We start from the raw sequence: 72089 nt of genomic DNA on the forward strand, positions 1-72089 counted from the left end.
CTCCATGAGGATCATTCTCCCCTTTGTTTTTCTTTGCTGTTCGTGACCACAATGTCAATGTTTCCCTATAAGAATCATGTACACTTATTGTCTCAGAGAAGAGACATTTTTCACAAGTTTATTTTAAAAAGTCACCAAAGTGCTATGTTGCTACTGTTTCCATTCTTGGCAGGTACTTGCACCAAATTGCTACTAGGTATATTTGTCAAAACAAAGGGATTTTGACAATTCAATTTTTGATAATATGTGTTATCAACAGATGTTTTAGTGAAGCCAGGATATATGTCTTTGATGGTTTGCTCAGCAATACCTGTATTGTCCTGTAGGTCCTTTGGTAGACTCTTTTATCCAAACCAACATGCAGGGATTATACATCAAGGTCATTATTAAGGAGCAGGTAAGGCTAAGGTTTCTTGCTCAAGGATACTTACACGTAAGCTGCAGACATTTGGGGATCGGACCCAGATCATTTCTGCGCAGAGTCAGTTGACACCCTAACTACTACACTATACCCTGCCCAGCATCACCACCTGATTTCCTTCTTCATTGAGCTGAAGAGCAATACAAACCATATGGTGCAAGCTGGCCTTTCAAAGGAAACTACAGTGGGAACCCATGTTTGCCCATACCTAACCCCTGAACAATGTGTCACTGAGATGTAGGCCTTCTAACTCATGTCTTCCAGAGAGAGAGAGAGAGAGAGAGAGAGAGAGAGAGAGAGAGAGAGAGAGAGAGAGAGAGAGAGGGAGAGAGAGAGAGAGAGAGAGAGAGGGGAAATACAAGGAATGTTTCTTGCCAAACAATACATTTACAACATTTTGTTCTTTCTGTCAAACTATAAAGCAATGGATATAGTGTTGAGGCTATATTCTTTTGTCGGTTACATTTGCAATGAAATCTCTGCTTTTGATCCTCAAAGAAATTCAATGAAAACACAATCCTGGCAACAATTAATGATACAATAGGTTTTCCCTGCTTCCAATTAAAGATGCATCTTGCATTTTGCACTGCTCTGCATATTCCAATGAAAATGCATTACGTTGTGTAAAATGATCCTCTTCCTAAACTGCTGCATCTGTATCTTACACTTTAACATGGCTGAGAATTGTCATTCACGTAGTCAGCATGTCGGAATCAGTTGTTTTTAAATGTGATGTAGCAGATGAAACAAAGTGTGTTGAGCTCACAGGCGCCAGGGCTTGGCCAGGCTGGGGTCTATAAAGCTGGCAGCGTTCAGCACCATTTGGATTTAATTAAAGCCGTATACTATTCCCAATACCAGATAGGTACAGAGTATAGCTTCATGAGGCTTTAACAGAGGCAGCCAATCAGTCGCTCTTGGTTATGTTTCCTCAACTTAATTAAGTATAAAGCTTTAGAAACTTCCGTAACTTTACACGTTTACCTTTGAAAAACAATGGTGTTTCAAGAGAAATAGGGTGAAGACATTTGGGAGGCCTTCAAACACAGAAGAGAATGTTGTGGGTTTAATAGAATGTTGTTGAAATGTCAAATGTTGAAAGCAGGATCATTGGAACTAACGATTCCACTGTGTGGACACACTGGACCAACCCGGTATCACGCGATTTCGTGCTCATGTGCACAAATGTTAACCTATTGAATCGTGTCCCAAAGCACGATTGTCTGACTTTTTTCGTGCTAAACAGAACGAAATGTAAACCCATGCATTTTGAATGGGAGCGTTTCTCAGACTATTTTCGTGCTGGACTAAACGAAACGAACAGAGAGAGAGAGAGAGAGAGAGAGAGAGAGAGAGAGAGAGAGAGAGAGAGAGAGACCCCACGCGCGAGAGAGAGAGAGCTCATGGAAATTAATCTATTGAATCGTGTCCCAGAACACGATTGTCTGACTTATTTCGTTCTTCACAGAACGAAATTCAAACCATAGCCTTTAAATTGGGATATTTTCTTCGACTACAGAAGGGGTTTGCAGCAGGCCTACAGTGCACCCTCTAGTTATGTATGCGTCAAAACAACAAATGCATCAAAGGGTAAATGTAGTGTATTAAGGATACTCTGATTTCCCTGTTTTTTACAGCATACCTCTTCAAAAACATTTCGTGCTCATGTTAACGAAGATTAATCGTGTCCCAGAGCACGATTGTGCATTTTGGATGGGAGCGTTTCTCAGAATATATATATATATATATATATATAATAGAAGAAGCAGCCCTGACATAAACAGGCAAGCACAACATACTTGGCCATCTCCACATTTTGACTTTCCCCTTTGCTCTGCTCGCCTGGCAGATGTAATCCTCCTCAAACGAGAATTGGTCGTGTAACCCACCGTGTTCAGGACAACCAACAAGAGCAGCCGCATGTCCTAATGTCTGCTCATCAATCCTCAACATCAGCAGCGACAGCGTCTCATCGTGTGTCTCACATTCATTTTTTAACCGCTAATGTGTGGTTTTTTAAGTGTCTCCAGGACCGTGCACAAGCTCAGAGTGTCTTTTAGATGTGGCCAAACATAAGTCTACTTTTCTTGCTCAAGCCTTTGGCCTGTGTCTTCTCTACTGATGAAATGCACATGAAATTCATACGTGCACATTTTCTTTGCGAACTCTCAGTCCAATGTTGGTTAGCTGTTTAGTCGGGTGTGGTGCCCAACAGCCTTGTGAGCGATCTGCAGGACATGAGTGTCATCAGAGGACACTACATGTCCTATTCCACGACACCAATGTCTACCATCCAGGGCACCCTGGTCCCTCACCCATGTGTTCTCTGCTACACATGTCCTTAAAGCACTGGTGACTCTTCTCTCATTGGTTGGAAGGGCTCATACACAGCAACAACCTCCTTGAAGTTCCCCACCATCATCGAAGATGGCTCCCTCAAATGTCACATATTATGACCATCCATGAGATAAACATAGATTCACGCTGAATAAAAGTATGTTGGCATGCCGATCAATGATGATAAATTGACATGGAACCAAACAAACTAGGACTAAAGAGAAAAGACAACCAGCTGGCCTTGATGCACCCAGCAGACCTCCTGTACGCGCTTCCCAAGCTCTTAATGTCAAAACAGGAACTAATTCAAACAAAAACGAATACCCTATCACCATGGAAATACGACAAGCTCTATTTCGGAATATCACCAAGCTCTGTGGAATCTTGGCCCTTGAGAACGCTGCTGATTCAGCATACCCCCCTGCACTGTCAACACCCCATCTGTCCAATGCACATCTGTTGAGAACCAAATCAGTTATTCCCCGACATCCACCCAGTTCCTAGGGTGATGGGGGGACCAGTGGACTATGGGTTGTGTTGGAATAGATTGTGTGAACTGTGAAGCTAGGAATGGTTTACAGTAGGTTTAAAGATTGCAAGGTTATCATTTTTTGCCCAAAGTATTCCCTGAAAAAATATTCTCAAAATATTGAAATATATTCCACCTTCAACACAGTCCCTGTAGTTTTAAAAGCATCAACAAAACTGCCATCCAAACTTTTATGACCCTTGAAACGAGACCTTCACTGATTGGACAATACTGTATGATCTATGACGTAGATGAGGTGATACAGACAGGCTTTGTCTATTGTCAGTTACAACGTGTCATTACTTTTGTACATTTCTGTTGGAGATTGCCATTATTTGTAATTTCTGGTTCAAATCAAGTTTCTATGGGGATTATGATTGGTTGATTATTCATCCATGGTGATTGATCACATATGGGGAGGAGGATTTCAAAACCTCTCTTTCTCCAGAGAACCATGAGTGTGAATCAACTCTGAGTCTTGTAACCTATCCCCTCTGTGGGCTGACTAACCATCAGCTGACCCCTGACGCACATCCTCCTCGGTGTCCATCCATTTGTGTAAACACAAAACTGCGATGTGTATCTCATACTCAGGGAAGTGCTCATCTTCGACCCGTCTGCGGTAACCCTAAACAAGGTCATCATCGTGTTGACACACCCAGGGTTCCATCACTCATTGTCTGCAAGTGTTATGAGTTTCTTTAGCAAATCGGGTGCGGACCACAAGAACTGAGGAACTGCTGCTGCTGCATGTTTGTAAATGATGAACCAAACTATGGAGATGCCAAGACCAGTGTTCATGGAGATCTGACCTTTGCTTTATATGTATCTTATGTCGGGGCATTTACCCAGGATTGTGTCAACCATTGAATGAAAACTGTCCCCTGTAACATAGTGCACAGTCTCATTACTATTGAGCAGATGCTTTTCAAAAATTAGAATTCATTTGAGGTCATTAAGACGCAGGTAGGGTTAAGACATCCTTATCAAAGACTTAGGCTGCTGGAGTTTGGGGGATTGAATCGGTTTCTTTTTGGCGAGGACTGAAACATCCTAATTTCCACATCACCAGTTTCCCCTCATCCACTCCCCCCCACCTTCCCCAAATAGCCCAAACCCTATCTACTTTTTCCAACTCTTTTCATTTTCACTCCCTAACACTGCGAGAACCTCTGTAACAACACACACAAATACACACCCAACGACGATGGAGAATCCCCGCATCTGTTTTCGGTGCAGCTGCAGTCGGTACCACCGGCGTCCAGGGAAATGGTCTGGATGCTGAGACCGGGTCAGCGACGGTGGGAAAGCATGGGCCCTAACGCCGTTTGTGTTGTGGTTATGTGATCATGGAATGTGCTGCGGACAGTGGACGGGCCGCAACTGGGTGGAAATGTTTAGCTCAACCAAGATCAGCGTCTCCAGTCTCTCGGAGGAATGGCCCATCCAGCGCCAATCTTTTCCTTTTAGTTTATTTTCTATATTCGCATTCTAACTTTACGGTTCTAGAAATGTGATCTGTGTGTGTGTGGTCAACAGACATTACCATTCCCCTTGGGTGTCTTGTTTGGTGGGGCGTAGGTTAAGTGTCTGTTTGTTATGTGTTTTGGATCACAAACAAGACACCCAAGGGAGTTGTTAATGTCAGGTCAAAGTGTCTGGTCGTAGTAATGCAGGGGAAATATTCAGTGTCAGTGTTGATAACAGCGACTGTAGGAAATGTTGATTGTTGTTTATATCAGAAGGCAGTATGATGCTTTTTTGTTTATTTTGTTTTTTATTTCTAAGAGTTGCTTGGTTTGTTGTTCTGTTATAATGCATACAAATGTAATTCTGGCATGCTTCAATGCTGCACTCCTTAGCCGACTCTATTGTTTGTATATCTATTGTAGGTATACACATACAAAAGATCTTTAAGCGCATTGTTTTTGTATTTGTTTGTCTGTGTGTGTGCATGTGTATGTGTGTGTGTGTGTGTGTGTGTGTGTGTGTGTGTGTGTGTGTGTGTGTGTGTGTGTGCGTGTGTGTGTGTGTGTGGATGTGGATTTGCTGGGAAAGGGATGGGTTTCTGTGTTGTTGTTTTTTCAACTGTTCAATATTTCATTTTTCTCAATAATATATATATTAATAAATAATCCCCCCACCACCACCACCACCACCACCCCAACCCTCCCCTTCCAATGTTTACAGTGGCCTGTACTGGCCCGTATTGTGTTAGGGGCCGGCAGGTACTTTCAAAATGATGTCATTGATGTCATACGAAAGCATCGAGTAGTCAAGGGTTAAAAGGTGTGGTTCCTTTAGTAATTTGTGAATTGTATTTAGTTATTTAGTAAAGTAAAACTGTAAGTCATAGCTAACAAGTAAAGGTCCTTTTACATTAAACACGATTTTTCAATGCGATTTTTCAATGCGATTTTTTAATGCGATTTTCTCGATAAAATAACTAAAATAATGGACCTACAGATACTTTGATAACAAAATTGGGTGCAGTTGTAATAGCAACCGTTTTGTTTTGGATACCAACTTTCTCCATAAGAGTGATAGCCAACTGTTAGTTATTGAACAGGGAAACAACTTCAAAAAACAACAAAATAGGTATCACAAATAGCTCGTAGCCATTGGGATCTCATGGCCCCCTCCTTCCTAGAACTCTTAGCCCAAAACATTTTATCTTTTAAACATGTTCTCGCTAGAGTAGTTTGTCCTTTTTGGGCTACAGTAGTAACATGGCGGTGCAAAATGACAGCTGCCTATGTACATATAAAGGGCTCATTCTAAGCTAATGAACACACACCAATTCTTATTTCCATGGGAGTATACACTAATTAAAAAATACTTATGAATATTATTATACTATATTCCTGCCAAGTCTGTTTCGCTAAATGCCAATCAACTCTACACACGCAACCTTTAAACGAGTACATGTATAATATTCTGCCATTTCGTGAATGGGTAAAATGGAATGGGCAAGGCTTTATTAAATTAGCTTTATGCTTAAAAGGCTAAATGTGGCAAAATTTGTTCCTCAGAAGAGCAGACCCGGTTCTTACCTTGTTCCACAGAAGAGAGGACCATCTCTGCAGCTCTTTAGTGGGACATCAGGAATTGATTTGGCCCTGATTTATGAATGCTCTCACAATAATAAATAAATCCAAGGGACAAGGATGAGGACTTTGAAATGGGTTACTTTTAGAGGGAAGAAAAGTATTAATACATTGAATCATCAGGAAACACTTATCAAACCAAAACTAACCAACTCATTTCACATTAGACATTACCAGTTCATGTTACCATTTACAGTTGTTTAGCGGACAGTTTCACACAAAGTGACTTAAGATCCAGATTAATTGAATTCATAAACAGGTCGAGGGTTGAGATTACCTTGCTATGTGTGGGGCCTAGTGGTAGACTGTAGACATTGAGGATTGAACCCACAACCTTGTGGCAGGGTTTCGAATACACCTTAATCACTACAAGAAACCCCCATATGGTATTTCCCTTCATTCATACCATAACCTATAAAATGTGTTCCTGTTGTAGCCTATGTAGGTCATCCCCAAGGCTACTGAATGCAGGGCTACATACCTGGCTAGGGTGGCGTTAGTGAGTCACATGGCTAGGCTGGGCCATAAAACGAACATCCCCAACGACAGACGCCGTTACCCACACTTCAATTTGTGCTAATAGCTTAAGAACGCTTTAACATTTAAACAGATGACTCTTGGGCAAATTAACCCCAGAGCCTGATTCAACATTTAAACAGCCTTTCTGTGTTAAGGCCTTTATAGAAGGAAATGGTTTCTGCGGGTTGCCCTTTACCCAAATACTATTTCCGCTGAAGTAGGGCAAAAAACACATCAAGTGTATTATGTACAGCAACAAACAACGTACATAAACATCTCGGGTTTCAGGGTTCAAGGTGTCAAACTGTGCGGATATACTTTGTAATATATCTTCTAATGGTGTTAATTGGATGCCGGTGACCCTCACCTCGAAAAGGCATAATATTTTCTCTTAGTTTCCTGTCGTCTTGAACGATGACATTTTTATGGAAGAGGCTCTAAAACTAAACGCACTTCACTTCACTTTTTCCTCTGCCCAACGGTTATTTTTCCTCTCCCCCCTTTTCTTTCGACAGAATTTCATCGCCTTCTTTCACGCAACGGCGTGCCAAGTCTTCCCCTCTTTTATAGGCCACACCATTTGTGGGAGTGCATCCTTACATGTGGAACTAATTCCACGTGAGCTAATGAATTGTGCAGGTGGTTACAGTCGTTGCGTGATGCATGGGAGAGAGCCTGGCGCTCTCGCACCGTCCACTGGGCTGTAAACACACAAACCTGCACTGTATTTCTTACTTATTATTTATCAACTATGCATATATTCATAGATGCATACCACTCAATCTTTGGAGGGCTAAAAATGTTGAATAATAATTTGGCTACATAACCCCCCGCCCCCCTGAAGAACGTTTAGCAAATTACTTGTTCGGTTTGAACCACGTATGCATGGAAAATACCTCACCTGGTAGGATGACATGTATATATATCTTTCTATCATATGATAAATGTATCATATCTTTCCACTGCACAGCAACGGACAAGCGTAGGTCCTGGGGGTCGACTATGGGGGCGACTAACAACCATTCATTCACCCGTTCACACACCAACGGCGGAGTCCACCACGCAGGGGCGACAGCCAGCTCGTCGGGGCGGAGCAGTCGTGGTGAGGCGTCTTGCTCAGTGACGCCTCGACACTCTAGCTAGGAGGAGCCGCGGGATCGAACTTAGCAACCTTCCGGTTACCAGGCAACCCGCTCTACCTCTTGAACTACTGTCGCCCCGGTTCATCCCAAACGAATGTGGGGTGGGGGGGGGGCTGGCGGAGCAGGGCGTGGATACGGGGAGTCCTGCCGAGGTCAACGCTCGTCAACCCCCGGGGTCGGGCCTGCTGCCGTGTCCGTGGTCTCATGATGAAGACGTTGGGTTACGCCTCGGGACCGCTCAGCTGTTTAAAGACAAAGAGAGAAGAAGGGCTTCACCGTGGAAAAAGTGAGGGAGGAAGTGAAATATTCTGTGAATGAGTCACCCCCGAGAAGGGAGGAGTAATCTCGACCCAGTTGTCAGATAGAGAGAAAGTTGAGTGTGTGTGGGAGAGTGATCGGTGTGTGTGTGTGTGTGTGTGTCTGTGTGTCTGTGTGTTTGTGAGACTGTGTCAAAGTCTGTGTGTGTGTGCATGCATGGGAGAGTCTGTGTGGGAGTATGTGTGTGTGTGTGTATCTGAGAGTTTGCATGTATGTATGTATGTGTGTGTGTGTGTGTGTGTGTGTGTGTGTGTGTGTGTGTGTGAGTGTGTGTGTGTGTGTGTGTGTGTGTGAGTGTGTGCGTGAGCGTGTGTGTGTGTGTGTGTGTGTGTGTGTGTGTGTGTGTGTGTGTGTGTGTGTGTGTGTGAGAGGAGAGGGGCACCATGAGGTTCACAAGGTCCTCCTGGACCCAAGCTGTAACACACACACGCACACAGGCAAGCGCACGTGCAGACATTCACTCACACACACACACACACACACACACACACACACACAGGGAGGTAAACGTACACATTTTATCACTGCATGTCTACTAAAACACACACAAAAAAGACACATATACACAGGGAGACAAACGGTAATGTATACCTGCATGTCTACTCAAACACAAATTACCGCACGTGCACCTACACACATGCACTCACACACACACATACTCATTTACACACTATGTTGTTTATTATCTATTTTATTTAGTCAATTTTGAGCTTTAATTAGTTTCCTAGTTTCCCTGAAAACCTTTCCATCAAGCTGTGTCTTCCTGTAACTAGCAGGGAATTAGCCTGAGAGCAACATGCCTTGCTTCAGTTAGTCTCAGATGTCTCTGAGCCTGTTTATTCTATTGCATGCTTATTAAATGCAAATTCATTTTAAGGAATTGTGTTTCATTCTAATTAAAGAGGTTTCGGGCCATTTGGGCTTGTATTAGTAGAGTAAATGTTTGGTTGTGGTAGGGTGACGTGTTTGAATGGACAGAAGAATGTCCCTGCAGTTCGGTCTGCAGAATCCCTCCGCATCTTCTAGAACCTTCTGGAAAACCACCTCTTCGGGGAACATCTCACTATTATTTTTTACCTGTGCACTCTCTGATGGGGGATTATCTATCCCCCCGTCTTCTAGAACAGCCTTTCACACACCTGACCCTAAAACTTGACCCACTGAGACCTATATTAATAAGTCAGAATATATACAGAGCTTTAATTAACAAATTTATGTTTGGAATTAATGTTTTCATTCATCGGTGGGTTCAATACATTTTCGCACATTGAGTGTGCGTGAAATTCTGTGGTCTGATGGGTCAATAATTATTTGTAACAAATATCAACAAATGAGAAGTCAAGGTTTGAAAAGTCAATATGGTATAGCAATTTTTTGTAGTTTGTGGTTCACGGCCTTGTCGCTGGACCTGACCCATGGTTTGAGAAATGCTGGTCCAAAGTACACTTTTTTTAGTTGTAGCGTGATGAAGCTAATCCTGATACCTCTGGTATTGTGGTTGGGCACTAGTTATGACTCGAAAAGTAGTAAAGGTTCAACACAAAGGTTCGACACAAATTGGTTTATTCAGAGATAAGGTAAACGACATGCACTCTGGAAGAGATATGGGAGGAATGGTATAGAAGCCATTCCCATTGGGTCTGATTATCTCAGAACCCTTAAACTGTATATGGTGTTGTCTTGACCACTCCATATGTACTAACAAAAACTAGTCAGCACTGGTGTTGGCAATACAAATGGGTGGTCCAATGAGGTAATACTGTTTAGCTTTAAAGTCATGTGGTCTAATGAGGTAATAGCGGAAATTAAATAAGGGGATCATCATTGTGGATCTTGATGAAATTAAGAAATGTACTGTAGAAATTGTTGTGTAATTTAGAAAGCATTGTGGTGTGCAAGCAGTTCCCACAACAATTCCGGTATTTTGAACATTGAGCCCCCATTGCGCCTGCCTGCTTCAGAATGGCTGTCTATGGGCATTCACAAACCTGTCCTTAAAACAACCCTAAACGTTCGTTTTTAGAAATGTGCAACTCACCGAGTGGTGAGTGGTGTTCGTTGATGTTCCAAATCAAATATCGTAGGGAAATATAGTTTCTGTCGTGTTTTATCTGGCAATTTGTAAATCCATTGATTTCTGTTGGAAGATTCATTGCATGTTGACCGGAAACGGAAAGAGGGCTGGTTGTAGTCTTCGCTCGTTTCTAGCCCTACTGTTGATACGGAGAACCGAGTGAAAAGACTACAACCAAACGTAAACAGCCCAATTTCCATTTCCGGTTCCGGTCCAGTTTCCGTTTCAATGGGATTTACAAAATGCCAAATAAAACACGACAGAAACTTTATTTCGCAATGATACTTGAGTTGGAACATCAACGAACACCACTCACCACTCGGTGAGTTGCACATTTCTGAAAACGAACGTTTAGGGTTGTTTTAAGGAAAGGTTTGTGAATGCCCATAGACAGCCATTCTGAAGCAGGCAGGAGCGATTTGAAATGAGCCAAATACCCGAGACAGGACCAATAGTCAAAGTTTCTGTGTCAACCACTCTATTTCAACCTAGACAAACCAGAAAGGGGGCTCAATGTTCAAAAAACCGGAATTGTCCTTTAAGGTCAATCCAAATAAAATTGACCTGATTTGAGTTTTATTCAATTTCATCATAATTTCTTAATTAATAATTTAAGTCTTCACAACAATTAACAGGGAACTAATTATTTGTGAAGGAATCTGCCAGTATGTCCCTGTACAATTGTGTTACATTCATGTTGTAAAATACATTTGTTTTAGGCTTCAGTTTGCACATGTGTACTTACTGATAGTGATCTTAGAAGTTTGGCGATACAACGCAAACACTCAACTGTTAACAGTGTTATTATGGAGCCTTGAGTTGCTCGGAAATGATAACTTGGACTATGTTTTTCCACAGATTGTTATTGTCCTATTCAATAACACATATTCTTCTGACCTCAGATGACTTTATCCGTCAGCAAGCATTAGACTGGACTTGTTTCATATTTACTCTGTGTCACTTTCTTGTCTCGCTATTCAATGTCTTTGCTAGCATGGCTTCTGCTTCGTTGCGACAACAGTTGTACTAGCTTCGGGTTCTCCTATTTACCAACAGCTCTCATTATGAACTGGTTAACCTCTTGTTGAAGAAAATATTTACTCTGTGCTGCTCAGTGTGCTCTGTGCATGTTTGTAGAAGTCAACCACTGAGCTCTGAGGCCAGCCCAACACAATGGAGCTAAATTGCTTTTGTTATTTTGGGGCACCCTTCCAAAACCCGCAATTTGTAAAAAAGCAATGTCTCTTCAAGAAAACAATACCATGGTAACTAAACCATAACACGCAGACTTTATTCAATGACAAAACATTTTTTAATGAAGAAACCACCAACCATATGTTACCAACAAAGAAAATATCTATTGAAAAATACATTTTAAATGATGCCATTTGGTGAAAATTAAGCTCATCTAGTCTCCACTGCTAGTCTCAACTCTTGCATCTGCAAGGCAACTCTCTGATTACACTTACCATTCGATGCGCACTCGACCATACCATCTCCACCTACTGGTTTGTATCTGATGGATGGAGGAAAGAGACACACTGTGTCATTAGCTAACACAAAAGCCTTCTGCGTACACCGCAAGAGTGTGGCTCTAGTTAGCCGTGGAAATCATCAATATAGCACGTATTCCATCCAAACACATGGAAAATCACTGAAGCACATCGCCCAATGATGCAAGGCACTGCTGAAATCATTTCATAACAACGTGAAGATGTTGTGCACATGGGAAACATTGAATAAATACACAAAACGCACATTACGCGCCATGGAAAACTGCCGTCTGTTGTACAGGTTGCCTCAGCCGAACGGATGCGGGGTGCTGTTTGTCCAGGGTGCCACGGCCACATGCACACCGCTCTGGTGCCCACGCCATGCGCCGGTACCCAGCAGGCTACTAATTACACTTCACACACTGAAGGCCCAGGCAGAGAGATAAATATTTGTATCATAAAGGGCACAATAAACACATGATTAGATGACTAAACATGTCGCAGACGTAAACACCGCTACCCACACGGATTCCTGCGGACTTAAACACGGAGCCGTCTGGATGCGTACCTGGAGGGCCTTCGGGACGGAGCCACGGTGCGCCTCTCCTCTCCACCAGTTACCCATGTCTTAATCTGTGCGGTTATCTCATTATGTGGCCTTAGGATGATGTCTTTAAAATATAGATCCCTCCGCCTTAACTTTCCTCTCCGCTCTCTGCTCCGTTTTCCTCTATCAGAGTTAAGTGGGTATTTAACTCGGTTTGACTGGAAGAGGGATACGCTAAGACACAAATCTCTTAATGTCTGGCCCTTAGGTTAACATTTACTCACGACTTTAAAATGTGCTTTGAGAACAACAGGGCTTCTTCGCATTCCGCCTCTAAAGCCTTTGGCACACCAGCGCTATCGCTGCAGACAGAGGCGAGACTCTTGCGTCACAGACAACAACCAGAAAGCCCAGCCTCTATCTTTTACTTCAGATTAACTTTTTACAAGCAAGCTGTAACATAAAAGATGTGCTCCGTCAATGTAGAGAGAGAGAGAAGGCCAGCCTTACCTTTTATGGGGCTACTGCCTCCTAATGTAACAGCCGCTAAATTAAAACCTGGTGCCAGGGGAATAGGACAAAGGCTAAATCGCTCGTTTTTATGGCCTTGTTTTGAATGATGTTGGTATCCTAAGATCCACCTAAACCTTAAAACACCTTAAAAGAGATTAAAAAATACCTGAGAGTTAACTGTATCTCACCATAAAAAAACCTCAAAACCGCCACTTACCTCCAGATCTGGCTGACAGACTGAAAGAGAATAGTCTAAACAGTTCTAAACACGGGTCTCCAAGCTGTGAGGACGTGTGATGATGGCCAAGTCAAAACATGTAACTATTTAATCGAATTAACTGTTGAAACGTATTTACCTCCAGCTCTATGGATCTGAGGGCCAGGTTAAAAATAACACTTGAGAACAACTACAGAACTTTGTGATGCAACTGTATACTGCTGTGAAGAGACACTCTTCCCTTCTCGAATGAAGGGAACCCACGGATGTGTGCACTCTGATTTTCTGAGTCTTGACATCTTTATATGAAATCTTTCTAAATACAGCTATTTTCAAAGGGTTTTATTATAAGCAGTCGTGGTTTTATGTGTGAGATGTATGTCTGTTTTAACAGGTGGTTTTAACAGCACAGGTGGTTTGAACTACACATTTTATTCATTATTGATCCATTACAAAGGCGCTTGTTTTGTTTCTTTTCATCCATGGTTCCATGTTGCAGACCTGCTTGGTTTTTCCTGGATGATTTGTATTTATGATTTAGCAGATTCTTTCAGTTAAATTTAGTTTTGTTTCACTTGGTGCCATTTTAGTCAAAATATCAGTGCAGTTCACATCAAAGCAGTCCATCAAAGCTTTGATATTTTGACAAGCATAAAAAGTTTAATGTAAATGTCAAAAGTTTGAATAATTCAAAAGAGGATTATATTGCCCATTGCAATTGGATTTAATTTTGACTGAGGCATTGCTTGTCAAACTCCTTTAAAACACTGTCAACATGTAGCAACATAACATCTGTTGTTTTAAAACCTAGCCTCAATAATAAGGTTAAAAGGCAAAAAGTAATTCTAAAATATAATGTCTAGTCTGTGTCTGCCATCATCCTGCCATCATTTTGTTTATTCTGATAGTGGACATCTGAACATTTGGGCTGGGAGTTCTAAGAAGGGACGGACGGACACGTTATCGCCATGTTTATGCAACCCTTGCCAACTTTGTGATGCTTTTTGTTTAGCTAGTACCATTGTTGCAATAATATGTGTTAAATATATATTACAAACGGTATCTGAATTCTGAAGAAAATATAACGCTCACGCTAGTGGTTTGTGTAAAAAACCATAGGATTCAACACCTGCTATTTCGCATTCATTTTTGTAACAGTGACGCAATAGCATAGCATACTACAAAGATGATCACATAAGACATACTAAGACGTTGAAAGAAAAAAAAAAGTTTTTGGTTCACTAGCACAACTTATATTTCCTCCTTTATGATGCCATCTCCGCCCTAAGTCTGCATGTATTGTGTTCACCGCGCTTGATCCACGGTGAATATAACGGGAAATCCCCTCCCTAAAGCATTATTAGCTTCCATCTCCTGTGATCTCTAATCCCGTATAATGTCGAGCTCTAGGGTTCCAGGTGAAATAGACGGCGAGTGTACGCGTCGATAGCAAAACCCTTGATTCCCAGAGGTGTTGGAAATTAAAGATCCGGCTTTAAAGATCCAGCTGTATCAATACTGCTGGGGCTTGCCTTTCTGTCAAGCCTTTGTAGATCAGGGTTATACAGTTCTTGACTTTATCACCTTGATAGCCCTCTCGGAGGCCTTCCTGCCCCGCTAACCACTCACTCATGTCTCGGGCTGTAAGTTGAGATAGGATCAGGTCTTTTCTTTAGATCTATTAGGCTGTTTTGGTGAAAAAAGGAAACACAATACAGGCACCTATGGGTCCGTATGTACCTTGTGGCCCACACTTGACTGATCGCTTTAGCTTTGCATTCCTGTGTTCCCCGGCCCTGCGTGTCCCATGGCGTTGAACAGAACGCTTGTTTGAGATCCTCCTCGCTAAGTCTGTCGGAGGACAGGATTTTGTTTAGCTCTTCCTGAGCCAGTTCCTCCTCAACAGAGCCTCATCTGTTTATTCAAACTCACTGTAATGTTTAATTAACTTGTTGGCCTCTCTTGACAAGTGTGTGTGTGTGTGTGTGTGTGTGTGTGTGTGTGTGTGTGTGTGTGTGTGTGTGTGTGTGTGTGTGTGTGTGTGTGTGTGTTTAAAAGAAAGAAAGAGGGGGCTGATATATAAATATATATATATATATATATATATATAGAGAGAGAGAGAGAGAGAGAGAGAGAGAGAGAGAGAGAGAGAGAGAGAGAGAGAGAGAGAGACGGAGAGACGGAGAGAGAGCGATAGACAGAGAGGGAGAGAAGAGTATGTGTGTGTGATTGTGTGTGTGTGTACAAGAGAGAGAAAGTGCTTTTCCTTTTAATTCCCCAGTTTCTACAGGAGTTTCCTCTCTGACTTGGACCAGAAATGAGGCAACCCTGTCATCAACAGAACACTGGTACATATCTTCCCTTTGAATGATTTCTCCCATTTGCTAACAAATGGGTAAAATAGAGCCAGGTTAATGATTACAACTACAAGAGGTCCAGGGGGGTTCGAAGACATTTGGATATATTTTTGTTGCTTTTCTCATCGCTTTTCAGTTTGATGAGGCAGGAAATGTGTTCTTATGAGGTTCATTTGTCCTCGTCCTCTGGGGTTGACAGCCTCAGACGCACCAGAGAGCCCCAACTAGCCTGGGAGGACAGGCGACTAGTAGCTCCAGGAGCAGACGATGGGAGTAAACTTTAAATACAGAACGTCCTTCCAGCAGAATTCCAACAATCTTTCCCTCTCCCATTCCCAATGGGCACATTTTCCGCTCAACGCAAGTGATTGCAGTGAATGTGCAAAAGGTTTTAATGTAGAGCTTGAGCAACAGCAAAGCACTATATACGTGTACGATACTGATCTTTTTCGCTAAGTTTTATCATTGATATGAGTAAAGGTGTGGATATACTGTGGATATTACATTTTTTTTTTCTTTCATGGTGTCATATAACAATCCTATATCCATGATTGCTCCCTATGTTTACACAAATCCTCGAAATCTCTAAATTCTGAGTTTACATAAAAAGCTGCATCCACATGACTCACAGGTGAAAGAGAGTCATTTGAGCGGCACAATCAAAGGAAATCAGTAAAACCTTTCGTTGTGACGAGTAATCAATCATTTGACATGCAAATGAACATACACGGGTTGCACAGCAACAAGCCACACCACGTACCTGGAATGTTGTTTATTCCAATCCAAAAGACTTTCATTCTGCCTAAGAAAGCTCTGTTTTCTTACACACGGGGCGGTGACCTTGACCCAGGACTCTATTCCCCAGGTTCACTGGCTCCACTCGGCCATCAGACATAGTTTATATGTTGAACGCAAAAGAGAGCAAAAGCTAACAAATAGTCTCTCTTTCTCTCTCTCTCTCTCTCGCTCTCTCTCGCTCTCTCTCTCCTGGGACTATTGTAAAGGACTAATTTGGTACAAGCACACAGGGCACATTGCCAGCAAAAAGCAGAGACTCCAAGCCGAGGTTGGGCCAGAGGAATGAGGAATGTATTTTATTAGCGATACAGCCCTCACACCCCCACCCCAACTCATATTTTCTCATTCTTATCTCCACTTGGCTACAAGTGAAATGTCCCAATCCTTCCAACTCTGACACACTGCAGATAAGTAAATACTGGCATGTTTATGTTCGTGGCTTTTTAAATATTAACCAACTTAACGGGAATGTGATTGTAGAAATCGACCTCTTCCGAGATGCAGAGTCCCATTTTCTCTTGTTTTGTCATAGATCCTGCGTGATAGAACCAAGACGATGGTTTGCGTGCAGTAACATAAACATCAGTGAGCAATTTGCATTAAAATGTCGTAATCACGGTACTCTATTACAGCATTACGTTGTCGGATTGGGGATAATAGTTTTTAGATGTACTAATGAGCTGAACTCTACCCCTCCATTTGGACATTTGAGGTTGTAGCTGTCGATTACATCATGTGAATATTTCTGAGATCACTCCAAGTCATCATGCCTCTTTTACATGTGAACAAAAGCGAAGGTTCCTCATCTGTACATGTTCATGTCGTGATAAATCTGTCAATGTGTAACAAACTGTACTGAGTTTCAGTTGCTGGGCTCTTTGGTGGACGGAAATTGATAGGGTGCATTTAAAAACATCCATTTCAACAAGTGGGCTGATTTTGATCAGAAGTGGTCGGCGGCTGTGTTTACTGAAGGTAGACGGTGGTGATCAAAAGGTTGAACAAGGATCCTGATTGGACGCTGATGAGGAACTGATAGGATGCAGATGTCTCTGATGCAAAGGTTGTTCTCAGTGGGGTTTGATACAACAGAATCAAAATTAAACCAAATGAAATTCAAAAGTAAACAATTCTGTGGGTTGTGAAGTCCCAGGGTCGTGATTGGGACTGTCAGCCCTGCCGTTTTTAAACTGGGTCGTTGTTATCCTTTTGTATTTCTAACTGGAAGAAAAAAAATGGGCAGAACTCCAAAAATTGAAATTTATTGAAGACCTCTGTCTCAAATATTGTCCATTTTCTTCGATGTAAGTGCATAGTTCATCATCAACGGTTCTTTAAATGAAATACAAAACAATGGAACCCCAAAGCACTTTGAGGTCAACAAGTTTATTGCCCTCCCGATTTACGTTAGTAGGAAAAATACATAAAATGTCTTGGTTTATATACAGTTTTTAGGACATTTGGCCGACTCGTCCTAGCTCCATGGCACCTTGAAGCAATAGACTCGTAATATATGATATTGGGGTCACTGGCTTTAACCACAATCCTAGCTCAAATCTCATCAATATGGGAGTAACTGACAAAAGCAAACGATCTGTCTTTTGTTCTGGCAAATCATGTAATAATAAGCAGATTAGGGTCCAGGGACCAGTCTAAGAGAGATGAAGTGATATTGGCTTTAACAAACAATATTTCTGCGTCTCTGCTCCGGGAACAGCTTAAGTATCGCTCGGTGCATGACGTGCATTGTTGCATGCATGCATGCATGCAGGTTGTTCATTTAATTTAATCTTGGAACCCCGGGGAAGGACGATTTGTGAGACTAAACTGCATGTAGGACCATCATGCATCTTGAACTTGCTTCATCATCCAAGCTGTTGTATGATTTATTATGTGTTGTGCTCTGAACTTTCTTTTTCTTAGGTCTTTCCTGCAGTTTAGTCTTAAATATGAATATACTTGCTGTGAATAGTGTCCCTATCTTAACCAAAAATGCTACACGACATATAATCATGTAAAGATAGAATAAACATTGGCTATCAAATACACCATCTCACCCTATAATACGATCAATATGTTGTTGAAGGAAAAGGAAAAGGAAAAGCTCTTGAGACTCGAGTGAACCCCTCTAAAGCTCTTGAGATGAGATGGGGGAAAGCTGAACATGTTCCCAGAACAAATATTGCGTTCGTCATAACTGCATGGCCCATATACAGAGATAAGAGAGAAGTGGTTTTTTGGGGAAAGAAGCTATTAGGGTGTGAACCGTTAATCAAGGACTGCAGCGGCGATGATGATCGGGCTGTGCCATATAGACCATAAATTGCCCAGAACATTTGGCTGAGGAGCAAACTGGCAAATGCACTGGAATCTTTAAGAAATAGGAATGATATATCTGGTAGGCGCATGGTGGGTATCAATGTTTTGTTAAGTCATCTGTTTCACAGTTGTGTGTTTCTTATGAAGAACCTCAATTTAAAGGATTAACAATTGGATACAATCAGCTTCGACGTTTCAGAGAAACAAGATATTCTTTTTTTTTGCCAGGTTAACTGACAAATAGACCCGTTAGAATCTGGAAACTGTTCAGGGACTGATGTTGTTTCTCTCTCTCATCTGTTTAATTATTGCTTTTACTTGAAACTGCTTTTAACAGAATTGCTTGCACCCTACTTTGAATGCGCTGACATTCCTAGGAAATCCTGTGGTTGTTGTGTTTTCCTGTTAATCAATGACACACACTCCCCAGTTTACTTGAAGGAAGCGTTTATCAACCGTTTTTGTGCTGGATTGGCCTTCTTCATGTACTCCTCACTATAAAAGATGTGTCCCTCCCTTCTTGCTCTCTGTCCAATCAGAAACGTTGGTCTGAAAGGGGACCGCAGCGACCCAGCAAAATGTGCATGCAAGTTTGACTATAAACCATTGAACAAAGTCGAAGGATAAGGATAATTAATTGCATTTTTATTTTCCAAGGCAGGTTTGGCACGGACAGTTATATACTTTGTAGCTTTTGACTACTTCTTAGAAATTCAGCTTAGAAAGAGGGATGACACAGATATTCAGATGAAATAAGATCAGATCAGATCTACTTTATTATTTCCAGATGGGAAATGAGGGCGACGCAGCGGAATTACAGGACAATAATAAAAACTAAGAGATGCACACATAATAACAGAATATGTTAGAAAACCACCAAAAGAAACTGTGTAGTTTAGTGGAAATGATAACAGTGATGGTGTGCATTTTTGATAGTATGTCTAAAGTGATTGTAGGGCTTTGCTTCACAAACTGCTTGTTTTCCTATCATTCTCTGCTATTTCTTCATTTGTACCATATGTTTTAATCTTCCTCGCTCTGTCTCCACGCTGTGGGTCCCGGGGAGCCATGATCATGGCTCAGAGCCAAACACAAAACACACTCTTCCCTCACGGGCCAGAAGGAAAGTAATACCTCCTCAGGCAGCACTTTATATTTCTGGAGGTTCATGTCACTTAAAGTGTCCTGTACAAATGAAGAGTACATGGATGCTGTGTTTCGTTAGCTCGGCTTGTTAGAGCGATTAGTGTGGCTGCTCATTGGAACCAGAGGGGTACAGTGAGACCCCCCCCCCCCCCCCCCCACCCGGCCGGTTGACTCGCTGCACTGGGTGTTCAATGAGAGGATGAGTAGAGAGACAATGGTGGGTAAGGAAGAAAGAATGACAGAGAGCAAGGAAATAAGCAACGTCAAAGACAGCAGGAAACAACCAAATGCAAGAAACCCCCACAAGGTAAAGAAGAAAATACAGACAGACGAAGAAAGAAGAAAGAAGAAAAGAAAAGAAAAAAAAGGGAGAAAGAAAGAAAGAAAGAAATAGAGAAACAAACAAACAAACCACGGAATAGAAGCCGACACATCGAAAGACAGAAAGGAAGGGAGGAAAGAGAGAGAGAGAGAGAAAAAAAAAAGGGAAGCTGTCTCTGGTTCCTCGAGGGTGCTGACAGGGCTGAGACGTCCCAGGACGGAGGGACCCTCGAGGGGGAGAGGATGAGTCAAGGTCTCTGGCTGCTTCATCTAGCAACACTCGCGCCGCTCTGCCCCTGAGTGCTGCGCATTAATCCTGACGACGTGAGATTGCGGCGACGTGGAGAAAAGTCCACGCTTCAGGCTGGCTTATGGATGCTCCGTCTAATCTGCTGTAATCATACCTGAGTAGGTGGGGGGGGGGGGGGGGGGGGGGGGGGAATTAAACAGAGCAAGAGCTGCAGTTAAACAGAAAGACCTAAAGGCTCAGAGACCACCCCGACATTTTATGAGTGACTTTATGTGTGGTTGAGGCAGCCTTTAGCATGAGTCTTTTTTATTTATTTTTTTTTTTGGTACCCTTTCATTGCATCCACGCTCCCCACTTTGATCACAGCCTTGCGATTGATGCCATACTTATTTTTTCTCTTGTGCCTTTGTGATCCAAAATTATAGTGTGAAGCCAGAAATGTCAGTGCCCCCACTTTTGGTTCTTTACCATAACCCCTCAAACTGCCTGCTTCCCCCCCCCCCCCCCCCCCCCCCCAAACCACCAACCCCTTTCCCTCCCCCGCACTCTCTTGAAGAAGAGGACCCATATGGCTCCACTTTAAGCCTCTTCTTCATCCAGAGACCTCAGAAAACCCTCTGATTGGACTAAAATGCAATAACAGCGCCATTCGATTTACAGGGCGACACCCGGAACTCCAACGTGTTCGCCGTGAACCACAATGAAACATTACATTGTTACCCGGGTGGCTGCGTCCACAGCGAGGTTCACCGCCCTCGTAAACCCACCGTGTCTGAACGGCCGAGTTATGTGCGCCCTTCCATGCTTGCCAAATACTTTGTATGTTTTTCGGCAATATATTTCAACATGATGGCCGACGTAAAAAGCATGCTCTCGGAATTTCTTCCAGGAACACCGATACCAGCTGGCTGTGCACAGGGTACAGTCGAATGGCATTTGTTTTCTTCTATTCAACGTTCAACTCTCTCTCTCTCTACCTCTACCTCTCTCTCTCTCTATCTCGCTATCTATCTCTCTCACTCACTCACTCACTCACTCACTCACTCACTCACCCACTCACTCACTTTTTCTCTCTCTCTTTGTGTGTCTCTCTGTCTCTTTCTCAATAATCAACAGTGATAATCCACAGGTGTTGTTTTCTGTCAAGAGATAGCTGATGAATTAAACAGACTGAATTAAACTGACGACTTGCTAATATAAATAGCAATATGTTATTAAGAGTGAAACCAAATTGTAGGCCTGTTGTGCATTCAGAGAGACAAGGGTGGCAAAACAAGTGCAGTTCAAACAGTCCATAAAGACTTTACACGAGACAAAAGTTAGCGTTTAATGTCTTTTCTGGGAAGTTCTGACTGGGTGTATATGCCAACATCCCGCAGACAGAAAGCAGGCCTGGTTGTTTTGGCGTTGGAACCGTCGGAGTGGTTGAATCAATGCTGATGGATTCCTTTTCATCCAACGCATCAAGTAGCATTGGCCGGACGCGCTTTGCGCTACATGGCGCCAAAGGTGTCGGCCTGGACACCGTCAACACCATTTCTGGGTCTCACACAGTCAGAAGCCACACGTCGAGATCCGCCTCATGTCACTGTCGGAGTGAGTTCCCCATCCATTTTGTCTGAATCAATTACTCTCTTTCACCCTTTCAAAACCCCCAACCACATAAACATTACAATATTACAAGGGAGGAGGGCGGGAAACTATCCAGCAGGAGTCGAGCAGCAGCAGGCTAGTTTGTCATTGGCGTTTTGTTTTGTTAGACTACTCTTCCCTTTTAGGACACACCAGATGGATGAGGGGAGCCTCATGGTATGAGTCTCTCTCGTACCCGTGCTTTATAAACACAATACATTAAGAAACCACCATGCATGTGTTGAGAGGGACTCTCTTTATACATAAACCACACATAGAGATGAGGGAGGGAGTCAAAACAGTCTAACGTTACCAGATGTTTAGCACGCTGTGTTCTATTTAGCCTACACTCCCATCCCTATACATTATATACATCGATTTATTTATCTCATGTACAGGAGTTGCCTGCAACATGTAGAAAATAAGAAATCATGTAGATTGATTCCTGTTTGGCATTATCACCGAACCGAAAAGATCTTCTTGAAGACAAAGCCTAGAAAATAAAAGCTAGAAAAGCATTCTTCTGGAATCAATGCTAGGTCTCATACATTTCTAGGTGCTAGGCCTTAGAGTTAGTAGTTAACAACCCCTTCACTAAAACTATCTTTGTTATACAGAACAACATTTGAAACTCTTGTTGAACTCGAAGGGAAGAAGATAAATGATCCCATATCCCATGGATGTGACCGAGCCGTTGATTTATTTACAAATAAACCTTGCGCATATGAACCCACTGTGTCTCCATCCCCGCGGTGGAGGAAACCCTACTCTGTGTGTGACTCCACTCTGTGGTCGGCTGTGATAGGTCAGCCGTGGGAGCTGGGTTCACCCGCCGCCGCCGCCCGTCCCCGTCCCAGCGGAGGGAGACTCAGTGGCGGACCTCCCGGGAGACGGGCTGCGTTTTTACGAGACTCATCGTGGAGCCTCTGCATGTGGTGGAACACGTGCTGCGCACAAAGCGCTTCTTTCAGATGACTATCGGCCCAGCGATCTGCGGTGGTGCGGAGGAGAGCTGATATCTGACTCAGCGAAATACCCGCCGAAAAAAAGCAGAATTAATGTGCTTCTGCGGGTCGCACTGCCGCGGAGAGGAGCCCACTTAGAGCAGAGTGTGGCGTCCCTCCTCCTGGCTCCTTATCCCCCGTCCCACAGCGGTTTCAGCTGGTGGTGACTCCTCCATTATGGTCCGGCGTGTGTGTGTATGTGTGTGTGTGTGTGTGGGGGTGGGTGGGGGTGTGTGTGTGTGTGTGTGTGTGGGTGGGTGGGTGGGTGTGTGCGTGTGTGTGTGTGTGTGTGTGTGTGTGTGTGTGTGTGTGGGTGGGTGGGTGGGGGTGTGTGCATGTGTGTGGGTGGGGGGGTATGCGTGCGTGTGTGTGAGAGAGAGTGTATGGTGTGTTTGTATGAGTGAACCAGTGTGTGCACATATGAGCGTGTGCTGAAGTGTGTGTGTCACAGTGTGTGTGTGTGTGTGTGTGTGTGTGTGTGTGTGTGTTTGTAGTTGTATTAGTGTATGTATGTGCCTTTTGAGTGTGTGTTTGTATTTGTGTGTATGTGTGTGTGTGTGTGTGTGTGTGTGTTAAGAGAGGAAAGGGGGGCGGGGACCGGTCTGGATTTATGGGTTGACTTGTCTAAACAGGAAATACTGTGATGCACTGATGAGGTTGGTTTTTCCTCTTTTCCAGAAAGAGGCAACGCAACATCCTTCACTTGTTGCGTTGGACCCGTGGAACGTCTGTCTTGTACGTGTGTCTTCCACGCGTATACTGCGTCCTGTTTCATTTGAAACCCTGAACAAACTTCCATCTAGCAACTAGCATAACACATGGCCGCAAAACTGGGTCACTGGGTCCCGCAGCCAATAAAGATATATATTTACATATTTATACTTATTTTCGATGGTAAGATGAGATACTCTGCTGTTATGGGGCCTGGCGTTCAGCTCTCCCAATCTCCAAACTCTTATTGTAAGAAGGCCTGGTTTGTACAGAACAGTTCCCCTTGATAAAAAAACAGAAAGAGATATGAGGCTCTCCGAAAGCTTTCCTATCTTAAATCCTGAGACTGTTAGGGAGCTAAGCATACATGTAGGGGAACAAAATGCTGGCCTTCATCCAGTGCAGCTCCAACCTGCCGTAATGTAGGTCAGAGGAGCCGCGCTCAGCCACTCCATATAAGTACCTTCAGAACCACCGGAGATGTTGGAGGACAACCCTGCAATGCGTTCAACAGTTCGACTCGTTCCAACTCTTTCGTCCAAATGCCAATTTTTAATGATAAGAATGCAATTTTTGCTTTGTGCCCACGATATGTTCATAGTGCATTGGTTTTTAAATGGCTGCAAGTGTTGCTGCCTTAGCTGTAAACTGTCTTCTCTGATTGATAAATCATTGGAGGTACACAAGTATGGCCGGTCTTCCTAATCTATCTGATTAATGTTGCATTGTTAAGTAATATCAGCTTACATGTATCGCAGGAAGGCTTTCATGTGCCAAGCACGCACACATACGCACACAAACGCATTCATCATTCGGTTCAAATATGACTTTATTTGGAATAAATACCTTCAAGTCAAAAAGAAATTACAAATGCAGCAATGTCTAAAAAATACAATAAAAAGAATGACAAACCAAACCAAAACAACAGTATTTACACGATTTAGTTGCACACAGCTGGCCAGAGGTATACATAGTATACAAGACAGTCCATGCAGGTCGTAGGAACTCTTTTGCTGTACACATTGCAAAAGCTAACAAAAAAATATTCCAAGTAATACAGGAACTTATTTTATTATTATGTATTTCTAAGTTGGACAATGCCCACGCTCCAGAATGGATAAAAGACTATAATGGATTAATGTGGCTTTCACCTAGTGTGTGTATTCACAATGTGTGTGTGTGTGTGTGTGTGTGTGTGTGTGTTTATGTGTGTGAGCATGTATGTGAGGGTGTTATTGTGTATGTATGTTAAAGTCTGTTTATGAGTGTATGTGTGTGTGAGTGTGTGCATGTGTGTGGGTGTATATGTGTGTGAACATGTGTACATGTGGTTGCATGTATGTGATATGTGTGTGTGTGTGTGTGTGTGTGTGTGTGTGTGTGTGTGTGTGTGTGTGTGTGTGTGTGTGTGTGTGTGTGTGTGTGTGTGTGTGAGCCTTGGCGTGACGTCTGTGAGCGTGTATGCATGCTACGCATCTGTGTGTGTGTGTGTGTGTGTGAGCGTGCGCGTGTGGGTGGGGTGTGCATGCATGAGCGTGGATGTGTTTTGCACGAACGTGAATGCGTATGGGAATGTGTGCACATGTGTGGGCGTGTGTGTGACGCACGTGTGAGTGTGTGTGTGTGTGAAAACAAAGCGAGCGCTTGGCTCGGCCCGTGAACATGTGTGGCCGACGGGGCGGCGCAGGCTCAGGGACGCTCGCCAGAGCTCTATCTCCCTGCCACCGCGCTGTTGTTTCATCCACAATAAATGATGTGTGCGTTACGGTGCAAGGCATGTACAGGCCCGGCGGAGCGGCGCTCGACACGACCAGCTGAAGACACAATGGCTTTGGTCAACTTCAAATGACTCCGGCAATGAAGAAAGCAAATAAACATAAGGCAGGCAGTTTAACCTGAAACGTGTCAGCGTGCGATAGTGTGTGTGTGTGTGTATGTGTGTGTGTGTGTGTGTGTGTGTATGCGTGTCGCTGTGTGTCTGTGTGCATGCAGGGTTTCGGATGGTAAAATGAGGCCAAGCCCTCAAACAAATAAATCTAGAGTAAGGCAGGCATTCTGACACAATGTGTGCACATGCCTGTGTGTGTGTGTGTGTGTGTGTGTGTGTTTCATGCCCGTGTCTCTGTGTTTATGTGGGGGTGTCAGATGGGAGAATGAGACCATATCTTGGCTGAGTGTTTCAACATGGGTCTCAGTAGATCACAGCAGGCACACCAGTGAAACCAGGGACCTGTTGCCAATGTTTCCTGTCCTGCTTTGTATCTAGAGCGTCATCGAAGCCACCACTGTGACTTCAGATCCTATTTTAAAGTGTTTCCATGGTTTGCGCTCTGCAGAGAGTCAATGTCTTCCATACACGAGTGATTTCCTCCTAGTTTGTAAGTCCAGCACCATGAAGGCAACAGAGAATGATCAAATCCCTGTTTTGCTGTTGTTAGAACGCTGGGGGAAAAAGAACAACCTTCTGGAAGATCTCTGTAAGGGTTCCGGGAACAGGCTTAATATGGTTGCAGTTAAGACATTTTCTGCGTAGAAACTACACACCAAAGTTACGGTCCAAATTAGTTAAGACTCCCAAATTTACCTTGAGGAGGTCTGGCACCACTAAAGATTAATTACAGAATCTGGTTCGACTTTGCAGGAGATTCCACGACAGCATTAAAGAGATTGATATGGAACTAAGCAGTGCAAATAGTCTGTATTATTATTATTATTATCTTCTATTTTTCTTGAAAATGGATTCCATGTCTGGATTGAAGGGCACCGAAAACATATTTTGGCAGTGACAGCTGCAGTAAAAATGGCTATATTTCTTTCCCTCCGTTGCAGTGAAGTCACCCTGTGCTGTATCTTGTTCACTTTCTGATTAATCTCCGGGGGGCATTAATGCAATGTTTTCTTATCTTGTCTTGTCAAAATACGTTTGAGTAGAAAGCATACACGTTTATTTACTGGATCGCCAGCGTCTTGGAATAATACGTCACTAATACTTCTGCAAAGGCCATCTAGAATGTGAAACCTGCACTAATTAAGAAATGCATAAATCAAATGCATTCCAGACTGCTTGTGATTCTGCATCAGCTGATAACAAGGATAGCTCCTCCGACACCCCCCCCCCCCTCCCCGGTTGATCCTGAGCCTAATTTGTACAAGCAGATTGAGAAGATGGATGGAGGACGTATTACCATCAGCCAGACTCTCTCCACACTTCCAAAGTCAGCAGAGTTTCAGAAGAAGACAGTGAAGACATTGATCGTTGAACGTTCATGGTCATTATCTTTCACCAGCACCCGGTTTCAGAAGGAACAACCAAAAAGTACCAAAGAATCAGCTAGATTGATCCTGATTGGTGTAGGGGATACACCAGGGACGCAGTTCTGTTTCATTGTGACGCCGTTTAAAAGGGTAACAGGTTAAGACGCCCTCTAGCAGGGGGCCAGGTTACAGAAGTCCAGCTCCTGAGGTTTGCGCGCTCCACTGCAATGGTCCCTGGTCAGCAGCTTCTTGCCCGCGCTGACGCAGCGCAGCGACCGCCGCTTGAAGCCTTTCCCACAGGTTCTCGAGCAGAGGGACCAATCCCCGATGGCCCACACCGGACACAGCTCTCCGCACGCCCTGCTGGCCGCCGGCCTCTGCCCGGCCTCGCAGTCCGCGCCGGGCCTCCCGTCCGGCTTCAGACACTGCACCAGCCTCCTCTGGGTCCCCCCCTCACACGTGGACGAGCACGCCTCCCAGCTGCCCGACAACCACTTGGCCAGCACGGGCCCCGCCTTGCTGTAGGACGCGCCCTTCAGGTGGTCCTCGCCGGCCGCCTTACCGCCCTCCTCCGGCAGGACGCTGTTGGGCGAGCGGCCCTCGGTCCTCAGGCTCTTGTCCTCCTTGCCCTGGCGGGCCAGGTAGAAGGAGTAGCGGATGCGCGGCGGCGTCATCTTGCCCACCGAGAGGACCTCCACGGTGAGCGCCTCCCCCAGGGGCTTCACCGCCTGCAGGGTCTCGGAGAGCCCCGACGTGCCGCTGTAGCGCACCAGGCTGTTCCTCACGAAGATGTCGCTCTCCACGGCCGAGACCACGTAGTTGCCGTTGAGCAGGTAGTCGCCGCGGGCGCTCTTCACCGCCAGGTAGTTGTCGTCGCTCACCATGCCCTTGTAGCCGCGCTGGCGGACGTCCACGTTGGCCGCGCCCACGGGCAACAGCACCACGAAGTTGTAGCCGTTGCTGCGGAGGAGGAGCAGAGGAGGAAACTGTGTTACAGTCTGAGCCCGAGCCCAAAAGGTTCTGGGTTTGATCCCCCAGTGTCCACACTGTACCAGGAAGCATGCATTTCTTCACTCGTTTTTGTACGTTTCCTACATTTGCTTGCAGAATGATCACTACTGCAATCCCATACAAAATACACACGGCCGGTCAGGCTAGCCTTGTTACTCACATGGGTTTGGTGAAGAGGCCTGAGACCTTCTTGCAGCTTTTGTTGTCCCCGCCGCAGACGCCACACTTGTTGAACTTCTTGGAGGAGCCCAGCTTACCGTCACAGCCAGCCTTGATGCATTTTCCCAGGACACACACTCCTGGTGAGTCTGGGGAGCAGGGCGTGCCATCCACCACCTGTGGTGCACAAATCACCCGTCAAGATCCATCAAGATGAATCTCCAGTCAGACGAAGACAAATCTTGCAAGACAAATACCTTGGGATAAATTGCATGAACAACCTTGCTCCAAGGGTTTTACTCTACATGTGCTTGAATGAATATCTCTCGTTAATTATTTCAGGAATATTAGTGGAAATGCTCTTATCATAACCATGCTCGTCCCTGGACTGTAGGCAAGGGCATGACTGATGGATAAGTTATTTGGCACAGCTGTGAGTGAGCTTGGCACAGATATTCCTCTACGGCCATGCATCACCACGGCTGAGACTTATTATAATGATAGATGTGAGTTCTGGTGCAGCGCTTTGGTCATCTAAAGCCATTATCCTGCAACAACAGCATCTTGCTTGAATTTTCGGTTTTCCTAATCCCGCTGAAGGACATTTTGTGCTCTGCCCAGGGCCAGTATGACGGAGAACATAACGACGATGGCTGGTGTCTGAGACTGCCATTTGTGCTCTAAATCACCTCACACCCCTTTATCAGGAGGAGATATACCTCTTCTCCTCCCCCGCTTCATTCTTTCCCTCCCCACATTTTTTCTATTTTTTACCCAGGCCCTGATGCTTCCAAAAGGGAGTCACGTATGCAACCAGGGCTATTCACAAGCATCGAAAAAACCCTATGTATGTCGTGATCGATTACCTTCATTTGAACGAAAGTGCTTAGAGGGGATTTGCTAGCATTTCGATACATTTCTTTACACAACACCAAATGTGTATTCAACAGCAATACAATCCAACTATCTTACACCTACAAGTGATTGAGTGAAAATTGTCCAAACAGCTTCTGCGTTGTGCCTTTGACACAGAGCAATGGTGGAAACAGGGTGTGTGTCCGGCGCAGAGCTGATTCTGACACAGGGCAGAGGGGGCAACACAGTGTGTGTGTCCGGAGCAGAGCTGATTTTGACACAGGGCAGAGGGGAGGCAACGCGGTGCGTGTCCGGAGCGACGCTGACCTTGGGCGACAGGACGTTGAAGTAGCCCGTGCCGTTGGCCTTGCAGATGAGCTTGCACGTGTCCTTGGGCGACACCCCCGAGTACTTGGGCACCCACACCACGGAGGGCGTGCGGCGGTTGGTGTTGAGGCTGAAGCCGTTGAATGCCGCGCACTGCTCGTCGCGGTAGCTCTTACCTACTCCACCCAACAGCAAGATGGAGGAGGAGGAGGAGGAGGAGGGGGATGGGGAGATGGAGAGAGACAGGGACAACGTAAGAGGTGGTGGAGTTGCTTCGGGAGGGTGGTGACAGATAGAGAGTGTGTTGTGACAGCGGCAAGTACCTGTGTCCGGGCAGGGGTTTAGGTTGCAGGAGCGGTATTTCACCCGTACCCCTTGGCAGTATTTGCCGCCATTGGAGGGGATTGGGTTGCTGCAGTCTCGCTTTGACAGTTGGACGCCCCCCCCGCATGTGCGTGAGCATGACCCAAACAAGCCCCACCTTCCCCAGCGACCATCCACCTATTGACAGGAGGGGGGGGGGGGGGGGGGGGGGAGATAGACAAGCAGGGGCAGGACGTGAGCAAATAAGCCTTCATCTCACCTCACACGTCCTCAAAGGCACCAGAGCTGTTGGCATGCATGTGACACTTTTGACACGCTCAGAGGAGTTCTTGGAATAGAGAACTTGACATTGGAATCAACATGTCCATCTTGATTTGATGCTGTTTGTGTGTGTGTGCGCGTGTGTGTGTGTGTGTGTGTGTGTGTGTGTGTGTGTGTGTGCATAAGATGTAGCTACCAGTATGCGTCGTCTTTGTTTGTCTTTCCTGTAGCTCCACGCCCAGTCCATGTCGACTCAATGTGAAGGTGCATGTGTACACGAGTAAGAGTAAGAGTGTACGTATGAGGTCAGTATTTTTGTCTTTGTGTTGTAGATTTAGCAAGAAAGTACACGTGTGCACATTGTGCATTTGTCTGGATACACCACAGGGGGGTTGTGTGAATAAACGTGTGTGCACATGCACATGCACATGCACATGCACATGCACGCAGTGTGGCCCGTATCTTACCCGGACAGTGTGGACCTGCTGCTTGTCAGAGCAGACCCCCCTGATGCACACGTGTCCGTTCCCACAGCCGGTACCGTCGGCCCAGGGGAAGTGGCGTGTCTGGCACACCAGCTGGCCGTTGGTCTTCCCCGTGCACCACAGACGTCCACATGGCGGCTGCATGAAGGGACAGGGCTTGGAGCCCTCCCCGAACGCCAGCTCACACTGCCGCTCCAGGCCGTAGGTGGACCCGGGCAGCCCGTTGGGTAGGGCCAGGGGCTTCTGAGGCTGGTCCAACAGACATTCCCCTGGACGGAAGAGACAAGAGAGGTTTGATTCAGCGAGTGAAGTTTTAACCTCGGATAGAAAAATGACCCATTGTCCAGAGATATGTTGGAGAAAGAGCTTGGGAGTGAGATTAGATAAGAGAACTCAATTGATGACAGATGTGAAATTTGGAAAGAAGGATGTTATAGCAAATCATCCAGTCTAGTCCTAACACTTAAGGCCTGATGTAGTAAAGCTAGAACAAGAGGTGAACCCACTAGCTTGACTTTTGGAACAATGTACTGTACAGCACGCCCCGGCAGCACTGCATACTCTACTAGTCGAGTTAATGTCATACTGGGGTAGTTCCAGAAACAAGCTCATGATAGCAAACTATTGACAAGCAGGGGCTGGGAAACATGAAAGAACAAGATCAGAGCGCATCAAAGACTGTAGGGGATATTTTTATCACCCTGTGGACCTCCCACCCTCACGCCTTTCTGAAGAACACATACTGTTTTGTAGTGGTTTTACCAATGGTTTTACCGTCTTTTACCAAGTAAAAGACGCTGATTGCTATCTTTTAGCCCTTATTACACCTGTGCTTCGGTGGGAATATGGAGTACGGAAAAATGCTACCTTTACATTTTGCCTTAGCCTTTTATTTTACAGAGGGATGGGATATGTAGCTGTTTGCACAAGTAAGTAATAACAAGGTGCAACACTAAAAGAGACCCTTTTAGTCTATTGAAGGTAGATGGATTATGTAGGTGACATTTTTGTGTGCATACATATACAGTAGATGTCTGTTCTTGTAAACTGCCCCATAATGTTCAAGTTTGCAGTCCAAGGAAGCACTTTATTTTTGTTAGTTGTATTTATACGAGAAAAAAAAGAGAGCAGAAATCCCCCTACTGGGACGGAATACAAGATACGGGGCGAAGATAGTCTAACAGTTATGTGATGTATTTCTGTGTTCTGCACTCTACCTGTAGGCAAGCCTCAAGGCCTACATGCTCATAAATGAATGACGTGCATCTAAAAAAGTCCCTGTGGCTACAAGTGGCTAAAGAGATCAAGAGGACGGTACATAGACGGTTCACTTATTCTCTAATGAAGATGAGGCATCAGCAAACTGTTGTCCTATTTAAAGTTAACCTGTGTGACGAGAAACACAGCGCCCGGTGCTTCCCGGTTCAAACCGCCGTGGAGCCTCTCTCTCTGCAGTACATGACCGCTAATTGGAAACAGACGTTGGGCATTTTTTAAATTTAAGTTTTTAGTATGGTTGCAGGGCCGCACACATCTCTTGTGGTCTGCCCTTTTTTGGCAAAACATGATGCATCCAACAAAATACTTGCTTTCCTGCAGGGATCTCTGTCCTTACACACACACACACACACACACATGCACTTACGGACACACACACACACACACACACGCACTGCAAACAGGGGTTATGGAGATGGCATTGAGAAAAATAAATACTCATTCCTTTGTCAGCCATCTAATTTCATTAAAGTGATTATGGTTAAAAATGGAAGGCAGTCAACTGGGAAGGAATGAGATAAAGACTTGCAAATAATAGCCCAGAGAATATCAGGTCAACGAGGGTGCATGTCCTGGACAGGCACGCGGAAGTCCCATCTCAACCCAGGGACACAGAACCCGAGCATCGGGGACAGATAGAGCTCTGTGGTGCTGTGTGAAGCATGTGCTCTCCTAGTGTGATTCATCACCGTCGCCCAACACCACCATGCCTCATGTTTGGCCCTTAGCCTGTGAGAGGGGGCTGCATGGAAAACAGGTCATTAAAGGGACCGTGTTTTACCACCATGTGTGATGTTGGTTAGCGGTGGGTTAGAGGTAGAGCAGGTTTTCTGGCAACCAGAACGTTGCAAGTCTGGTCCCGGGTTTTTCCTATAGCTAAGAGTCGAATTGTCCCTGAGAAAGACACCTAACACTAAAATGCTCCTGACACGCTGTCTTTCGCCCCTTGCATGGTTGACTTTGCCGTCGGTGCGTGAGCGTGCGTGTACAGATGGATCGGTGTGAGGCACTAATTAGCGCTTTGAACAGCATCTTGCTTGAATTTGCCATATGGCGAGATCTTTCTGAGGGACATTGTGTGCTCTGCTCTTGGCCTGTGTGACCGGGGAACATGAGGACGGCGGCTGGACTCAGAGGCCACCGCCTGCCCATTAACCGTCACACCGCGACTTCCCTTCATCTGGACTTCACCAGTGGGCGTGTCCGACCCCCGATGTACGATGGAGCGAACGCCAGACAGCAAGGTGCCCTTCAAGGACCGCAGTCATCTCCTACACAACTCACCTCATCTGACACGCACAACAAAGAGCGCATCATCGGCATGATGATGAGGAGGAGGAGGAGGAGGAGGAGCGGCTGGCGGCGGTTCGGCGTGCTCACCGTGCCCGCTGTCCAGGAAGTCGGTGAGGATGGCGGCGCTGCAGGGCGACCAGGGGCTGGTGCGGTTGATCTGGATGAGCGTGGGCGACATCATGTGGTTGTCCTGCAGCCGTCCGAAGGCCTCCTCGCACGCCTTCACGTTGTCGTGGAGCATGTTGAGCACGTGACCTGTCCGGCGTGTAGGAAAAAAAAACGAAAGTCAATCGCAGAAAAACAAGCGCGGTTCTGAGGAGCAGTGACGTCTTTTCCAAAGCTTGAAAAAGAAAAGGGAGGGAAGAGAAGCGAAGGGAGGAGGAGGAGAAGAAGAAGAAGAAGAAGCGCTAATCTTGTTTTTTCTCCCGCAGACAACGGGAACACCCTTGTCTCTTGTCCCGGGACGGTCCACTGACCGCAATCAGCCACTGTGTGTTTATAAATACCCCCGCAGGAAATGGGTTAGGGTGGGTTTTGCTGTGGGCCTACCGAGCTCGTGAGCGGTGGTGAAGGCGGAGGGCAGCCCGTCGTCCTCGATCACCGAGCAGCTCCTCTTGGGGTCGCACATGGTGCCCACGTCGGCCATGCCCAGGGTGTCGCAAGTGGAGGCTCCGCACAGGTCCTGGGTCAGAGACACAGGGGATACACAATGATAACCCCGTTAACCTGCCCACACCGCTCTCTCTCTCTCTCTCTCTCCGCTCCTGGCTTTTAATAGAGAGGCGACGCACAGAGTCGGTCGCACACGTACGTCCCCACGCTTGGCGGGTTGAGGGTTTGTTTAAAACCGCTAAGCCTGACGATGTTTTATTTATAAAAAAAAGTATTTGGAAAACACCTTCTCTCTCATGAGGTAATGCAACTACTGTCCCCAATCATAATACTCTCCATGCCAAGGCGCACGGTTTTCCAAATGGCCCGTTTCCCCCGACCGCAGCGCTTTTTAAAACACAATCATAGCTGGTGCGTCCATCTGGAGAGGAGCAGTCCACTGCACCTCCTAATCACAGGCCTCACTGGCTGCTGCTGGAATGACCGGGACCCAGCTACACCCTTCTGCCCGTTCCCTAAACAGACCTGGCTCTACACCCAGACTCCCAAACAGACGGCTCAGCCATAGGCACCGCGCCGGAGACACGTCTTCTGCACTCGCGGCCTGTGGAGGAGAACTGCTGCTGCTGCTGCTATCCCATCCTTTTTTTTTTTCGCTGTGGCACACACAATCTCAACACACCATGAAGCACAGGGAGGGCCTCAAGACCTCGCTTGAAAAAAAAAGCCCAAAAGAACATTATTTAGAAAAGAAACCTGCGTTGCCGGCCAGTGCAAATCTAACACAGATGTGCTCATGTACCCCGATGACATCTGTGTGTTGGACCATCTATTAACTTAGAAAAAAGAGGCAGAACAAGCAGATTAAATGAAACTGGCGTGTCAATGAGTTTGCTCAGTGCTCTGACCTACTTCTCATTCTTCTTCCCCTATTGGGAGCGCTGAGGTTTATTTAAAACACAGATATACAACGAAAATATACAAGCCACCCCCAAGAATGTATATCTTTTCATTTGTCCGGTGGACCCACCATAATATTTTTGTTTAGAGGGGCAATTACAACACCATGTTATTAAGTATACGTTTACAGTATAAGTATATTAAACTTTATAGACTGGGTGGTTACCAACTGGAAAGTGTCTGTAAAACAGCAATACTGCATGAAGGTTTATGAAGTTTGGAAACATTTAGGCATTTAGGCCTATACTTGTGTGTTAATAGCTCACCTGCTCAAAAATGAACAGGCTTGGCAAAAGTCACCTATTGGGAACATTTTGTTCCACATGTTATTGTTTAGAATGTATTCCTAATCCTTTAAGTCAAAGTCTACTTGAAAAGTTTGTGTTTCTTGTCATTTCTGTGTTATTGTTTAACACCCTCTGTTGTATTTTGTATTATTTATTTGTTTAGGGTTGCTATACGTTACTATAACATCAACATTCCATGCATCACTTTAAGTAAAGCCTCCATGCCCTCACACACATACACACACACACACACACACACACACACACACGTACACGTACATGTACACACACGTACACGTACACACACACACACACACACACACACACACACAGACCATACAATCCTAAAAAAAGAGCCGCCTATTTAAAAACAAAAAACACACACAGCTGTCCTCAAAAACAAAACAAGAAAATGGACCAAAGCATGGTCATAGCTGCCAGCCCCCACTCACTTCACCATTCATCTGGGCAGTGGTCACTCCAGTCTTCATTACCTGTTTTAATATAGAAAACCACCGCCATGACTCACTGTCTGCAGGACCACTCCAGTGTAGTGAATGGTTTCATGTAAGCTCTCCATAAACTGTGCTGTTACTCTACCCCCGTCCAGTGCTGTGCCAACAGCCTCGTACAACCAGTGTGTGTACCGTGCAGGTGGAGGAAGAATGTAATGTGTGTGTGAACAGGGGAGGAAGTTGTTCAGGTGAGCTACGCACTTGCAGGTATCTCTGACATGCGTGCAACACACTTTCACATACCTCACCTCAAACACACGTAGACCAATGTATATACACACACACACACACACACACAGCCACACACACACACACACACACAAACACAGACACACACAGATGCACACACATTTACACATACACACACACACACACACATGCACACATAGACATGCATGCACAAGCAAACACACATATACACACATGCACACACACACACACACACACACACATACATACACACACACACACACACACACAGGTACATGCACATGCACATGCACACACACACTCAATCAGACACACGCTCTGACATGCGTGCAGCTTTCATATGCATCACCTCCTCCAACACACACACACACACACACACACACACACACAAACTCTCCCTGCCTCTTCCTCTGGGCTCTTGTTTAACGAGGAGCAGGCGTGGTGCTGGGAGCGGCCACAGCTGGAGGAGGAGGAGGAGGAGGAGGAGGAGGAGGAGGAAGGAGTCGAATGGCCCGGGAGAAGTTCCCCTCTAATGCATCCCCCCGGACCACCAAAGCTCTACACGTTCACAGCTTCACTCCACGGTTGGCCCGGCAGGCTTCTCCTCCAATCGAGTACCGGTCCGTAATGATTCACAGCAGCCGCACATCATGCTATCTCTGGCCAGCCGCCGCCGCAGCCCCTTCTTATCGTGTCCAAGAAAGCCCTGAGAATAGGACGGGCTGGTGATTTGATACGCTGCAAGTGTTTTGACTGCTTGACTTTGGAAGGTCCAAGAGAGTTAAACATTAAACAATGGAGGTACGCGTTGACCTCACTGCCGTGTGTGGACGCAGGCAAGAACATGAGGGTGGTTTCCAACTCTATAAAACCTCCTCTCCCATGGAGACGAGCTCTGTAGGTCTATTCTACTTGGGTCAGAGTCAAACCCTCTGCAGGGGGACCTTGGGCTGAGTGACGTTATGTGTTACTACAGTACATGGATTATCTGAGGGTTTCGGAAAAAAAACAGAGATCTGATGCCAAATCTATTTTTGGGTGATCAAATGTTGTTGCATACGGTAAATGGGATCATTGTTGTCATCCAAATGTCATAAGACAACATTGCCTAAAATAATGTTGCAGAATAAATGACATCACCCACTTTGCACTTGCACGGGCTACGTCATCGCGTTGACATTGCAACTCCAGTTCGGATAACATAACATGACCTGGTCTGGTGAACAGTATGGCTGTATCCTAGTCAGAGTGTTATGTTAATAACATAACCTGTCTGGTGAACAGTATGGCTGTATCCTATATGTTAATAACAGTACCTGTCAGGTGAAGAGTATGGCTGTATCCCAGTAGTCAGAATGCTATCATGTTAATAACATTACCTGTCAGGTGAACAGTATCGCTGTATCCCAGTAGTCAGAATGCTATCATGTTAATAACATTACCTGTCTGGTGAACAGTATCGCTGTATCCCAGTAGTCCGAGTGCTTGTCGTTGTTCTTGTTCATCTTTTTCTGCCAAGTGCAGAAGTTCCTCAGGGTCATGGCCGCGTTCCCTGACACCTTGGGTCCCTTGTCGGCGTCGCTGATAATGACGAACTTCACCACCACGATGCTGATGGAGTTGTGAATACTGGGGTGCTTGTAGAGCCTCGCCGCCACCGACATCAAGGTCAAAAGGTAGTGCTTCAAGTCGTCCCCGTGGAACTCCAACATCGACTCGTCCGCGACCACCAGCGTCTCCACGTAGCGGGGGATGGACGCGAATCGCTTGGCGCGCCCGAGTCGCTTCAGCATGCCTTCGGTCACGTTGTGCTTGGCGTTCAGGATCTTGTATTTCTCCAAAGACTGAGCGCCCTCGGCACTGATCTCGGTGTTTTCCACCGCGCACCTGGACGCGGTAGAGTTGGCCCCTCGCAGGGTGTTGCTGCTGGCGGCTCGGCGACGCACGCTGTGCGCGCTCTCCAAGTCGTTGGCGCTGTCATTTCTGAGCGGACTGATGAAGTATTCCCATCCCTGGTACCCGAACGCGCCGTGCACCCCTCTACACAGGCTCAGCGCGGCGTAGGAATACTGGTCTTTGTTGACGTAGCCAGAGTAGAAACACCGGCTGAGTTCTGGGGTCACGTCAGTGCTCACCAGCACCGTGTCCTGCGCAGAGACCACGGAGGGAGCGAGGAAACTGGAGTCTCGCTGCAGGTCGAGCACCAGCTCCTGCTGGAAGGCGCGTATTTTCACCACACACCTCTCCTCGGATCCCCCCCTCGGGTCGTGCTGCACCCCGAGCCTCACGGGGAACACCACCTCACGGTCAGCACCGTGCACATCTCTGAAGAAGGCGGCGACAGAGTAAACGCAGAGGAGAAACGCTGTCCTGGGAAACATGACGATATGTGCATTCGGCAAAGAACCGCCACCACCGAAATAAGAAGTGCTGTTGTGTTGCTTTATCTCCAGTGATCGTGGCTGAGAGTCCGAGTCCGGGATGAGATAGTATTTCCAAGGCACCGTTTTCTAAATCCTTGGTGCTCCTTCAAGTCCTCCCAGTGTAAACTCCTCCTGGCCACGAGCCGTTCCCATCCTCCACCTGCATGTGAGTTGAGGCGATCTGTTGCAGTGCTCGTGCATCCTTCTCGTCATGTGTGTGCTGTGTGGACTTGGAAATGTTATTGGAGGGGGGCGGGCAGGTCTTTGGGAACGGTCACTAGACGCGCTTTTAGCGCTCGCCACGCGCACACACACTTGAATACTCACTCGACCCCCTGCTGCCACCGTGCGCCGCACGTGCACGCGTGTTGGGTCGCGCACTCGCCTCTGCTTTCTAGGATCTGCAGCAGAACGTCTAATAGGTTATTGCATCACCCGATACATACTTCGTGATACCGGCGTGGGTGTTGCTGTTTTGCTATATGGCTTTGCAGACATTAGGTTCCATCGAGAATATAAATCGACTATTTATTTCAGCTGATTATTTATTTGTGATACAGGATTTATTTGTCATACTGATTATGAATAAGCCCTATTGTGTCGTTTGTCCAAGACAAACTGTCATATCTGCAATAGTTAATGTTTAAAGCAGCTTGGATGATGTTTCAAAGAGTTTTATTTTAGACCGCTACTTTCATCGTGGTCCTCGCTGAGTGACTGTTCATGGTGATTATTAAACGAGGGCGACATCTAGCGGCAAACCAAGGAACAATATTTGTCTGTGAAGTATAGTCATACACAGAATAAGATATGATAAGATAACAACTTTCTTAATCCTCTCTCCGAAATGAATCGGTTACAACAGCCCAGCAGCAGTGTAAAACAAAGGATAAGATACAAATAGTTAAAAATACAAAGTGCTAATGAAAGCAAGCAAATATACACTAAAGTAAAAGCTAAAGTAAAGACAAACAACAAACAGGGAAAACAAAACAAACGGTACAAACTATATCATTAAAAAGTGGCCCAGTACTAGTACTTCACAGGTATAAATGCAAATGTAAACAAATAATGTAACTTGGGGAACTAACAATACTCTAGGACCAAACGCAGATATTAAACATACAATACAATATTTATTGTATTGTTAGATATTTAACGCAGATATTTAAGTATTGCAGCGCTCATTTGTTGTTCGGTTGGTGCAACCCGTTGCTATGGACGCAATGTGGGTTACTAGTCTCAGGACCCAAATTACGCCCTGCCCGTAGCAAAGCCTCAACAAAAATGTGGATAAAACATTTGCAAAAAAACATTGACATATTCATTAAATAAGAACTCTTCAGAAACTGTCATACAGAAGTGAAAAAACTATCGTAGTCATATTTACAATGCCCATTTTGGGACCCGGTGTGGTTATCCTAAGAAGGCATATGTCCCTGCTTACCGAGTGTAGTTTACGGACGACTATTGCCGAGCAGTCGTCTAACGTTATAGAGTAGTGTGTGTGTGTGATGGTGATGATGATTTATATGTAAAAATATAAGCCTAATCGTTTTACAGGCACTAGTTGAGCCAAATCGCGACTACGGAAGACCATGGCGGCTTTTAACCAAACACAGTTTTACTGATGTCAACAGGTTGCCGTGTAGAAGAGCAATTGTCAAGCCGCTGAGATAGCTGGTCAAGCCGCCTGGAAAGCTGTTCAAGTCGCCTGGATAGCTGGTCAAGCCGCCTGGATATCTGGTCAAGCCGCTTGGATAGCTGGTCAAGCCGCTTGGATAGCTGGTCCAGCCGCTTGGATAGCTCAATAACACGATGAACTCCTACCACGTCCTGGAGCTGGTCGGAGAGGGCTCCTTCGGTCGTGTTTACAAGGGCAGGAAACGGTTCACCGGACAGGTAAAATACAGTGATCTTCTTGTATGTATGTACTTGTTTATTTTTGTTTCGATTATTGCAGTGTTAACAGTTAGATAGGCTCCACTTTTGGATTGTATTTGAATGTTTTGTGTGTCTTCTTTCTCCGTAGGTGGTGGCCTTGAAGTTTATCCCGAAGGTTGGTCGGTCTGAGAAGGAGCTGCGTAGTCTCAAGAAGGAGATCGATATCATGAGGGGACTCCAACATCCCAACATTGTCCAAATGTTTGACAGCTTTGAGACTGACAAAGAGGCATGTATATTTATTAATACATCGTTAAATACAAATCGTTGCTGTGGAAATGGTTCAAGTTGATAACAGCCTATTTATGTATGTTATACTTGATTATGGATTACTTTTGAATGATGATAATTAGAACATATTTGTGTGCAATAGGTTGTGGTTGTAACCGAGTATGCAGAAGGGGAGTTATTTCAGATTCTAGAGGATGATGGCCAGCTTCCGGAGAACCAGGTATGTAAATTAATGCTTTGGCCTCACACATCAATAAGTCATCTATACACATTTGAGTGATCTTCATTTGGTTTGTTTCTTCTTTTGAGGTGCAAGAGATCGCCTGCCAGCTAGTCTCTGCGCTGTATTATTTACACTCCCATCGAATTCTCCATCGAGACATGAAACCACAAAACATTCTCTTGGGAAAATGCGGGGTCGTGAAACTATGTGATTTTGGGTAAGTCCATTATTGCTTTTTCTCAGAATAACCACACACAACAACAAGTCTCAGGGAAGGGAATTGCTATTGCTATTGTTATTTTTCTACCCTTTAGTGGCAGGTGTCAATTTCCATACTGAACTATACACATTCTCCAACCAGCTGGCGCTGGTTGGAGAAATTGCAAATTGCACAACATGTTTGTGTTTCAGTCCCCGTGGTTGGATGATTGTATTTCCAAACGCTATTATTATGTTACACTAGATCAGGGGTTTTCAAACTTTGAGTGTGTGTGGACCACTTTTTATAATCAAGAATTTTTGCGGACCACCTTATAATACACATAATAAAATATGTCTACACACATTCCTACCTGAATTACCCGCACCTCTTAATAGGCATATATTAGCACTAAAAGTAACATAGCATCAGTACAACAGGCTTGTTATAAGAACGTTTACTGCACACAACGGCTGCCACATATTTAATGTATTTATTTAAAGCGCCCAAGGGCGTAATCATGTTAATTTGAACACCAGGCTTATATCCATAGCAATGATAATGGAGTATTAAATATGTACAGTAATCACAAATGAACTGAACTGAACTGAACTGGATAAAGTCAAATATCAAATCTTCTCAAAGTCCTCAACGAACAGGCTGGGAGTTTGTCCAAGTAACATATGCAAAACATTTCAGAAACTTACTGGAAATTAAAATAATAATAGGCCTTATTTCTTCCATTTATAATTTAAAACAAATCATTTCAGATATACACTGTCTATATATAAAGGCTATGCATGTATGTGTGTTATTTTCTTTTAACACAAACACAAACTCGGCCAGCAGTAGTACACAGTTAATAAGTGTCTGTAACGGTTTCAAGTCAACACTGTGTAGACACTGTGGAAATACAATAAAATCCTAATCTGAAAGCTTCATAACGCAATTCAGTTCATCTTTGGTAGAATAGCTCCGTAACTAAACAGGAACCAGCCATTACTCTGCCCCTTTCAGTTTCTGCAGACCCTGTGCCATTTCCCCCTTGAATCTCTGCTCTACCATAGTGAGACTACTGGATCCGAGATGAAGTCTGCACAAATTCTTCTGCAGAAATCCAACTCATCTGTGACAACTTCCCCTTTCAGTTTTGCCCGGTCCATGAGCGTCTCCACCTTGGTGCTGACCTCCATCAAGGGAACGCCGCTGTACATGTCCCCGGAGCTGGTGGAGGAGAAGCCGTACGACCACACCGCCGACCTCTGGTCCCTGGGCTGCATCCTCTACGAGCTGCACACAGGGGTGCCCCCCTTCTACACCAACTCCATCTTCCAGCTGGTGCAGCTCATTGTGAGGGACCCAGTGAAATGGCCCCTGGACACCATGAGCCCCACCTGCATGGTACTACTCCACCCTAGTGTGTGTGTGTGTGTGTGTGTGTGTGTGTGTGTGTGTGTGTGTGTGTGTGTGTGTGTGTGTGTGTGTGTGTGTGTGTGTGTGTGTGTGTGTCTCTCTCTATGAGTATTTAGACCTCTGAAATAAAGAGGGCATGAATCTCATCATGTTTGTTCTCCTTGCAGTATACCCCAATGAATGAATGAAGCAAAAGCAATAACCCACAATCAGAATTATCTGATTGTGATTCTGATTATTGCTTAAAAAAAAGAAAGCAATAATGTTTGAAGTTTGATGTTTCGGGGGCACGGGTTTTCTGTCTTAGAAACACTAAATAAGACGCTTAACAGAACATTAAGACAAATCAAAGTGGTGCCTTGTTACTTTGATGGAAAATACATTTGAAAAATGACTTACAGTATGTGATTTGTAGACTGTGGTTGTTGTTTTGTGAAATCCCCCTCCATGTCAAAAAATGTTTTGATGATTATGAATATTATTGATGTTTGGCTGCTGGTTGGCTGAGATATCATGGCTCCCCCTAATCATGTCGTTATTGAAAATCCACAGGGGTTTCTCAAAGGTTTGCTGACTAAAGATCCCCAGAAGAGACTTTCATGGCCAGAACTTTTGCACCACCCTTTTGTGGCCCACAGTGTTCTAGGTGAAGCTCTCAAAAACACCCCCAACCTTTAAATGAAATTATGTCACCTGTCTACGCTCCGCATCTTTGAGTGTGATGTGTTTGTTGCAGTGCTGCCAGGGGACAGTGTCTTCAGCCCCCTGACCGTGGCCCCCAGCCCTGATGTGCTGGCCCTCAAGCATCAGCAACTCAAGGAGAAGTCGGCCGGTTCTGGGAAGAACAGGTTACTGCGCAAGGTCTTGTCCCAGAGAGACAACAACCAGAACAGAAGAGAGGTAGGATGCAGGTTTCAAACCAACGGGAGGTTTTCAATCATGTGATCTGAAATTCTGAAAAGTTCAGGCGGGATTGTGGGCCCTATACAGGGATTATTGTCCCGGGAACAAAACCCAACCCCTTTAAACCAAACCTAAATTTAAAGCCATACCCTGACCCTGAAATCAAACCCTTAGGCCTAACCTCAAACAATAAAACACAAAACAAACAAAACAAACTCAGACCCTAAAACCCCAAAGGTAATTTCCAATTTTTTTGGGATCCTACACCTTTAAGAGTTGTGTGTTCGCTCTTTATAAGGTTGAGGGGGAGAAAGCAGCAGAAGATCCAGGGTCAAAGAAGGCCTCTGCAAGCCGTAGCCGGTCCAACAACCTCATCGACCCCGCTCCCCCCCAGGAACAAGAGAAAGTCAAGGACCCAGCCAAAATGTTCCTCAACCTGAAGAAACAAGCAGGCACGACTTCAAAACGCAGGTTTGCCCATTTTATCTTTCTAGATGTTTTTAATTATTCTATGGTCAATTTACTGACATTTGTCGACCCAAATACATCAACCTAACCTCAACCCCCTATTGGTAAATCAAGTATTCATCAAACCAGCAAATGCGTACAATTGAACCCATTATTTTATGATATTGTAGTCGCTAGGCTGTTCGACTACCTTTCAAAAGATACCGGGTTCGATCGTACTACTAAGTTGTGCTCGTACTTATGGAGTAATTGTGTGTTTTGTCGCTCTGCAGGGGTCAGATCAGCAGGGACTATGAGCAGGAGTTTCCATCTGTAGAGGTTGGGCCGAGATTCGTGCGGAACATCAGCGAGGACGGACAGAATCCTTCACCTCAGCAGGTACGTGGCCCTGAGTCATTGTCCGGTAACACAGTTTATTAGACGTACTAAACATGTTTCCTTTTTAATATCAAGAGTATCTTGATCAAAGAGCTTACCCTACCTTTAGGCATATGTAGGTTGCATACATGGGGTTCGAACTGTCCTGTTGTTATTACAATACTTGTGTTGATCCGTTGTTCCTTTGTCAGGAGGAGCAGACTGAAGAATATTGGCGGAGGTTGGCCCTAGAAACTGAACCAGGGGAGCTGGCATCGCCGGAAAACCAGCACGTCATTATTCCTCAAGTCAAGAACAAATTACTGGCTTTCAAATCCCAGGTAAGGCTGTAGATAGGCGAGTAAAGACTTTTGACACCGTTGGAGCGGTATTCCATTGATTGAGTGACTGATTTTCGTTTAGCTCTTGGGTGGGATTCTGGAAGAGGCATGGCAGATTCTCCATCCGTTGAGAGTCGTCTCCAAGCTGCTTCTGAACTCTGACCCTGAGAACTCTCTTCATATTGGCTGTGAACTGGGTCTGCCCCATCTGCTCTTTGATTTGACCAGCGTGATGGTGGATAAGCTCAACGTTATCAAGGTAAATATGCTGAACGACCTTCACGGTCAGAGGAGGGATATCATCACAGTGGGATATTGAAGGAGATTCATGCATGTCAGTAAACGACTCAGCACTATCTATTTTTATTAAGGAACCCTGGATTGACGATGTCCTCAGTCTAGTCCTTGCAGTCCTTCTAGCGTACTGGGACAGGCATGCTGAATGGACCGAAGTTGAAAACAGGTTACAGCTTATTTGGTCTACTCTTATTTTACACTAGATAATTTATTTGTATTACATAATGAAAATATTTTTTTTTCCTTTGCTGTCTCCTTTCTCAAATAATCCTGTTATTTCTATAACCTATAACAATTATTGAATTATTTCTGAAATTATTTTACATTTTTGTTTATTGTTAGTTATTTTCCAACATTTCTTTTCAGAATTGATAATGGAGAAAAGCAAAACAAGATTCCCTAGTGATTGCCTGCCCTCTAGTGGTCATAAATCAAATCATGCTACTTGTAAACCACGTATAAGTCACACAACTACAGAATATAATACATTGCATCTGCTCTTTTACTGTAGACTGGAAGAGCTTATGAAGCCTGTTCTCAAGATACTCAGTGAAACAGCTTCCACTCCTTCGGCAGTAAGCTGTACATGATACACCAAATATGACATGTCTCATGAGCAAATACTCATATTCACATACCAACAATGGATTAGCATTGAAGCCTTAGTGGTTGATTGTGGTTCCCTCTGTCTGTCCTGTAGGCCTTGGCTGCATCAGTCCTCTCTATGTTCACCCACCATGGAGTATCTGTGGATGTTGACATCGGCACTCTGAGTACCGTGCTTAAAAACTCTTCACTGGACTCCAAGGTGGGTGGCTGACTGTTCTTATGTATCTTAAGTGGTCATTGTCACTAACAATGCCATTGAATGCTTGGTCAGCAATTTTTGCTCGATCCTTTACTAAAAAAAACTCCCTTTACATGTCAGACGTTATTACTAATATAATATTAATGCGGATATTCTAGAATATATTTATATTCTAATAAACTAAACTTAATAATTCATGATTCTGTACCTGAACCTGGCCTTCTTGTGTAAAAGGAGCCTGGCCAATATTTGAATCACCAGCACTGGAATAGGGAGTTTCGTCAGAATACAAAAACTAAAATAACCCTTCTGCCTTCTGCCTCTTATAGCCACAGGTGCTCCTCCCTCCAGGCTGGGGGATATGTGATGGTCTTCTGTCTCTGCTGCTCCACTCAGTCTCTGAGGTCAGACAGTGAAGCCGACACACTGGCACTGCTAAACTATGCTTCAAATACATACAATGTGGGTTCAAATGGCCATGTCCTCATCTGTCCCTTGTTCCACTCCCAGCCTGGGAACGGCTCTCCTTCCACCTCTCCAGGACAAGAGATCTGGTGTGATCTGTGGGGAACCATTGGTAACACATTGGAAACACAGATCCACCCTCACTTCTGCTCCACAAAGGGTACTATTCTTCCCCTCACTTTAAGCTATACTATTCTATGATATTTATTTGCATCCATTTTACATCTAAATTTGTTAATGTGTGAATTTCTTTTATCAGGATTGCATTCCTTCCTGTCCGCCATGCTGTGTGTCTTTATGAAAGACCCCAGCCTGTGTCCTCTTCTCTTCTCCGACAGCCAATCAGAATGCATACACACGTTAGGCCTTGTGCTCCGCCACTACATGTGAGTGTTCAGCATTTATTATGTGTGACAGTTGGCATTATTAGGGAGCAGGATGCACTGTTAGGGAGGTTGACTTCCACCAGAAAGGTTATGGGTTCAAACACCGATGTCTGTATTGTAATCTCTACCTGACCCCTACCTTCTCATTCTTGTTAATCAAACATTTAGTTAAATCACTTTAAATTACTTTCAGCAGCTTTGCATAAAAGTGTCTTCCAAATAGTAAAGAGTAAAAAGTAAATGGATAAAAGGACAGTTGATAATAATATAATAATAATAATACAATTAGATGGATAAAAGTGTTAAACTGGTGGATAAAAGTGCTCAATACGTATTGGTCATAACAGTACAGTAGTACATAGTAATAGTAATAGTGCATCATTCACCTTCTTGTAGGCCCAGGGGTTCTGAGGAAGAGGACCTGGACGACCTGCTGGTCCTGAGCTGCCTGCTGCTTTGCTTCCCCTTCTCCCTGGACCTGTCACCGAGCACCCGGGACGAGCTCCTGGACCTGTACGACCGCTGTGGGGTGGTGACGGGTCTCCTGCAGGTTAGAGAGCCCCCCCCCACTGTGCTCCCATCCACACCCACGATGCAATACTTCATAGCTCTGCCGCTGGGCCATTCACAAATGACAGCGCCATGATGCTATTTGATCTGTGCTAATCTTTGAAGGATGTTGGGTTTTCTGGATGTATTATGTATGTATGTGTGTATGTATGAACTCCGCCCTAGATGATCCAGACTCATCCCCCTGCCCTGCTAGAGCTCCCTCTCTCTCTGCTGAGTCGTCTGCTTCTGTGCGACCCGGGCCGCTTCGTTCCCCGCCTCACCGCGGCCTCCGGGACCCCGCCCGGCCGGGACCCAGACTTCTTCTTCTGCCCCTCCGGCGGGGACACCCCCCGGGGAGATCCCCCCCCCTCCTCCTCCTCCTCCTCCTCCGCACCCAGGACCGCCAGCTCCCTGCTGGGGGCTCTGCTGCAGGCCGGCGCGCTCTGGGACGCGGCGGCGGAGTTCCTGGTGCTGCTGGCCCAGGTGGCGCGACGCCCTGCCGGGGGCCCCCGCCTCCACCTGGACGCCCCCGTGCTGCACCTGGCCCTCGCTCACCCCAACGACCAGGTGAGGGCGGCCGCCTGCAGCCTGCTGGGCAGCCTGAACCCGTTCTCCCCCGCCGGGCGGCCGGACCTGGGGCCCGGCGTGTTCAGGGAGATGACCGACGGTCTGCGGGACCCCTGCGCTCCCGTGCGGAGGACAGCGTGCCGGGCGGTCGGGAGCTGGCTGGGCTTCATCAGGGAGGCGGGACTGGATGTTGGAGGAGGAGGAGAAGGAGAAGGAGGAGGAGGAGGAGGAAAGAGAAGCCGAGTCGACGTAGAGTCGGGGAGCACAACGGCGGAGGCTTCGTCTCCGCCCCCGGGGCACAGCGGGGGGCCGCAGGAGAGCAGCGGCTGGGCGGAGGAGTCGACGAGGACGGCCCCCCTTCTGCTGTCGCTGGTGACCGACCCGGACGCCCTGACCCGGCGCCACAGCTGCGCGGCGCTGGGGAACCTGGGAGGCGATCACCGCGGCAGCGCGTCCGGAGCGCCGGCGGTGGCGGGGGAGGCGGACGCGTTGCGGCTGCTTCTGGCGGCGGCGTGCACGGACCCCCACGGCGGAGTGAGATGCATGGCCATCGCCACGCTCAGCGCGTACAGCCAGCGGGAGGCGCAGCGGCGGGTGATTGATTGATAGCCTGAGTGATGCCGTTTTAATCAATGATGAATTAGTCATTAGATTCCCACCTCGTCGTTTAATTGAGGGCTTATTATTATTAAGGATGTTTCTTAGATTTTATACATGCTCTGACTACACTTCTTATTGTCGTCACATGCCACAATATTTATTTTTGCAACATTCAAGATTCAGTACACTTTTGTTTTTTTTGTTCAAGAAGGTAATTATTTTTGCAGCATTAAATCATTTTAAATGTCACAAATGACATAGGGGGGCGCAACGTGCAGACGACTGCTGAATGACTACATTTCAGTAATTAGTAACCAAATAATAAGCAACCAACACATACATACACAACCGAGAACATGGGTACAGTAGAAGCTATCTCATTAAAACACAAAGCCCAACACAAAAATTATATTTCAGCCAAGCAATGTGTTAAAAAACCAACTCTCTTTGTGTTTGTGTTGAAGGTCCTGGTGTCTCTCGGTGCGTATGAGAAGGTCCTGCATGCGTCCCACACTGCACCTCCACACTGTGACTACAGGCAGCTCATCCACCACCTCAAGTGACCAATCTCCTCCTGGGAGACGGTGGCAGCACTTCTGTTTCTCTGAAATAAATGTTGTTTAGAAAATAAAGTTGGTGCTACTTCATCTGAACGTGAAACAAGACGTTCTGGAAAGGGCAACACTAAATACCTGGTATCGTGTATTGTGGTCTTATGAGACGTGGCCCAAACCAAAACGTGCCTTGATTGGTCGGTTGGGAGGAGCTGGCGAAGACTTTGAGAATTTGACTCCCAGGTGAAAGGTTCTGGGTTCGAACCCAGATGTCGGCAGACTTGATCGTGCCTCTCCCTAATGGATCATTATTTATTTTTATTGAAAATAAATAACCTAAGGCACTTTGGATACATGCAAAATCTATGACATTGATTTACAACATGATCTACCACTCACATGACATAAGATTGATTAACATGTATTGCTCCATGGTTACCAGTTTGACAGGTGCCGCCAGCAAAGCCTTAAAGCAGATAGTTTGTGACAGTGTATCTTTTTTTTGTGTGTGTGTGTGTGTGTGTGTGTGTGTGTGTGTTCTAGTCAGCCCCTGCTTGCATCATTCGAGGCCTGAAACGACTTGCTGCTGCTGATGCTGTTGTTTTTTAACAGGACAAGTTACTTTCAATTACACGTCTAACAACGAGAGGGACACAACCGCTAACAGGCTTCATGTTACACCTCTATGAAGTGACTCTTTCATGTGTATATTGATCTATTTTTCTAAGATGTTTGACTAAATGTGTTATGAAGCACATTTGATGATATAACACTGACTTTGACTTTGAGATTGTAACATTAACAGTCAGTTATCCAGTGAGTTTCTCAGTTAGCTAGTTGGTCTTTCAGTCAGATACACAAATGAGTTACTTGGTTAACAGAAACCATAATGTTAGTGTAATAACTCATAAGAATAAATAAAGGATATTAAAACTTTGGGGCTGGCTCCTGTGTCTGACAGTTTTGTGTCATAAATGATGGAAGTATAACGTTCCCTAATGTTTGACTTTTACTTATACTATTACTTTAAAATATTAACAGATGATTTATCAATAGTATGCATCCTTGTATCAATTTCTCACTTTGTCTGGTTTTCACACTCACACACCCACACACACTTCATGCCCTAATTCTTCCACAGATCTTCCACTAAGACGTTAAATTGCAATATGCTGAAATAGTACAAAAATTATTGGTGGATGGGTGTACCTGAAAGGTTAATCCTACAACAGACTATAAATAAAATCGTTCCGCATTCCTGTCAAAATATAAAATGCAGTTTTGTTTATGCGGCATTTTTTGGGGGCTGTTAAACTGCCGCATGTTGGTCGCCAGCATTCGGCCGAATCCCAAGGACAAAAAAAAAAGGTTATTTAGTTTAGTCCTTAAAGCCAATTGTCTTCTTTCCTTCGACAACATTTAATTGTATTATTTTTAGGTCTTAAGAATACATAAAAGGACCAATTGTAGTGGATTTTGTTTTTTAACATCATTGTCTTGTCCAACATTTAGGCTACCGGTTACAATCATTTTTCCTCACAGCCATATGAGTCATGAGGCATTGTCGCAATTCCAATAAATCTGATATTTATATATAGCCCTACATGTTTTTTTTTTCATTTTGCCTGCCACCATTATTTTCTTATAAAATAACGTGTGTGTTGGCCTCCCTCCTGTGAGTAATACGAGGCATGCTGCCCCGAGGCGGACTTTACCACCACACTTTACCCTGAAAATAATCATTCAGATGCTCGCCAATAAAGGAAAATCTAACGTCCAGAGAGGCCAAATCGACCTAAAACGAAATATGTATGTAGGCCTTCAAAATTTTATATTTTATCAATTAATTTGACATCCGTTTGATTTATTACCGTTTTTTTGCACTGCAGAAAAGCTCTTAACAACGAAATGTTGCCACAAATCACTTTATTAAAAAATCTGCCAAGCAAACAAAGCGAGATGGAGTTTAAATGAAACAGAGTGCAAGAGGCAAATTTACAGTGACCAGTGTCAGGCTCTGGGGCTCCCCGTGGAACCGAGCGCCACATTATAGGGCGGGATGACGTCTGATTGATTGATTGATCAGGCTATGGGCCTGCATAGTAGGCTATGGGCCTGTATAGGTTATGGGCCTGTATAGGCTAGGCTTGTATAGGTTATGGGTTGAGGCCAAAAACGTACAAAAAACGCATTTGGCGCAAGATCGTAAACTTTCCAATTCACGTTTTTCACAGTAGGATATGTATGCTATTCAAACAAATATAAAGTAGGCCTTTATTATTATTATTATTATTCGAACTTATAAAAAACCCATTCACAGTTATAGCATCAAATATCCTCGCACACCCAAGGCTACAATAATTGCGAATATTAAAACAAAAAAATGCAATGAAAAAAAACGATTTACTATTTCAATTGTTTTACATTTCTACAAAGCAAATGAAAATCCCATCCCTCGGTAGCCTATACAAAAATGTATTATAAATGAGTGCATAACAGTTATTAAGAAAAACATTTTTTTTAGAGACAACTTAAAAACATGCCGGAAAGCTTTATCGTGTCAAACACGACTGGAATGCATTAAACTCCAACTTCTGTCACAAATAATTAGCAAATTGAAAGCAATTTGGAACAAATTGCTTTACCTGAGCTCACAACTGATTATATTGCAATTTGCAACTAAAAAGTGACAGGCTGGCAACTTCACAACATATCTCATCCAAAGCACTTTGCATCGTCGCGTTTTCTTTTGGTTCCTCAACATATTCTGAAAAACACATTTACAATCTCTGCTTGATTTGAACTTATTACTTCGGTTTTTACAATGCACGACATTTAAATCAAATCATATTTCTAACAGAAAAAGATAAGGAAAAGTCATAGATGTTTTTCTCACTGATTTGTAGTTATTTTATTCTTCAATTATGGACTATCATAAATCAATAAAAATGAACCAAAACAACATTATTATAATTATTGCCATTCAATGTTAGTTGCTTTTCAAGTGGCCGTAGAAATAATTTCAGAAAAATATTAAGATTGTCTTTAACATTGTGCTTCAAAAGTAAAACGAAACCGACTTGCAAAAAATATTGCCTGCACAAAACATATGACATAAAAAAATCAAATAAAAATATCTAAATATTATTTCACTACTTTAATTACTGACATCAACTTGATTGTAAGGCTGTCAATGACAAATTACTTCTATTTTATTTCAGGATCTGTGGTCGATTCAACTTGACATTCTTCAAAATGATTGTCATTTAACATTTCAGTGTCACAGTGCAGACTTGAGTAATTCATTGTGCGAAAGCATTGGACAAAGAATAGACTGTTGAGTTACAAATTGAAATATCAAATAAGTAAATAAATAAATAGAAATATAAACAAAAACACATGCAGTTACTCCACCTAAGCAGGAGGGAAGACAAAAATGTTATCTGGGACAAATGACACAAAAGGGTTCCCTGTTTATTTTCTCCTTGGTTGGGACCGTTCTTCTCATGCTGTGGCGGTGTCCTGCTTGACCCTCTGGCTCCTGGCCTTGTACACCTCGATCAGCAGGTCCTTCACATACTGGATCTCCCGCTCCACTGACTCTGCCTTGTCCCGGAGCTCGCGGTTCCGACCCTCCAGACCCTGCAGCTGCTCCTCTAGAGTGTCCAGCTCCGCCCGCTTCCGCTGGCGATACCTGCAGCGTCAGAGGGGGGGAGGGAGGGGGGGGGGGGTGGGGGTTAACGTTAACAATGACGATGTGGAAATTCACATTTGGAGTGAGTTGTGGATTTTGTTTTTTTGGGTGGGGTTTATGGTGTAGGAGGCAGGTACATCAAGGTATACATTACCTGTGAGCGGCGGTTTTGTTCTGGTCTCTCTTCTTCTGTTTGCGTTCTCCGCCTTCGAAAGGGAGGTGGAGGTCCAGTTCGTACTTCACGGCACAGTGGTCGTCGGTCAGGCTGCAGTCGTGTCTGTGGTCGGGCGACTCCGAGCCCAGGCTCTCTCGGGTCATGAGCAGGTAGTCTGGGGCCTGGTCCTCCGCGAAGCCACAGCGCAGGTCGTGCTGGCCCGCCTGGAGGCCCTCTGATTTGACTTGCTCGCTGATGTTGGTGAGGAAGCTCTGGTAGTCTTCGGACGGCAGCGTTGGAGGCAGGTAGCAGCCGCCCCCGACGCCCGCCGTCTTCCAGGAGAGGCCGGCCTTGGGGGCCTCCCCAGCGCTCTTGTTGGCGTTGCCCAGCGCCTCGGCCTGAATGGCGCCGATCTCGAGTCTGCCGCCGTAAGACAGCGGATCCTCTTTCTTGTGGGACCCGTGGAGGGGGGCGTCACAGGGAAACCCTGCAGAGGCAGCAGCAGCATCGTCTACGACCTTCCCACTGCTCTGGATCTCCTGAACTAAACAGTAGCTCTTCTCTTCTCTGGGGGGGACGGGGAACCTCAACTCCACAGCGTTGCCCAGGCAGTAGCCCCTCTCCACCAACTGCTCTTCTTCCACAAAGCCATAGTTTCCATTGAAGGTCACCGATGAACTACCTGAGTTGTTGCCTTTGGAGCTCCACAAGCTATGGTCGTACTCCTCGGCTAACCGCGCCCCGTCCGGAACTCTTTTGCGACCACACCCGCTCGGACGGCTACAACTGTACGGGGTGTGTCTGGGAATTTTGGAGTGGCCAATGATGGGACCACCACAGATGCTCAGCAGGTCCACTTCTCCGGTTGCCAGGGTAACAGGAAGAGAGCCGGAGTCCAATTGGTTTGAAGGGGCGCCTGTCGCATAGGGTGACGGGTGGCAGCATGGCGGAGGAGCGACAGGCGGGCTGGCTTTGTCGCATTTTCCGAACTTTGGCCCCTTCTCTGGCAGGGGCTCCGAAAGGAAGTAGTCCTCCAGCTGTGCCAGCTCCTCTTGCAGTAGAGAGGTCATGACCTCCAAGTCGGAGGGCACCTGGTTGTCATTTTGGAGGGGTGAGGGGGGGAGGGAGGCGTTGGGAGGGGAGGGAGGGTTGGGGAGGTACGAGGAGAAATCAACTTCTTCTGTCATCCAGTCTGAGAAACCATCACCTATTGGGGGGAAAAGAGAGAAAAAGGTAAGGATTCATCACTGCGACTCATCAGCAAAAACAAAAACAAAAAGTTGACAAATGAGCGGGAGACGTCAAATAATGAACAGAATCGCAATCATGCAACGTTGCTGAAATTAGATGTTGCTGGAAAAAATGAAAAAAAAAATCAAAGCGATCGAAGGAAGTGATGAAAATAATTAGTGGTAGTAAACTTGCGACATTGCCATAGATATCCCACATAGCTAGTTTACTACTTACTGGTCTAGGGGAGGAATGTGCTGCAGTGCCGTGCCCACCTGAAATGGGGAAAATAAAAAAGCATACTTCGAGCAACTCACCAATTAAGTGCTGACTCTCCTCTGACACCTCCCCCCTGCACCCCTGTGATTGGTTGAGGTTAGCCTGTGGGTGAGCAAGAGCGAGGGGGTCTGCCGGGCAGACACGAAGTGTCTTCCAGACAGGAGCCGATGCTGCGATCATTTTGCCTCTTGGTGTTTTGATTCAGTCCAAGTGTGAGCATGTGCTGTGAACAGGCAGGGTCTGACAGATGTGGTGCCTCCGACTGCTGGGCTGGATGAGCATAATGAAACCTAGACGGGGGAAACAGTTGGTGGGGAAGTCCGTTATGACGACGCCTTGACAAAATACACGTGCACCGTTTACCTGCAACGTTGGGGCGAGCTGTGGATTTTGGCGGTTTCTGTGAGTGTGTCACTTGTACTGGCATTTGTAAGCTAATGCTTTCGACATGAAGGCATGCACTGCACTGCAGAGTGGAAACTGATTTGACGAGAAATATCTCAAATCTTCTATTCAAGGAAAACAAATGACATTGAGTTGAACAACTGTTTTAATGTTGTTTTGTCTTCTATTCAGCCTTTCGAGTGAAGCAGAACATAAATGCCAATAGTTTTTTTTATCTTGAACCTTTATCTGTAGGTTAATGCCTTAATGCCTTGCCATCACATGCCCCCCATGTGATGGCAAGACGTGTGATCTAAACTATGACGTGGTCATGGAACCACTGTTGATGACCCCAACCAATTCTCCAAACTGTTTAAGTGCACAAATCCAATTAACAACTTAAGTTTACTCCCAATAGTAACATTGGTTGGTCTATTTAAAAAAAATATTTTTGATTTTTTATAAAACAAGATTAAAAACAGATATTTTGTGAAGAGGTTCACAATGGTTACCAGAAAATAACATTTGAAAGGGTTTGCACTTGACCCCCTTATCAATTTCAAAATAAATGCTGCCAGGTTAACAACCAATACTTCAATGGAGAAAAACAAAGTAGAACCACAACTAATTGTAACATTGATTTGATTGTCCTCTAAACGTTGTATAAGTAAAAAACGAACGTTTATAAACTAACATGCAAGTGAGTAAACAACGCATCAAAATAAAAGTCCAAACAGAGAATCAAGGAAGTTCAACTTACTCCATTCTTGCGGGAAAAAGTAGGGCACTTCGGGTGCGTTGCGAAAGCAAAGCACGGTTTATCTTCACGTTCGGACTTCTTCAAGATTTAAAGAGACATTTTGTCCATAGTATCCTTGCACTATTCAGAAGACTGGAAAGGCTGTTGCTTTGTTGTGGACTACTCGTCGAATGAGGTAGTGTGGGTCGGCAGTGCGCCTCGGCTCATTCACACCCAGCAACCATCCGCGTCAGGGGGATGAGCTATGTTGTGGATCCCTCCGCCCCTCCTCTCCTCACCAAAACACCCCGCCTGGGTACCGCATCTCTGCCCTGACTTTGAACAATGGTAAGACGATATTAACTAAGATGCAAAGAGCGAGTGAACAGGCAGGCTGCCATAAACTGTACAAAGAAGTCTGTATCCTAATAATGACTTACACTACTATGACTTTGTTTTCTCGGACACGTTTCAAAGATGCCAAAACGCTGCTGCTGTTGTTGTTGTTGCTGTTGTTGTTTTTGAAGGGAACTATTTGATTCATTCAGCGTGGAATCCCTGTGAGTGTTTTTTTTTCTATTGCATCTTAGTTGCATCAGTGGTCCAGGCAATAAGCTATTCGCTAGTCCAACGGAGTCTCTCACTCTCTCATTGGCCGAGAGGGATACAGGTCTGCCGTGATTGGATGATAGTAGGCAAAGCAAAGCGTCGCTCTCCGAATGTGCACATGTTCCATGTAAACAGAGTATAGCAACAGTGCTTCACTTTCAAATGTTAGGAAGCAGGGACTTTTTGGTAACTAAACAAAAGAGCTGACAGTTGGCATATTCTCTTGCATAATATAATACTATATCATATAATGTAAATTATATATAATAATAATACATTAACGATATATAATAATGATATATATATATCATAAAATATAATATAATATATATGCTTTAAAAGATATGGACAAATACAAAATATGACACTTTTTCTAAATCCAAATGTACACAAAGTTACACATTGTCAATACATTTATGTATCTTCAGAACAATCTTCTAACCACACTATTGTTATGTCCCATGAATCCATTTTGAAGTATATCCATATCTATACATTAAGTATATTATATATAGGCCTATATAATATATACATACATAGGCCTATATGATATATACTTAAATGCATAACATGTTTGCTGTGGTGATGATTGTATTGTCATGGATACACATGTTACCCAAGAAAGATCTGCTTAGCCAATGGGAAAAGTATGGCAGCGTGTTTGCAATAGGAAATGCACTGGTTGAACCCGCATCTCTCTTCTGAGAGACGCGTCTAGGCTGCAGCTAGCGGCTAACAAGGGCCTATAACAAGTAGGGAGGAAGAAGAAAGCTTTGTTTTTCTCCTTTCAGCAAATCCTGAAGCTGAACGAGCCACTCTCTTGTTGCTATAGTAATAGCGGACACTGCCCTCTATTTTAGACTTGTTTTCTGGTGGCTGTTGCCATGGGATTTACAAGACACCTCCTCCCTCTCTCTCTCTCCCTTTCTCACTTGCTTGCTCACTCTCTCTCTCCCTCTCTCTCTCCCTCCCTCTCCATCCTCGCTCGCTCTCCTCTCTACACTCTCTCTGTCTTTCTCTGTCTCTGTCTCTGTCTCGGTTTCTCTCTCTCTCACACACACACACACACACACAGACACACACACACACACACACACACACACACACACACACACACACACACACACACACACACACAACTACACATCATCATCATCTCTTTTTCCGTCTCAATGTTTTCTCCATGTTTGCACTTTAACCCTTCTATTGAAATTCATTTTTGCTGAGTTTCATCTCATTATTATATTATGAGGATCATTATATTATGAACGTTTTGGAATATTAATAGCAGAGTGTTGATCAGAGGCGGGGATTATTCGAATAACAGATGTGCCAACTGGTTATTTAATGAGTTCTTTAATTACTGAATTATATTTGTAATCACTGCCATGAATTCAATAAAAAGTCTTTCCCCAGTGTGTTTTCAAACAAACTTCCTCTCGCTTTATCCCCCAAAACATCCTGGAAAATTTCCTGGAAAATCATGTCCGACCAAATGTCCAACGACGTACATCCACACATCAACCCATTTCCAGAAGCACCCCACAACTGTGTCACAGATATTCTCGCTGTTCAGCAAAACTCCCTTCAGTGAAACCAACACTTTTCCCCGCCCGTACCACGGCTAGCCGCTCCAGTGGTGATAGGGAAGGGTAGGAAGCCTGATGCAATCCCCCTATACGTGCTGGTAACGGAGAGCAGGTTGAGACAGCAGCAGCAGCAGCAGCAGCAGCAGTAGGAGCAGTAGCTGGCGAGGCTCGATGGTCTCCCAGGAATATGCAGACTCTCCTCTCTCTGCCGAACCTAATTGGTCCACTGAGGACCTAGCTGTTTTGCACCGTGTGTGTGCGTGTGTGTGTGTGTGTGTGTGTGTGTGTGTGTGTGTGTGTGTGTGTGTCTGTTAGTAGAAGCTCAAGGTGTTTAAAGTACACATCAGTGAATGCTGATGTGGTTCCCGTGTTTGTCCTCAGCAGACACTCAGCTTCCTGTGTCAATAAATGTGGAGGGAGAAAAAAACATGTGACTTAGTGTCTTGATCACAGACCGAACGTGTCTCTTGTGTCAACGGGTCAGCCTTTTTAAATACCATGGCGGGTCCTCAGCTTCGGAGCCTAATCCCCATCATCCATCAGATCACTTGGCGGGGGCAGCCAAAGTTCAAAAGAGGCCAAACGGGAAGGACCCCTCCCCCTCTTTCCCACGACACACACCTGGGCAACAACCCATACGCTGAACTCAAATTTACAACATTGTGGGACAATTATGTGGTGCACCTGCAGGCTGAGACTGGCCATTAATTTACACACACACGCGCACACACACACACACACACACACACACACACACACACACGCATGCACGCAAATACACACACACACACAGACACACACGTACAGGCACGCAAATGCAGACACACACACACACACATTGTATTTATTGTCTCCAGATTGCCTACCAGAGTCAAGAAAGGAGAAGACTCATGCCAAGTGCATGTATGGCACAACGATGGTTGCAGCACCATTTCATCATTGTCTCTCAGAATGCATTGTCCTTAACTTCTGCCCTCCTTTTTAAAAAAAATGCAGGTGGGAAAGAAGCATGTTTGCCAGCTCTCCACCCCCGGACAACGTCACGCAGGATTTACGGGATTTGTGGGATTTTAGCTCGGCCTAATGATTTACCGTTTGCTTGCACGTCGGGAGATTTGTCTGCATTGAACCCAAAAACAAAACACATGCACATGGCGGATTGAAACACACGTCGTGGATTTCACGCAGGCTTTAAAACCCGGGCGGCATCATCAGCCAGCCATCAGCCATTCGGCACGACGACAGGGCTGCCGCAGACGACCAGGGGACCGGGGTTATCTGGTATCAACACAGTAAATTAGAGGTGTCTGACTGGCTATATACAACAGCTTGTTATCCACGCTCCATCGGGACGTCACAACATCAGAAAAGATGAGTCCAAATGGCCTCAGGAATCACACTTAAACCCAAGGGGCTCGTCTGTTAAACAGAAGAAGACTAATGTGATAGTGAAGGGCCGGGGCCCAGAGTGGCATCAGACGGAGGTATAATCTCTTCCCCAGACAGCCTCCCCTTTGTCACCTATAAAGAGACACCGCTACGCTTTATCGCGGGTTTCCAAGGTGACACGTTTAAGAGTGGGTGATCAGGTTGGTGGATGGATCTCCCAGGTGGGTGGTATGTGTCATTAGGGGGTCCAGGTGATGTGGCAGACGGACCCCTCCCCAGCCGAGGGGGCCCCAACACCCTCTGGCGCCCCTCTCACCTGAAGAGCTCCTTCTGTGACGGTCTCGTCACGGCACGACCCACGACAGGTTTATCACATCCACCCGTGTTGATGTCTTTTGAACACCGGTGGGCCTTTCCTTCTCTTGTTTTTTAACACACAGTTGGAGCAATGATTTAGCTGCTTTTTAATTTTTTTATATATATATATATATATATATATATATATCACAGAGTAACAATAAGAAATTCTCCATGGAGTTACATTAACATTTTCATTGGGTATTGTAAAAGTAAATGTATTATCCATTTCTTTATACACACTTAAAATGCATTTTAAGAGTAATTCTAGATAAGTAGTAGTAATTCTAGATAAGTAAGTAAACCATATAGAAGCATCTGATACAGAGTGTCAGACAACATTGGTATTAAACAATGCTTTCTAGATGGTAATGAGTGAAATGAGAAAACCTCTCTTGTTCAAGTCAGTCTGTTGTTTTGTTATTTTTTTATTGAGCTTGTGTATCAAATTTCCTGGTTCTGCCTGATTCCCTCAGGTAGTTTTCATATTTTGTTTACAAATAATTTTCCTTCATGCCGTGAAATTAGACAACATGTCTCTTTTCTTCTGCCTGATTTGTTTACTATCAAGGCTAATCCACTTGAAAGACTGCCTGTTTATTTTCCTTGTTTATTGTTCATTCATAATAAGACACATTTGTTTGAAGAAATGCACACATTGTTAACAAACACATCACAACAAACACATCACGAATGAAAGCTGTTTTTCCTCATTAATGATGAAAAACCGCTTTCATTTGAGATGTGTTTGTTGGATAACCCCTAAACACACACATGCAGTGTGCGTATGTAACACAATTCCCCCTTTGTTCAGCCTTAATTACTCTTTACTCAGGTATGGTTAAACACAACTCTACATTAGGGAATGTCAAGCCTTACGTCCACTAATGATGATTTTAAAATACTAGAAAGAAATACAGTGGGAAAAGAATATTGATTCTGTTGGTGCTGCGGTCGGGTGTAGTGGAACAACCTCTTCATTTACTTACTCTTATCTTCTAAAATGTATTTAGACTCCCTTAACATCTCCCATTAATATTAATACCACCTTCTGTTAGATCAGTGCTCACATTCAGGTCATAGTATTATTATTTATTTGCTATGAAGACCTAGGGGCTAATATCCATCTGTGTGGGGGTGTGTGTGTATGGGTGTGTGTGTGTGTGTGTGTGTGTGTGTGTGTGTATGTGTGCGTGGTACAATGTCAGGGTTTGTATGTGTGTTTACATGTGTGTGTATACACATGTGTATATGTGAGCATATGTGTGTATGTGTGTGTATGTATGTGTGTACGTGGGGTGTGTATTATGGTGCATGTGCTTATCTGAGTGTGTGTGTATGTATACACATGTGTGTGTATATGTGGGCATATCTGTGTGTATACATACGTGTCAACGGGTTTGTTGGGGGGGATGTTTGTGTGTATGTTTCTATGTGCCTGTGTGTGTGTGTCTGTGCGCGTGTACACACATGTGTGTGGCGATGTGGGCAAAACTGTATGTGAATGTTATTATGTGTGTGTGTGTGTGTGTGTCTCTCTATGTTTGTTTGTTTGTGTGTGTGGATGTGTGTGTGTGTGTGTATACGTGCGCAAATATGCACGTGAGCGTCTTGATGTGTGTGAATGTATGTGTGTACATGCACGCCTATTCTTGTGTGTACGCACATACACGGGCGGCTAGAGTTAACTCTGGCCCTGCTGCTCATCAATAATTCACCGGCTGTGAGACCGGGTGTCAGACACACACACACACACACACACACACACACACACACTCACTTGGACATACGCACACACACACAACCCCCTTACAGCTCATTACTCTACCAGCCTCCCAGGACATGCTGTGACCTTGGCCAGTCTTCAAGGTCACACATCGTCCTCTCATGTTCAAACAGCCCAACAGGAGAGGGAGCCCCTCCACTGCAGCCGAGTGTCAAGTGGGTGTCAGCAGGGGGCTGGGTTGGGTTTGAACTGAATTCAAAGGGCGGTGGCGCTGCTCTGGGTTTGAAGTGAATGAAGAGATGATGTTGTAAGTGTTCACCTCGGGGTTCAAACGTAATGGGGTCTAACCTCACCTGTCATACGCCAAGTGTGTTTCTGGGGTTCCACCGCGCCTCTGTTTAATGTTGCAGTGATCGCTGCAATGAATTAAGCGCTGCGTTGTGTGGAACGACGACGGCCGCTTGTGTTCAGAGTTGACGTACGTCACACACACACACACACACATACACACACACACACACACACACACACACACACACACACACACACACACACACACACACACACACACACACACACACACACACACACACACACACACACACACACAAGGAAAATATGGTATAGGGATCGTTCTTCGTACGCTCACGCACACGTGTGTGGCTGTGTGTGTGTTTATAAACCGGTAGAGACGAATACATAATAATAAACATTTATTTCAGAGATGAGTGATGGCAGTGTTACAATATGACTGTAAGTGTATATAAACTGTATATATTACATTTATAACAGGATGTTCTCTTACGCGTGCTATTTAAGATGCATGTTGTTTATTTGTTTCAGGGAAGCATTATAAAAACTGTTTATATTATACTACTTTACAAATACAAATAGGATAATCAAAAAGAATGCTGTTTATAATGACCAATATGGCTGTATGTTTTTTTCCAATAACTACTTTTGACGAAAACACAAAAAATACATATTGTATAAAAATTCTGAAAAGAAATATAAGCCATAAATACTGTACTGTAAAATGCTGTTAATGCAAATTTGTTTCACTTTAAGTAGTGTTACACTTTAAGTCGATTATAATGTCTAAGAGACATTTTAAGTATTCTAATAATAATAAGTATATAATAAAAATAAAACAATAATATAATAATAATAGTGATCGTGATATATTTTGGCATAACAAGCAGTATGTCAGTTGTTACGTTTCTTTCTCTTCAGACGCACATCTCTCTCTCTCCGGTCCGCTCGGACCAGGATAAGTCTGCTCTTACGGCCCGCTAAGACAGAACAGCTCCAAGTCCTTTCAGAACAGAGGCCTTGTTTTCACCAGAGACAATCAAGAAAGAAAGAAAGAAAGTAGAAATAAACACTGAAGGGGCATTTCATTAACGTTCAAAGCCCCACTCGATCCATCCTCTTCCGACTTTCCACCAATCCTGTCGCTGGGAAGCCATCGATTCCCCCCAATCCGATGGCACCCAATGCACCGAAACCACGGGGCCGCATCTCTCTCTCTCGCCGAGTTCACGCATATGCTCGCCCGCCCCCTTCCTCTCCCGCTCTCTCTTATAATCCCCTGGCCGTCAATCAGCGCGGTCCCTCAGCTCATGAACTGCGTGTATCCCTCGGCCCCCGTTACTATGACGTCCATCCAGATGCGCATGGCCTCCGGGGAGGGAGCCACCATGAAGTAGAGCCGGTCGTGGGTCTTCACGCAGAAGGTCAGAGACGGGTTGGGGCTCTAGGGAAGTGGGGGTGGAGGGGATGGAGGATACAGTATTTGATCGCTGATGAGTGAGAGCCGAGAAAATTAGAGGCAAAAAAGCGACAAAGTCGGGAAACAAGCATCTGTTGCGCAGCAGGGGAGGTGGGGGGAGGGGGGCGAGGGGGCTGCCTGGCTGATGTTTGTACTGTCTACATTAGAGCGGGCTCCCTGGACAGGTGCCAAAACATTTTATCCATAATAATATCCTATAAATAGTAGATGAACATTATGTATTAATATTCATCTTTTTTTTTTTTTTCATACTTGAAGCCAACGGCTCAATAATCAAACATTGTCTGACGCTGCATTGAGATATTCTCCCATATTCAAATGCGCTATCTCTTGAAATATAAAAAAGACACATTTATTTCTATTTGACTGCAGCTATAAATAAAGACATAAAATGTGAGATTGATCAGAGCTCAGTAGTAAGTGTCCTCCGTTGGCGTGGCAGAGGAGGCAGGGTTAAGGTGTGTGGTGTTACCTTAGTGGCGCTGCGGAGGTGATCGTAGTAGACCTCCTCGATGGCCTGGAAGTAGATGAGTCCTTTCAGCCTGCTCTCGTGCTTGTCTGGGGGGACAAGGGGAGAGAAGAGAGAGACGATACAGGCTTTTATCACCCTATACGTCCTGATGCAACAGCCACACATACCCCGGCTCCCAGCCTCGTGTGGAGGTGTGGATTTAACAGCAGGATCAGACCGATGTTTTCAGGAGATAGTTGACCTTAAACTCGCCCGGTGTGAAGCGAATAACAACGGGTTGCTAAATAAAAACAGAAAAATCATTACAGAATAAAGTGTTTTCTGATCCGCGGGTCCCGATGGCCCTTGGTTTGGGACAGGGAGGAATAGAAGACATCACAGAGTTTGGTCCAACCTTGAAAAGGTCTTTCTCATGCCGTGGAAATATCAATTATATTATTTGTATTTAGTAGAGACAAGTATATATTATTCTGCCATTTACATAAAGCTGTGGTAAAAGAACCACAAAATAATAAAAACAGAAACAGGCTCGAATACAACGACTTGAAATAACAATAAAAAAATAATAATATCTGTGCTTATGTAGTTAACGGATTGATGCAAGATTATGAAATTATTAAACAACAACGGAATTGAGTTTTGGACTGAATATCATTTGGTGTGGATCTTTTTTTTTTGGAAGGGGGTGATAATGGTGAGGCAGGAGAAGAGGGAGACAGTGCCGGGGTGAGGGAGGTCCTGTCTCACCCCCCTGCTGGGAGATCTGTTGGGAGACACTTTCCCTGCACCCACGGGGCGAGCCCAGGTTAATTAGTGGGTATGGGTGTCAGGCAGACCATACGGCTGTTATGTTTTCCCATGTGGAAAACAGTTTAGAGACGACCCTAACTCAGGTCTGTGTGTAAAGGACATAAGGAAGGGACTTTTGTTTTTTGAATGTGAATACAAGGTACAGATATCGCTATAAATATAAACCCAAGGTGTATAGTGTATCGGCATTTACAAGATATAATTATATTTTTCATTTTATTTCCACTATTTTATCTATGGAACCACTACTGAATTGAACTACATGGGAAAACAGCTTTGAAGTTGAACGTCAAAATCCAAGACCTAATTATTATCATGTCTACGACTTACATTACATTTCACCCCAACGCCTGATTATGACTGACCTCTTATGTTATTGTGTGATCTGCATTTAGCCAGAGGTGTTTAAAAACACGAAAACAATGGCCCATATTCGGAAAAAAATCTTTTTGAATCCTAATGTCGTTCAAACAAACAGCATGCCATTGTTTTCATCTTCTCCGTCCGAGCGCATTTGAAGTGGCGCGCTGGGAAAAAAATAAAATAAAATAACTCCCCCCCCCCCCCCAACATCCAGCGGAAACTACCAGATACTTCTGACACTTTTGTCCCCCCCCCCCCTCCATAAGGCCAGATTTGCTTAGTAATGAGATAAATGCTTTTGAAATGTTGAGTTTTGTTCTGTTAGTCACAAACACGCCAGGAGCCAGCCTCCTCCTCCCGTGGAGAAGGGAAAAAAAAAAAAAAAAAAACACGCGTGGAGAAAGCATTGCATCCTATTTCATCACCATCATCACCATCATCTTCGTCAGGAGTGAGAGGGTGAAAAGGCTAAGCAAGTGTGAAGGGAAAGCGGAGGCTTAACGACAGCACCGGATCACGGTGGTACAAATTACCCCCGGATCGCCCTTCTCCCACTTCATATGATTAACGGCTGAGATGTTCCCACTTCCTGTTGAGGGGTGTCAGCGGTGAATGGCGTGCGCAGGGAATATCCATAAACAAGCATCTCTATCAAACAGCCGATAAGTCACAACGGACGCACGTGGAAGACACTCAAACAAATTGGATTCTGGGAAATGTTTCTCTTGTGTTTCTTAGGTAGATAACAAGCGTCTGGCCGTCCTTCAGCTGTCAGGGTGTAGATATGGGGGCGGGGGAGGGGGGGGTTTATTAAAAATAAAGCCCTAGGAGGGGTGGGGTGGGGGGGTGGGTGCGTCGGGGAGAGAGATCTGAATCCGAGTCGATATCTCCGGTGGGGTCCAAACTTTGCGTTCTCTCCACCGCCCCGGTAATGAGTGAAATTACGTGGTGGTGTGCGTTGTTTAGTCTTGAGGGTTTGGCGGACGCCGTGCGGTAATGAGCTCGCTCTAATGACTGGTGCTTTTGCATTACAAAGGAACCACGGAGTACAATTGGAGACGTTACAGTTTGTGCTTCAACATATCTCCTTTGATATAAAGGAAAATAAATGATAATGATATAACAGGCTGCGTGCGGGCCTATAGGGGGGCCCGGGGGTCATGCTGATCAAAACTGGGGAGTGTGCGGATGTGTTCTGTTATGAAGCAGACCCGCTACCGACAACATCAAACTGAAAGACTGGATCGACTCATATTGCGGGTTGTTACGTCCAAAACAGACAAATCAAAGCAGCGCAATATCAATGTGGTTAACCCAAAAGGAGTATATCATTACTGTTACACTCTATAAACCGAACGTAAAACCCAACCTAATTGGACCCTGGATTAAGATGATATAATTGTATTTATCCCAGACGGAAAATTGGATTTCACAGCAGTAGATTTACAGGGCAGTAAAAGTAAAAGATATCAATAATTAAAAACTTGCCAAAATGTATGTATATAAATATATCTCTATATATAAATAGATATATTTATCTTTAGTCTATGCTGCACGTGAACCTCCTCAGATGGCGCAATTTGATTTGATTGAGATCTCAAACTCTGGATATTGTGACGGTCGTCTCGTCACGCTAATAAAAACAAATAAATCCCGGCAAAAAGTGTTATCTTGTTTATTTTCGGCGTGTTCACGTGTAGTATATACACTAAAACAATGAAATATACGTGTGGACAAGATGAGCATCCTCACCAACATAGTAGGAGAAGTTCCTCTTGAGGCGGTCGAAGACGAACCAGCGCTTCTTCCACGACTTGATCTTGCCGCCCATCTTCACCAGGTGGCCCTTGCACATCTTCTCCGTGAGGATGACGAAGGGGCAGGTGTCCACGCTGTGGCCCGACGACTCCACGTGGGTCCGCAGGTCAAACTCCTCCTTCCGGTTGGGCAGGTAGCGCGTCATTGGCCGTGCCTTTGGGGGAAGGAGGAATGGAAACGACATCACCGTTCACAGCTGCGGCAGATTAATGGTTCATTTACGACCACCTTACAGGTGTGTGTACGATAAAAGAAGCAGATATGAATTAATTAGACAGACCGGGTGTGTAACCATCGTTATTGGTTTAAGGAGGACGGTATTTGTTTGTCGAGAGTATTCGTACAACAGGAATTACAATTAATGCGCACGATAAATCAAATAAATGAGGTGAATAATGAGGGGAATAAATCTGGTTACATGGTTACATGTCACATAATATAATAATATATAATAATAATAATAATAATAAATAATATAATTATTTATTCATTTGATGTCTCTGTCCATTCCTTTGAATCCCTCTCCTGTTTTTCTGTTTGTCCACCCAGCTCGTATCTCTCCTAGTCTCCTAACTTTTAGTCTCCTTGTTGCCTCTAGTCTCCTAGTAGCAGCTACTTTACACTCTTATACCTCTATTCCTCTCCTTCTTTCTGCCTTTCTTTCTCGTTTTCTTTATGTTTTTCTCTGTTTCTTTCTTGTTTTGCAGTCATTCAGTCATTTCACTCTCTTTCATCCTTCACCTGTGTTAATGTTGAATGTACCTTCTCTGAAAATACTTCTTTCTGTTTCAATCTTTCTTCCTCTATTTCTTCTTCTTTGTCTTTGTGGTTTTCTTTGTCTTTTTCTCTGTTTCTTTCTATCTTTGTTGTGAGTCTTTCAGTCTCTTTTTATCATATTTTTACATGTTGAATGTACTTTCTCTGTTAATGTTTCCTTTATTTCCTTGTTTTATAGACTTTTAGAATGAATAGTATTCTTTTTTTTACATTTCTCACTCTCTTTCGCTCTCTATCTCTCTCTTCCCATCCCGTTGTCTCTTTCCCTCGCTTTCCCCCCACCCTGTTTCCTCTCTCCCTCTCTCACTCTCTCCCCCCATCCCATTGTCTCTCTCCCCCCCCCTCTCTCTCTCTCTCTCTTCCACCCTCCCCCCCTCTCTCTCTCCCCATCCCCCTCTCTCTGTTTCCCTCTCCCCATCCCCCAACCTTCCTCCTCCTCCTCCTCCTCCTCCTCCTCCTCTTCCTCCACTGACCTGGGAGAAGTGCTTCTCTCTCAGCTTCACCTCCTCATCCACCAGCCTCCTCCGGTGGGAGGCCTCGTCCAGGAGCCTCCGCTCCGCCTCCTCCCGGCGCCGGCGCTCCTCCTCCAGCATCTGCAGCCGGGCCTGCACCTCCCGCTCCTGGAGGAGGAAGGAAGGAGGTGGAGGTTGGGAGGAGGGGGGAGGAGGAAGAGGGGGGAGGAGGGGGGAGGTGTAGGACGGGAAGGGGGAGGAGGAGGAGAAGAAGGGAGGAGTAGAGGGGAGAAGGTGAAGAGAGGAGGAGGAGTAGAGGGGGAGGAGGAAGAGGATGGGGGAGGTGGAGGATAGGAAGGGGGAGGAGGAGGAGGAGGAGAGGGGAGGGGGAGGAGTAGAGAGGAAGGAGGAGGTGGGGGAGGGGAGGAGCAGAGGGGGAGGAGGTGGAGGAAGAGGGGGGAGGTGGAGTAGGTGGGGAGGTGGAGGATAAGAGGGAGAGGAGAGGTGGGGGAGGAGCAGAGGGGGAGGAGGTGGAGGAAGAGGGGGGAGGTGGAAGATAGGAGGGGGAGTTGGAGTAGGGGGGAGGTGGAAGATAGCGGGGTGAGGAGAGGAGGAGAGGTGGGAGAGACAGATGGAGAGAATGAAAGATAAGTAACATAGTAATTATAAGGGAGATGGTGGGGGATGGATGGATGGTAATGATAGTCAAATATTTTAATTCCTCCCGTCAGGAGAGACACCGGGGGTTTAGTGGTGTAGCGAGTGTAAGTCTACTGTCTATATACACACATCTTAGCCATGGTGAATGTCTATATACATATGAGCGTCTTAGGGGATCACACTAAGTGTCTATATATCTATGCTTCTGCCATGAGGTATCACCAGTCAAACCATTGCCTACTGCCTGGCAGATTATTCAATAAACATTGATTTGAAGTGATGCAATATTGAAATATTAAGTTGCCATTTTATGCCGGTGTGCTCTTTTTTTTAGAGCGTGAGTTATGGGAGAATCAGTTTAAACCTTGAAATGCAGTCGTTTTTTGTTTGAGACGGGGTAGCGAGGACAGGGAGCCGTTAGAGGTCTTTAGAGGACATCCAAACACCCTGACCTCGCCTTTGAAAACTGCTTTCTGTTTTTGGTTTCATTTTGGAAAGCAGGGCTGACGGCTCCCCTTTGAACAGCATTTCCATTTAGCTTCCGTAAGCGGAGGATGTGTTTAACCTGGAGAGAGAGAGGGGTCTCATGTAAACCCCCAACACACCAGGTGGTGTAGGGGTTATGCTGGAAAGGAGCATCCAATCCATCCATCAGCTATCTACTGTCTGTACTGGGCCATGTGTGATCTGGGTAGGAGCCTGGGCCGGAAACCAGGACTGAAAGGGGCGGAGTTATGCCTTGTTTACAGTTTTGTCGAATAACTCATTTGTGGATGAGCTTTATAAGCATTGTAGAGGACTTCTACAGTGCTGCACGGTGTTGATTTAAACCTTTACAGGCACTTTCTAACAGTTTTACTACTGCTGGCCGAGTTTGTGTTGGCTGTTAATAGCCAATGACACGTTTCACAGGTCTCGGCTTCCAGCAAACAAACAGTAAGTAAATATGAAGCCAAAGAAAGTGAAACACCCCTTCCTCCCGGATTTGAGCTTGAGTCTGCAACCTGACTTGAAGATGAATCTAAAAACACACCTCAGATGTATCTAAAGTCTGATTTGTGAAACTAGGCCAGGTGGGGCAGGTTGCTAGGAGACTCACGCGGTTCTCCACCAGGCGGGCTTTCTCCTGCTGTGCCTCCTTCAGCATCTTCTCCATCTCCTCGATGCGCTGGGCCTCCTGCCCGCTGGCACTGCACCACAGAGGACACAAGAGCGTTGTCACATGTGGAGGACAACACACACAGACACACACACACACACACACACACACACACAGCCAGGCCCGGAGAGCAGACGACCACACACTCCTTTTAAGCAGTAACAGCTGTAGTGGTGGTAATATGTACTAAGCCTATTTAAAGCACCGTATTTTAAAAAGAAGGAGATTCAATTATACTGGCTGTCTGAAGTGGGCGGAGCCACACGTCTCACTGGTGCACAACCTCGAGATCAACTCTGCTTCAGGAAACCCGGGAAAACTTAGAGGAGGTTGGCATGGCAACAGGCAGTGAGCGGCAGTAGTCAAGGGAACAGACACATATAACAAAACATGTTGTCAAGGAGGAGTAAAAGACACGGTGTGTGACCCGTCTCGACGAGGCAAGGGGGCAGACTTGAGTGTTGCCATGGAAACAGCGGCAGTCTCTCTCACCTTTCTGGCGAACAGGCGCAGTTGCCGGCGGAGACGCTGGTCTCCGTGCTGTCGGAGCTCTCCAGGCTCAGCGTGTCGTACGCCTGGTTGCCACTAGGTGGCGCATGGTGGTGCAGGAAGGAGTGGTGCACGGTGGGAGACGGCCCTGAGGTGGTAGACAGACAGCCGCGTACTTCATTTAGACCGACGTTATAGCACTTCCTACTGGTGACAGGTGGTCATGACAACAATGTGAGACACTTGTTTACACCTGCAGCAGCGTGGCAACGCATGAAGTAGGCCTACTATACACACTTGGGTGATTTTTGATCAAAATACGTTTTATCATTTTATAACAGAGCAACTGTTATAAAATGCATAACATTTTCATACAATTTCCCCCTCGCTAAACTTTTTTCCACTAGTGGTTTTATAAGGTAAAGATACGGTACAGAAGATGTTCTTTATTAATATCCCAGCTGGGATATTTAGGTTTCAGGAATACAATGTCGAAAGGGGTTGCACTCTAGGTAAGTGAACAGAACAGGAGAAGTGTGTGTGTGGGGCATTACCTTTACACTGCAGAGAATACTGTTTCCTGGACTCTGTGTCAGACGAATTTGACAGCTCTTTGAGCAGCAGCTGTAGATCCTGATAGTAAAGAGCACAGCAAAACACGACCATAAGCCAACGATCTGCTGACCACGGTGGTCGGGACGCCCTCTATACACGTGATGTTTCCTCCCCGTCACACCCTCACCCTGGTGGACGCGTTCTTCTCCTGGGAGAACCCATTGGCTTGTGGAAGGGGCGTGGCAGTGCTGAGCTGGGAGCACGACTGTCTCTGTCCACCGCCGTCTCCGTCTGGTCTGGGCTGGAGAACCAGACAGGAGGAGCTCACGGTTACAGTCTGTCTGTCTGTCAGTTCCTCTGCCCCGTCGACCATTCCGTCTCACGGTCTGTCAGGGTATGTGTCTGTTTGCCTGTCAGTTTGTCTCCGTGCATCCTAGCCTTCTGTGTGTCTGTCAGTCTGTCTATCTGTCTAGTCTTCTGTCTGTCCACCAGTGAGTCTCTATGCGTCTGTCTTTCAGTCTTCAAATATGTCAGTGTCTGTCTGTATTTTTGTCAGTCTGTCTGCCTGCCTGCCTGCCTGTCTGTCCATCCCAGCCTCCTGTCTGTCCATTAGTCAGTCTCTGTGTCTTTTCGGCACTCCTTCAGTATGTGTCTGTAAGTCAGTCTCCAAGTCAGACTGCCTATCTGTCTGTCAATCAATCTGTTTTCTCAACACCATTGATGATGCGTCTTCTTCATGAATGAACACATGTTTGCTTCTGCAACATGTATTGATTGGTAAATCAATACACAAGTCTGAGTGTGAGCAGAATACAGCTCCCAGTTTTAACCAAGTGTTGAGTACAGCATGTTTTTACAATGTGCTTTATAGTGCAAGCATATGGCGTGTTACTAGGGAGAGTTGTTGTTGTTACATCTTCGTTGTCCTCTAGAGGGCGATGTACTCTTAAAATATTCATCACAGTCGGCTGCCTCGAAGGGATGAGTTTAATATTCAGGCTTTGCAGGTGAAACTGCTCCTGACCAGTCCATCGGTCCAGGATGCCTGTCTGAATAAAACTATTGCTAATACTTGAACTAATACCGATACTAATACCAAATAAATACTTATAATAGTAATACTAATACTATACCAGTATTTGGGGATGTCAATGAGAAGTGTTGAGAGAAAAAGTATAAAACAAATATTCAATATTGATTATAAGCATAACCACAGTCATTTCCAGATTTCGGCATATTTCACAGTGTGAACTCAAAGTCCCGTTAACACAAAGTCGGCAACAATGACTCACTGAAGAAAAACACTCAACTTCAACCATTCCACTGCACTGTGACAAAACATGAGGTGGTCTGAGGTGAGAAGAGAGAGAGCGAGAGAAAGAGAGAGAGAATGAGAGAGAGAGATAGGGGCGTTACCTGCCCCTGCCTGCGGGAGGAAAAGGACTTGGCAGGCAGTGGGGGAGGACAGGCTTGCTGGTGCTCCCCAGCGGCCATGATGTCCTGGTACCAGCGCTCCAGGTTCATAGCAGGCAGCGCCCCCCGGTGGAGCTGGTGGCTCTGCAGCCCCCAGAAGAACCCCCGAGGAGGAGAGGATAGGAGCGCGGAGGGAGCAGCATGGGGAAAGGTGGTGGAGGTGAAGAGAAGGTGCCAGAGTCATAAAGAGACCAGAGCAGCATCATGTATCACCTTCTGATAATGTGATAGACATGGAAAGGAAAATGTGGGAGGCTGCGATCACGGGATAATTACTGATATCTATAGAGTCTGCGTGGTAAACGATTAGTGTCTAGTGTTTAGTGCCACCATGGGATGAGATTTGCATTGGACAAGATAATAACCACTTTTACTTTATGCCCGTGCCCAGCTCATCCAGCGACTCTGAGACTAGTTAATATGAACTGTTTGGTTATTTGGCTTATGCTTGTCTCTTTCATACATAGTGACTTACAGTGAATGTGTTGATACATGTCAATAAAGAACAGGCAGGGCTCTGTATATGTAGTATGCTATGTGTGTTATGTGTGCAGTTCCTTGTTACGCCACATGGCTGCACTGTGGTGTCTCTGTGTGGATCGTGTGGTTGCAGCCTCCGAAGCTCAGATTGCAGCATAGATGGAGAACGGGTATCAACGGCATTACAGGGAATCAATACCTTTTGAATTTAACCCACTGATTTTTTTGGAAAAACTACTTGGGATAAAGGGAGAGGCTCAGACCTGGATAGAGAAGACGGGGGGAGGAGGAGGAGGAGGAGGAGGAGGAGGACATGCAGAT

General features: G+C 45.1%; 4 protein-coding genes across 8 annotated transcripts in view; 1 reads left to right on the forward strand and 3 right to left on the reverse strand.

Moving 5' to 3' along the window:
- Positions 1-24566: 24566 nt before the first annotated feature.
- LOC311354831 (A disintegrin and metalloproteinase with thrombospondin motifs 15-like) lies at positions 24567-38190 on the reverse strand. Its single transcript, XM_084474694.1, has 8 exons — positions 37030-38190; positions 33553-33685; positions 33091-33258; positions 30415-30701; positions 29686-29863; positions 29363-29538; positions 28182-28357; positions 24567-27970 (listed from the first exon to the last, which is right to left on the reverse strand). Exons 1-8 carry the CDS (start codon positions 37966-37968, stop codon positions 27181-27183), a joined length of 2847 nt encoding a protein of 948 aa, XP_084330820.1. The 5' UTR covers positions 37969-38190; the 3' UTR covers positions 24567-27180.
- Positions 38191-39828: 1638 nt separating this feature from the next.
- Positions 39829-48716, forward strand: stk36 (serine/threonine kinase 36 (fused homolog, Drosophila); the record flags this gene model as incomplete). The annotated part of the gene is made up of 18 exons (XM_084473694.1): positions 39829-39912; positions 40043-40183; positions 40328-40405; positions 40495-40625; positions 41756-42008; positions 42573-42666; positions 42757-42920; positions 43222-43394; positions 43664-43769; positions 43961-44089; positions 44172-44348; positions 45087-45194; positions 45524-45598; positions 45705-45819; positions 45919-46045; positions 46442-46595; positions 46781-47758; positions 48229-48716. The coding sequence occupies 18 exons, from the start codon at positions 39829-39831 to the stop codon at positions 48325-48327; spliced, it is 3186 nt and encodes a 1061-aa protein (XP_084329820.1). The 3' UTR covers positions 48328-48716.
- Positions 48717-51656: 2940 nt separating this feature from the next.
- On the reverse strand, positions 51657-53855 carry atf5a (activating transcription factor 5a; the record flags this gene model as incomplete). Its single annotated transcript, XM_084474815.1, has 3 exons — positions 51657-52012; positions 52167-53373; positions 53714-53855. 3 exons carry the CDS (start codon positions 53853-53855, stop codon positions 51823-51825), a joined length of 1539 nt encoding a protein of 512 aa, XP_084330941.1. The 3' UTR covers positions 51657-51822.
- A 7351-nt stretch (positions 53856-61206) lies between these two features.
- Positions 61207-72089, reverse strand: part of phldb1a (pleckstrin homology-like domain, family B, member 1a) — a 33852-nt gene continuing 22969 nt past the window's right edge. For 4 of the 5 annotated variants that reach the window (XM_084474792.1, XM_084474793.1, XM_084474791.1 and 1 more), the window contains 10 exons: positions 72032-72089; positions 71232-71372; positions 70003-70116; positions 69815-69893; positions 69264-69408; positions 68712-68802; positions 66974-67120; positions 65658-65877; positions 62733-62818; positions 61207-62224 (listed from right to left, as the gene is read on the reverse strand). The exon at positions 72032-72089 is cut by the window's right edge and continues 134 nt beyond it. In XM_084474792.1, coding sequence (XP_084330918.1) covers positions 62084-62224; positions 62733-62818; positions 65658-65877; positions 66974-67120; positions 68712-68802; positions 69264-69408; positions 69815-69893; positions 70003-70116; positions 71232-71372; positions 72032-72089 — 1222 coding nt within the window. In that variant the 3' untranslated portion in view covers positions 61207-62083. The remainder of the gene's footprint in view (positions 62225-62732; positions 62819-65657; positions 65878-66973; positions 67121-68711; positions 68803-69263; positions 69409-69814; positions 69894-70002; positions 70117-71231; positions 71373-72031) is intronic. The other variant, XM_084474795.1, reaches the window with a different exon arrangement.

The sequence above is a fragment of the Micromesistius poutassou genome (genome assembly GCF_964030765.1).
Source record: "Micromesistius poutassou genome assembly, chromosome: 10".
NCBI lineage: Eukaryota > Metazoa > Chordata > Actinopteri > Gadiformes > Gadidae > Micromesistius > Micromesistius poutassou.

Excerpts from the sequence above, each read along its gene's own strand:
- LOC311354831 (XM_084474694.1), bottom strand. The coding sequence starts at position 37,968 with ATGTTTCCCAGGACAGCGTTTCTCCTCTGCGTTTACTCTGTCGCCGCC. Across the intron at positions 33,259-33,552 it reads CACCACCGCTCACGAGCTCG|GTCACGTGCTCAACATGCTC; the intron begins GTAGGCCCACAG and ends CACGCCGGACAG. Across the intron at positions 30,702-33,090 it reads CTTCCTGGACAGCGGGCACG|GGGAATGTCTGTTGGACCAG; the intron begins GTGAGCACGCCG and ends TCTTCCGTCCAG.